This window comes from Phaethon lepturus, unplaced genomic scaffold, assembly GCF_000687285.1.
Source record: "Phaethon lepturus isolate BGI_N335 unplaced genomic scaffold, ASM68728v1 scaffold51380, whole genome shotgun sequence".
Taxonomy (NCBI): Eukaryota; Metazoa; Chordata; class Aves; order Phaethontiformes; family Phaethontidae; genus Phaethon; species Phaethon lepturus.
This window is the reverse complement of record NW_010512222.1, coordinates 1-60,643: the sequence shown is the minus strand read 5'-3', so window position 1 is coordinate 60,643 and position 60,643 is coordinate 1. Positions and strand designations below refer to the sequence as shown.

At 38.1% G+C, this 60,643-nt stretch overlaps 2 protein-coding genes across 2 annotated transcripts; one reads left to right on the top strand and one right to left on the bottom strand.

Moving 5' to 3' along the window:
* Positions 1-7,195: 7,195 nt before the first annotated feature.
* Positions 7,196-39,056, top strand: MTMR7 (myotubularin related protein 7). The gene is made up of 15 exons (XM_010286043.1): positions 7,196-7,251; positions 9,057-9,072; positions 11,334-11,456; positions 12,506-12,668; positions 16,342-16,499; positions 18,048-18,176; positions 21,556-21,690; positions 25,761-25,893; positions 30,018-30,127; positions 32,114-32,239; positions 33,022-33,071; positions 34,748-34,948; positions 36,119-36,259; positions 38,099-38,225; positions 38,697-39,056. The coding sequence occupies exons 1-15, from the start codon at positions 7,196-7,198 to the stop codon at positions 39,054-39,056; spliced, it is 2,028 nt and encodes a 675-aa protein (XP_010284345.1).
* Positions 39,057-46,969: 7,913 nt separating this feature from the next.
* Positions 46,970-57,814, bottom strand: VPS37A (vacuolar protein sorting 37 homolog A (S. cerevisiae); the record flags this gene model as incomplete). Its single annotated transcript, XM_010286033.1, has 12 exons — positions 46,970-47,274; positions 47,473-47,553; positions 48,276-48,419; positions 50,382-50,450; positions 50,540-50,598; positions 50,686-50,813; positions 53,008-53,078; positions 54,138-54,354; positions 55,166-55,266; positions 56,156-56,270; positions 57,134-57,208; positions 57,781-57,814. Coding segments are annotated over 11 exons (1,094 nt in total), but the record flags the coding sequence as incomplete, so codon positions are not given.
* Between the last annotated feature and the right edge of the window lie 2,829 nt (positions 57,815-60,643).

Here is a 60,643-nt window from a genome sequence, read left to right as displayed (position 1 = left end):
CTTTCCCTAATTTTGTTTTCTATGCAAAATTTATTTGTATTACAGGTGTGTTTGGCCCAACAGTATTACTCTGGTGAGGCAGTAGACAAAATCCTACCTCCTGTTGCTGGAATTTCAAAATATCACAAATTTATCACACTTTTCTCCCTTTTCTTTGAGCTTGGAGTGGGTGGCACAGGTAAAACTTCTACATGATCCATAAAAATCCTACTTTGTTTAAGTGGGTTGCAACTCTTCTATTGGCAGCATAACAAAATATTATCTAAATGATTGTATGCCACTGTGTTTTTTCAAGTAACTTGTTTGTAACGGAAGTCTAGAACTAAAGCTTTGGAGTGCCATTTCAGCTGAAAAGTCACTTTTCTATTTATTTGGATGAAATTTGCATTGCTTTTTTCTCCTGTTTGCGTTCTCCTTTGGGCATCACTACTCATGGGATGAGATTTTTACTACTTAGCATTAGGTATATAATTTAAGAACAGAGGCTCCATGCACATAGTCAAAGGAATTTCCAGAATCTCATTAGACTAGATTTACTGTCTCCATTCATAATTTATTCTTCATGTGCTTAAGCTCTTAACTTAGTTACCTAAATAAGATACTGAAATTTAGATGGCATTAATACCTTCTTCATTTTCTGTTATAATAAACAACTTCATCTGTTAGATCTCTTTTCTTACTTTTGTAATGTGAGTCATACTTTTCATACTGATATATTAATATAGATTCTCTTGAATGTATAGTGAAGAAGCAGAAAATTGCTTTTGGTCCTTTTCATTGATCTATCCTTAATCTTTGGTCATCTCATTGGAAGTGTCATGTGAAACAGGTAAAGCTGTTAAAACATGTCATATATTCATCATCTCAAAACTCTGTGCACTGTAGTAGTAATGAGTCTGTAGTAGGATAGTTGACCATTTAAATAATACTGGTTCTATCTAATCTACAGTGAGCCCAGAAGCATACTGACTTTTGTGAGGTGAATGACTTACCAAGTGAACACAGGAGCTGTTTTACCAGATCAGACTAGTGGTGCTTTAATTTTGTGACCAAAAAGTCTAATTCAGCGATGTAAAGGGAAGTGAGTGAAAACATGATCCATCTGGGAAGGCATTTCCAAATTTATGTCCTGAAGCATGAATGCTGATGGAGCCAGTGGTCCTAATCCAAAAGTCATTTAAGGCAATGAAAGAATTTCTCTGGCTTGAAAAGACTCAGGATCTAGCATTTTGGCTTTTATGTTTTTGGTTCTATTTTCACTTGGTTTTCTTTATTTTACATAACTCTTAGCATTAGGGCCCTTCTATTCTGAATGCTTTTTCACTTTTGAAACTTGATTTTCATAGATATGCCTGTTTCCAATATGCACTTTATTTCTGTTTTGGTTGTAGCATTGTTTTGTTTTGTTTTTTAAAAATCAAGTCTTTCTTTAAATACCTTGTTTTTCCCACATCATGTGAGTGGGAAAGCACTTTCTCCCTTGAGTGGGAAGGCACTTTCTCCCTTGTGAGATCAGTATACTGACTCATTGCATTAATTGGAAAGGTAGTTTGTCTTTAGATTTCTAGTTTTTTATCTATTCTTTTTAGATTTAGATTGGTCTGTTAAGTCTGTAATCATATAAATACTTTCCTAATCCTGGAATTGGCAGACTTCCTTTGGATTTTCTATGCCAGACTTTCATATTTTCAATAATGTGACCCTCAATAAAGAGGCAGCTGGATAAAGTCATAAAACAAGCTCTAAAAAACATGGATAGACACATACTTTAATTTGCTGTCTTGGTATCCGTGTCTAAACCAATAACTCTCAAACTTTTTGCACTTAAAAATGGTACTGAAAATCATTAAACCAGCATGTCTGCAGGGTACTCTTTGATTTCTGTTTACGCATAGTAGGAGACTGAGGTTGGAGCAGAGGACTCGGGAAGTTTGGCTTTGGAGTGGTCAGGGCTGGAATCTCTAAGCCTGCTGTTAATGGACTCGAGTGGGTGGCATTTGATCTATCAGTGTCTGTAAGCTAAAGGAATGATGTGTTTGCAACAGAAAATACACGCTGACATTTCCTGGTGTGCAGGTGTTCGCTGCTGAGAAAAGTGGATCCCTACCGTGTGAAAAGGGAGTCCTACAAATCTATCTTGAACACACATCTTTTCTGGCCTGCACAGTAGACTGCTGAACAGGGCATAATTTTGAACATGCGATGGAGCAGCCTCTATCAAATGGATATTTCTTTTCAGTGTCCCTTGGCCCCACACAGAATTCTTTCTCCCTACTCCAGCTTACAATTAATTGTAAGCATGTAAGCATAAATACAATAAAAGTGAGCAATACAATAAATTTCTGTATATTTTTTCAGAACTGAATCTAAACAATTTTGGCAAATGTAGTAAGATTTACTGACTTGAGGAAGCACTTTTTTTCCTAAATGAAAGCTGTTCGATGTGGTTTTAAGTTGAACACACTTAGGAAAACTTAGGAAATTCCTCAGTTGCTTTCTTCTCCTTTTCTAGGTAAATGGGATCTGGTATGAACTGAAAGAGGAAACACCTTATGGAAGAGCTTTGTGTTGCAATGTTGACACCATATTGCAATGCTATATACACTTGTAAGAAGTTACTGTTCACTTCATCCATTATACAACAGCTACTCAGCTCTATCTGATAATATGTGACTGACCTCCCACTTTTTATAGATCTTAGCAGACAACAGGTTTTTTAAAATCCAGATTGTTAGGTAATTTGTTCACTGTCTTGCTAACATTACAAGTCATTCTGTATAATTTTTTTCAGCTCCTTTTCAGTATTCCAGTCTGGCTTTATTCCTTTAGTAAATTAGACTTGCTTAGGTTTTGCTTGAATATTTTCCCCCATCCTGTCAGGCTTGCCCTGAGGAAACTTTTTACGATGCAGAGCTTAAGGTGTCTTTACTTAAATTTAATCATTTTTATATTTTTGGCTTTGGTTGTTTCTTTTGACATATGCAATCATCTGAACCCATGTTACAGATTGATTTTGCATTATTTTACTGCATTTGGGAATTCTTTTCAGGGATGGAAATATAAAAGTTACATGGATCAGCTACAGTTTTCATGATTCCTATGAAATAGAATAGAAACCACATTAATGGTTTCTATTGATGGCAGCATCAATTGGCAATTTGGTTTTCCTTTATTCTTGTTCCAAGATTATGCAAAAAGATCACTTATTGTATATTTTGTTTAATAAGTACAACACTCTACTATCTTTGTGTGAAAAACATTGTAATAGCATTTGGTCTTTTGCATGTTGTATTTTTTCACTCTCAACAATTATGCTAAACACATGGATAGCTGGGGTCAACCAGGGTGAAGAAAGCTCAAATATTCCACTTGGCCTCAAACCATACCAGCTGTGCTTCTTTTTTCTCATTAGACTCAGGCTTTTGGCTTGCACAAGCTCTTCCCTTAGCTTTTGCGTGCCTGCAGTGCTGAAGTCATTCAGAGCCCTGTCACTAATTCCCAGGATTTGGTTTCTTCTTGCTTTTACTCACATGTGTAACATCACGCGGTGAGTAGGGAAGGTGGCTATAATCCCCAGGTGGTCTAGGAGCCCACAGGAAAACTAAGTCCTGGACAGACAAGAAGCCTTTTCTAGGGCTACATGTGTGCCACTAACCCAGCTGGGGCCCAGCCCCACTCCATGGCTTTGGGTCAAGCTTTTCAGCAGCATGGTCCATTGAGAAAGTGGTCTTTCTTTACCCTTGAAGGATCACTGAAAAAGGCTCCACTCCTTTGTACAGTCAGATGTCAAGGTACTTGATCAGCTTTTATCTACAACTTGCTTAGACAGGCTTTTGTTTTTGTGCAATGAATTTTAACTGTCTGAATAACAGAGAAGCTCCTGAGGATGTGGCCTGAGCTAGGAGGATTCCTGCTCACTTTTAATTATCATAGAATCATAGAATAGTTTGGGTTGGAAAGGACATTTAAAGGTCATCCAGCCCAACCCCCCTGCAATGAGCAGGGACATCTTCAACTAGACCAGGTTGCTCACAGCCCCATCCAACCTGTCCTTGAATGTTTCCAGGGATGGGGCATCTATCACCTCTATGGGCAACCTGTGCCAGTGTTTCACCACCCTCATTCGGAAAAAATTTCTTCCTTATCTAGTCGAAATCTGCCCTCTTTTAGTTTAAAACCCTTAGGAGCTTTCTCCTGGATAGGAGGGTTTTCTGGCCTTTCTGCCTTTTTGGTGATAAGGAACTAGAAGAATTTCTAGCAGTTCTTCCTAAAGGAGCAGGGAGTGCTTGTTGATATATGAGAGCAGAGTAATTTTGTTCTTGGCTGGCAGATAGGTTTTTCCACCTGTCTTCTCCTTCCAGATGCACAGTGATAATTGTAATGGGCAGCTCAGCCATTATCATTGGCAGAACCAGCAGTTCAGTTGTCTTCTACTTCAGGTTAAGTAATACAAGGGAAGCACACACAGACTGAAAACCTATGTAATGAGAATAAAACTGTTGAGATGCTTTTTCCTGATCCAAGACTTGGTTTTATTTGAAAATCCTGCGGCAGAGACCGTTTTGTGTCAGGTAGCATCTCCCTCACGTACGGGAGTGTTGTTGCCTCGGGAAGCAAAGCAACGTGAAGAGTCATGGGACTGAGTTTTCTTTCCAAGGCAGAGCTTTTTCCAGTCTGACCAATCTGCTGTATGGCTTTGCTTTCCTCTCCTTTCTGTACTCGAGTTTGAGTTCACAGTCAAAACTGATCCTACATCTGAAGGAGCTTTCCCATGTGCAGTTACAAACAGCATGAAAAAGTAGCAGTAACTTCTGCTTTTTTTTATGATGCTGCCATGTGTTTGGAGATACTGATACATCTTAAAGAAGTGAAAATGAAGGTAGCGTATTCAAGAAGCATTTAAAAATAGGCCCTGCAGTCAGAGCTTATTCAAGAAGTAATCTATACTAAAAATGAAAACAAATTAGGGTACGCAGATATTTTTAGGAATAGCATTTTGGCACGCCAAATTCTCTGAACGCTTTCAGGGTCATATCTTTGCCATTATTCCTTAGGTGGGAGTCCCATTGAAACTGGTGAGTTGTGCCTGAATAAAGCTTTGACCCATGCTTTTCCCTAATATGACATCTTTTTCTTGAATGACCTCCTGGCAACCTTGTTCATAAGTCATTTGTCACATTTATTTTCCGAGTGCTTTCCATCTGTTCTTAATCTGCGTTCCCTTTAACTTCTATTTTTGCCTCCTTTTTTTCTGTCATCTGTGTTGCATTGAAAATAGAGTTTCTGGCCAACTTTATTTATCCCCATGTAAGGGTTGTAATCATTGAAATAAGTCTCTTGGCAGTCCTTTCTTTAAGCCTAGACAACCACAGTCATCAGGCAAAAATAAATCACGGGGGCAGCAGCTTCAAATAAATTATTGAAGTTTTTACTTAGATGCCACTCTTGAGACTGGCTTGCCTAATGCTTTCTTTTTTGCTCCTTGAGCTCTTCCAGCTCTCAGCTTTACAAGCTGGTTTTGCTCTTTTTTATTCTTTACCTGGTATTTTCTGATCTGGCCTCTCCCACCAAATGTTCATTTTAGGCAAGGCATATGTGCGTGGTGTGTATGCTTTTTCCTGATGTGTATCAGTACATATATGATTTTCTTAAATTTTCCAATAAAGTCTGCAGTAGTTTTGGTGAAAAAACTGAGCACTTTTGAAGAAAAAGTAGGAGACAAATTACTACAGTGTCTTTTGCTGATACTGAATTTATTTTTTTTTTAACCATTCTTAATGCTGATTTCTCAGCATGCTGTTACTTTTTAGGTAGAAAAACTCAGCTTCTTCCAAAGCACTAGTGCAACGTGTGTTCCTCTCTTGTGGAAATGAACATATTCCCATTCCCTCTAGACCACTGAAAGACACTGTTTGACTTGGCTTTCTTTTTCTGATTGGGAGGGTGGAGAAGAAGGAAGGAGGCTCCTTCTCTGAATACTTGGTCAGCAGAAAAAAATCTAAGATGGAGGCTAGCTCTATTTTACTTTTTCTTCTTTTTCACCTTGTCCATGGGTGAAATACACTGCTTTTTCAGAAAGTTTCAGTAACAGGAAACTAGGCAGAAGAAACAAAGATGGACCTCAGATGAAACCCATGTAAATCCATGCAGGGCACTAGGCAGAGTTTTTAAAACAAGCTTCTGAGAACTTAGAGGCCCTTACTGCTCCTGAAGGCACTTCATGCCACTTACTATAAATCAGAGCTGTGGGTTTGAATCTAGATAGAGTTTAGACTTAGGCAGTTCACTTTACCTTTGGAAATGATGTTAGATGTGATAAAGTTGCTTATGAGGGTACTTATTAGTAAACCTGCTTTATTTTTCTCATACTACAATCCCAGGTTGACATATATCACATGAGAACTAGCCAAGATTAATCAATGAATCATGCTAATTTTTATTGAGCCAAAATTTGAGGTTCTCACTAATTTTAACTGACTCTTACTGTACTCTTTGAGGTCAGCAGAAATAAGGGCTAGCTAAAAATGCAGTCCACTGCATGGTCTTACAAACAGTACTTTTTTCTTGTTGCGCCTGGTAGGAGAGATCATTGAGTTGTACTTATCCACACTGAAGTACTAAGAACTGAGAAGCTCTTGTTAGAATGCAGAAAATGCATGATATTTTGGATGCAGTGCTGTGTCACAAAAAATTGTTGGTATGAAAAATTCTATGTTCTCAAATAAATAGAAATTGCCAAGAGTTCCACTTAACCAGAGCAAAGGAGCAAAGACAATTGGACCAAATATGTCTGTGTTTCCGTACAAATATTAAAAGTCTGTAAAAAAAATTGTCAAAACTAAATCTACTGGTTATAAATAAGAATGTTGATGTAATAGGCATGTTAGAAACTTAAGTGAAAGAAAAATAATCAATGCAGGAGGCTAATATCAGTTACCAATTACATGGGAGAGACAGGTAAACTCAAGCCTGTCAGAGAGCAGATTTTTTTTCTCTTGAAGAAAACAGAGACCAGTCTCATAGATTAACTACATCACAAAAGCAAAAAGTCCCTACAGATTGAAATTACAAGATTAAATAGCGAAAGTAGAAGTGTAGCGCCACAGGACTGCAGTGAAGTATTAGGACTGTAGTACCAACTGTCCTACCTAAATGGTGGCACTGCCTGTGACAACCTAAACAAGATTAAATGGGCATGAAGGTGGGAAATGCAATAGCAGTAGGGGACATCATTTACCAATTTGAGATTGGGTAAATGGGCTGGGGGGGCTGACTCTGAGTAAAATTTTAGTTTTTTAAAATGATTGCTTATATGGAGGCTATTTGTTTATCTTGGAAACAAAAGAAAGTAATTCTAAGTAATTCTAAATAATTCTAGGATCTGGTCTTAGACAGTGACAGAAGACCTGGTTCAAAATACAGCTAGAACCTCTGTGTGACAGCAACTAACGTACTTAGATGTGGTATTCTTGAAATACAAAAAGAAGGGGGAAAAAATCTCCCATGGCAATGTTTAACTTCAAAGAGGAAACTACACAAAAATGTGAAAACTGTTTAAAGAGAGCCAAAAATTAAAATGTTTATAGGAGTCATGAAGATTGTTTAAATATGGGAGCTCACTGCAAGCTGACTTCCAGAAAAAGGCTTTAAAAGACAAAAAAAAGGTTTACACAGCTAAAGAGCAGGGTGAAGGAGTAAGAGGATGTCTCTTATTAAAAGGACTTCTTTTATTGGAAGTAAAAGGGCTTTCTTCAAATTGAAGTTGTGCCTAAATGAGAAAAAGAAAGCATAAACAAGTTAAATACATAAACAAAATAAGGCAGGCCAGAAGAGATTTGGAAGAATAAGTTGACAAAAACTAGTAGAAAAGCCATTTTCAAGCTGCTTTTAAGTAAGTAAAATCCTGACAGAAAATCAATAGGACCAATAAATGATCAAACTAGGGAAGGTGTTTAGGGACATGCCCATTCTGGCATATTTCTCTGTCAAGAATGTATCATCAATAAAAGCATTATAAGAAGAGATTTCAGAAGAAACTGGCAACAATGAACAGTAAAAAATTACCAGGACCAGATGGTATCTGTGTAAGTTAAAAGAACTACAATACAAAATTCTCAAGCCAGTAACAAACCAATAGTGCTTAAAAGTTTCCCGGTCTGAAAAAAATGGAGGTGATAAATATGACACCTAATTTGAGAAAATTAGTAGAAGCTGCAGTACTTCCTAGGCCCCCTTCTAAATTATTAGATTTGTGGATAAGTGTAATAAATAGGGGAAGAATTAGCGTAGCTTTGGTAAAGGAACCCAGAGTCTCTAAAATTTCTTTGAAAAAGTAACTGAAATGTACAGGTGAAGATGATCCATTTGATAGAAGCTAGCTGGTCTTCCAAAACTCACTTGAGCATGTCCTTCATCTAAGGCTTTTGAAGAAACTTAAGTATGATAGAATAAGAGGTACGGGCCTCTCAGTAATAACTAGTTAAAAGATAAGAAACAAATAGTAAGAATATATTGTCCATTTTTGCAATGGAGGGAATTTATCACTAGAGATCCAGAGAATCTGTAAGAGCCTGTGATGTTCAACTTACACATGTTTTGAAAGATACAGGGAGGGAGGGGATGCCAGAGGTGGCAAAGTTCACTAATAGTACTGACATTATTCAGGGTAGGAGAAATGAAAGACTGCTGCAGGGGCTTGCAGCAACATCTCATGACACTGATGGACAAAATTAATCACTGATAAATGTAAAATAATACACGTGGGGATTAGGTCTCAACTCATGTATGCAGATGTGACTCGGAGTTACAATGGCTATTTCTGAAAAACATAATAAAACGCCCACTGTATTCAGCAGAAGACAAAAAAGCAAACTGTTTGAAAAATGTAAAAAATTGAATAGAGAAGAAAACGGCAAACATCACCGTTCCACTACAGAAACCTGTCGTACGCCCAAATCTTGAATTCTCTTTGCTCTTTTGGCCTCTTCTCAAGAAATAGACCTCCTGTAGGCTAATCAGAAGGGCGGAAGAGCTTGTCTGGAATAACTTCCATAAAGGTTGCAACTGCCTAAAGTTGGGCTCTTCAGCCTGGGAATGAGAGGATGAATGGAAGTATCTGTAACATGTGCATGCATGGCACAGAGAAAGTAAATGAGGAACGACATTCCCTCTTTACAAAATTGTTCACCGAATACCTGGTGCACCTGCCATTGTTGGCAGTTTCAAAGCAGGCAAGTGGATGTCTACTTTGCTCGTGTTTTGTGCTCTAAACTACCTCCGTTTGTAGCGGTATCTGGGGGTGATGACTGCTGTGTGCATGATCAGAGCCCGTACAGCAGGGTCCTCGTTGGCTGGAGGACTTCATTGTCCAGACAAACCTCATTTTTTTGTTGTTACTTGTGAGTTCTTTTCAGAGTTGAGGTCTGCCTATATCTTAATTTTGTATCATCTCTGATCTTTTATATCTCTTTTGCTTACTACTGATTGCTTACTGAGTTAATGTTGTGTTTCTCCCATTCCTCCTCACCCCAATGTGTGACCTCTGAAGTAGAGGGTCCTGGGAAAAGACTTTATCCATGCTTTCTAGCTGTTTTATTTTTGTTTAAAGCAGATTATAACTGGCCTTGAGGGAGAAGACTTGGTTTTACTAATAGTTTGATTTTAAGCATTTTGCTACCAAACTGGCTTATTTTGGTTTTAAGGATTTCTTTATTCCTATTTTTAAAATAGTGCAATATGTTTGGAATACACATTGTAAACATGTAATTCTTAGGTGCTGGCATAATTTTGTTTGTGGTGTGATTTCAGTGGAATTATTTCTGCAAAATTTTGAGAATACATGGCTACATCCCATCTCTGTGAGCATTTTAGGAAGTTTCTGTCATCTAATCTGGAATCTCTGCATTATCAACAATCAAACTGATTTTGCCAGTCCTCTTTTTTTTTTTTTCCTTCTATTTGTTGCACCCAATTCTGTTTTTCAGGAAATTGGTGCAAAATTACAATTATTTCAATGCAAAAGTGCTAAGGTCATCTTCAACTTTGTTCCTTTTTTTTTCTGCTCTTCCATTTTCTCAGAGCAATATTTAAGTCAGGTTCTGTACTTCAAACACAAGATTAGTCCCTTTTGATTTTAATGGGGGCGTATCTCTTCAACAGTTATCAGCCTCAAGTCCTGAAAATAACTAGGTGTATAAAAGAAGTTGTAAGTCTTGAGTGAAGAGTTGAAGAGAGGGTGTAGAGAAGATTAGCCAGTGTGTTGAAGATTTTTTGCAGCAGTGGGCAGGCTGCATAGGTCTGTGCTGCTGCTTGCATGAAAAGCGGGTGTTCTGGTACAATTCCAACATTATAAAACCAAAAGAGACCTTTGATAATTTACTACAAGCTATATGATATTGACCATCAGCATTCCTTGGTTTAACTTTGAACTAGGTATGTTTTTTTAGGAAAAACGACTAATTTTAGTTTTAAAATTGTTGCAGTAGGAAACCCACCAAACTCATAGTAACAAACTGTTAACTGTTTTAGGCAGCTTTTATCCCATTTAATATCTAATCAGATCAAAATGCCTCTGTCACACGCCATATACAAAATACTAACAGTGTGCAAGCCACAAGCTGGTTATCTGAGAGTTAATAACATGTTACGGACTTGCCTATTGTCAGGAGTGTAGCAAAGCGAGAACATCCATTTTGTGTCCAGTGAAGCAGAGCAGTGGGTGTGAAGTCCTTGATGCCCATTGAAAAGTGACTGAAGGCAAAAATTTCTGGTGTGACCATGGCTGTCAGCGCTAATAGGAGTGTAGGGACAAGCGCTGAAACATTTTTTTGAACTATCAACAGAGATTTGCCTGGGAACCTGAGTGAGGCCTGCTGAAGAAACACAGTCTACCACTATCACCGCCTGCTTATTATTATTTTTTTGATTTAGCTTCCTGTGTATCACTGATAATTCTGGAACGGTTTGAATGGACAACATGGAGCTAGAGTTTAGCTGAAGGCCAGGTCTTGCCTTGCTATCACAAGGTTTTGGTAAGGTGAGATAAAAGGAAAGAGCTCAAGTGGGAAACTGTCTTTGGAACTCTTTGCTAACAGATTTTTGGATACAGAGGTACCACAAGAGGGGGAAAAATGAACATTAAGGTAAATCTGGAAATAGCTCACAAAATATAATCATTTTGTCTCATATAGTTATGCTCTTCTGATAGTCATTTCATATGGTACTGAAAAGAACTTACTTTGTAATGGGCAAAGTGTGGATGTTGAGGTCTCACTATGGCAGGCTATGTCATAGCCTAATTATTTCCTTTTTTTCTCTGTCATTTCTTTGTATAGGTGGAAAATGTTCGGTTACTTGATCGTTTATCTTCAAGAAAAGCTGCACTGGGAACCTTGTACTTAACAGCTACCCATGTCATTTTTGTGGAGAATGGTTCTGAAACTCGTAAAGAAACCTGGGTATGAATTTTTATTTTTTCAATTAGTTGTAAATGCGTGGCACTTTATTGATGGTAATTTGGAAATAACTTGAAAAACAGTTTAAACATAGTAAATTAGTTCATATGGATGCTTTTATAACTTCAGAGCATGTGAAATTCCAGCCTGGTAATTTTTGAAAATTTGCAATGGATTCTGGATATTGCAACACAGTAAGAGGAGTAGAAGGACCTTCACTGTGTGAATACCAGACGTGACTGTCCAAGGAACAGCTGCTGTAAACTACAGTGTTACTCCTATTATCCAGGAAGAACTGAGGAGAAATGCTTTCAATGTGAATTACTACCTGGACTCAGCCAGCTCTTGCCTCTCTCCCCAACTGCTTGTGCTGCATCAGTGACTTTTTCCCCCCCCCCCCCCCCCCCCCCATAATATAGTATTTTGAGTTATGTAATTTGATGGACCAATAACATATGTTGCATGTATATATAAAGGCACAGATAGAGCTCCAGTGTCATACCATTTGAGAGTCTTTTATGTAGCTTAATTATGAATCCTTTGTCCAGTTTTGTTCTAATTATTAACTCTGTCCTCTTTTGGTCCCTCTATTCCCCTCCTGATTCTTATTGTAATGTTTAATCTCATCTAATGCATTATTTAAAATTATATCAGGACTACCATTCTGCGATTGAGGAGGCTTAACATTTTAGCCTTATCTAAATGATGCTGGTTCATCTTTTCACTGTACAGATAGATGAAAAGAGCTCCTTTTCTGACAATTGTTAGCTTACACTAAAGCAAACAAACAAAAAGCTTTGGATAGCATGACCAGGCTAATGTTTGAGCAGCTGAAGCACTCTAGAAGCACTTCTTTGTCTGTAGGTGATGTATCAGGCGCTGCTTGTGCCTGAAGCTGGAGATAAGAACAAAATTACAAGCAGAGTAGTGTGGGGATTTTCTGAAACAGTAGTGGAAGCCACTGAGCCTGCCCTGGCATGTCATAATAAATAATTATTTTTCTTCCTAAAGATTTGAATCACTTGGCATAACCGTTCTCAATTCCCTCGCAGGTTCTTCACAGCCAAATTTCCTCTATTGAGAAGCAGGCCACCACTGCCACTGGTTGCCCACTGCTGATCCGCTGCAAGAACTTCCAGGTCATCCAGCTGGTCATTCCTCAGGAACGAGACTGCCACGACGTTTACATATCTCTGATACGTCTGGCACGACCAGGTATGGGAAGGAAACTGGCACAAAAGTCATCCCTCATCCTGAAGAGGGAGAATATAATGAGAGAAATGTAGCTGTTCGTCTTTGCCCTTTGCAGGTGGAGAAAAACGACTTCATTAGAGACGTGCCATGAGAGAAAAGGTCTATGAGCAGATAAGCATATTAAAATAATCACTTATGGAGCAATGAAGAAAGCACATTATAACAAGTAGTTCATTCCATAAAGTAGGACATGAACTTTCATTTAAAATAATACTCTAGGGTATCACAGGCCATAAAATATATTATAGCGCTATTTTATGTGTAACTGTTGTTTACTGGATACCTTGTGTAAATGTGAATTTAGGAAAATATTGACAAGTCTCTAAATACATCCTGCTGTGACAAAAAACTTACGACACATTTAGTGGTCATGTCAAGATTTGAATTTTCCCTTTCTGTGCTGTGCATAAATTTCTTAAAATCAGTGAAAGGTTTTGCAGCAAGTAGCTGATTTATTCCACCCGACTGCCTGTGTTTTGGCCTATTATTATGTAGGTTTTGAATGTGCCCTTTTTGAATTTCAGAATTCAGAAACCTTTTGAAACCTTTCCTCTTTTCAAGGAAGATCCAAATGTTGCATCAAAGCCCAACATTTGATCCTTTGCGTTATAGCTGCTCTCCTAAGAACCAGCTGACAAGGCTTCTGGATTGTTTATTTAAAATTATAACTGTAGGAATACAACACCAACCTCTGTACTTTACTGTTATTTTAACAGTATGCAAAGAAAATGTTTACCACAGTCTGTACAAAACTGACAACATTGGCTTTAATTTTTATCTTGCTAGGAGAGCACCAATGTTATCTACTGTGCAGAGCGGGAAAAAATTGCACAGTCAGCAAGCACGACTACTGAACTTTATAAAATACCTTCTGTAATTAGGATAGTAGTAGTAGTAACACGCAACGGCAGCAGATGTAAGTTGATATGCTAGGCAATGCAAGAATGAAATAATCAGAGAAATTTAAAAACAGTGAGACAAATTCAGCCAGTGGTTCTGCTGATGTAAATCTGGATTAATTCCCTGGACCTCAGCTGCAAGTATGTGTTTGTGTGAAACAAGGATCTAAAACAATTACAAGTTTGTTTCCGCACATCAGTGCATGCTGGAAGGAGTGTGATTCTGTAGTGCTCTTTCCCTGGAGCTGGGAGGAGGCGTGCATACTGCTGTGCACCAGAACGGGGCACTTCGATGCAGGCATACAGGGTGATGAAGGGAAGAATAGAAGTTCAGTGGCAGACTGCAATGGTTAGGAAGGTTTGAATGAAGAAGGTGCGATAAGAGCACCGTAGAATTAGCACAGTTCAGCTGCACGGTAGTTTCCCTTCTCCAGCAAAATAGCTGATCTTCATGTCAGGAGGGATAAAATCTTGCTTACTTAGAATTAGAAGGCTCCAATTGCAAGTTGAGCCAAATGTACCCTGACAGTGCTCTGCTGTGTCTTTTTGTCTGGGCACAAAGCTGTACTTTCTTTATAAGCTACCCTTTACCCCATGAAGAGAAAATTTGACTTGTTCAGGCTCTATTTTCCATTCTCTGCCTGGTCTTTTCATTCATTCCACCATAGCTGAACCTGAGTGAAGCTCATCTTGTGTACTGGCTTAATATATCCTGTGTTATCTGATGTCCTAGGTATACTAAAGGAGCAAATTTGTGTTTTATTTTATTCTTGCCAGCTGTTAGTAGCATTTTAATAAGGTAAAGCTCACAACTGAATTTTTTCTTCAGTCGTTTTGGGAAACAAACTGACCATAACAGGTATATTGGCAGGATTTGCAGATGCTTATGGCAAAACAACTGTGAAAAATTAGGGAAGGTCGTGTAAGTGCGGGTGAAAAGCTGATAACTGATAGGCAGTGACTATTAATACTTGAATGTTTTTCTTACCACCTATAGATACCGTCATGTAATAATACTTGTAATGTTGAGTCAGACTTCAGTCATGAATAGCCTGGGTGTATTTTAATAGGTGGATCTTTAAAGGCTTTCTATGTGCCTGTGAACAGCAGGTCCAGTTGGATAGAAAATCCAGGTGCCTCTGACAATAAAGCAGTAAAAACAGGAGCTCAAATTGCTACCAAAAGCACTTTATTAAAAAGAGCTCAGATTGGATTTATGGATTATGCTAAAACTTTATGTTAGCACGTGAGAAATGAACCAGATGGTCTTCCTAAACTGTGCCATGACAGAAGTTTGAAATCAGAGAATACTGTTAGACAATGTGCAAATCATTCTCTTCCTTCTCCTTACAACTTTGTTGACTTTCAGTACTTTCCTGACATTTAACACAGTTTTCTTTCCTTATGTTCGTACTTCTGTGTGTGTGTATACAATCGATTTAATTAAATTTTAAAAAGCAAAATATAACTTAAATTAAACCTTTAGAAGGCATAGTCAGAATAAAAGTAAAGACTTTCTATAAAAAAGGTGGGAACCTTATTATTATTAATATTGTGGTTGGTTTTGTTGTTGTTATCTGTAGGTTCCTTACTGTAGCATTCTAAGACTCTGCTTGTTAGTTATATACTATTAGAAAAGAAAGTGTAGCATTTAAATTTACTGACCTTGTTAAAGTTATGTTATGGAGCAAGTGTATCAGTGGAGAGCTATGAAATCAGAGAGGACTCAGCTTGTCATTTACTCTACCTCAGTTCTAAAGTTAAAAACCTGTTGGTCAGAAAGTTTTAAGGGACTTAGAGCAACAGGATGAAACGTAGCCTTGTGACATAACAACACCTTAAATATCAGTGAAAACTTTAATTTCAAGCTATATGCTGAGTAGCTATTCATACCAGTGACAGTTGGCATTTAATGGCAACAGTGTCGGGCTTGCATTGGGCACCAGGATTAAGATACTCATTAGCATAAATACAGATATACTCCTAGAAAGAGTTAAAAACTCCAGCACCAGCAGTATGGTCCTTGACCGAGGGCGGCAGGTGGCATAGCTACTTAAACGCGTTCCACGGTCATGATGAAATGATTGATGTAACATATGCTATTTTTATGCTATTACAACATCTGTATCATGAATGCCTTTGCTAATAATTCAAGGACAGAATTTCGCAGTCCACAAAAGTAAAATTTCATTGAATCTGTTGGAAACTTCCCTATTTAGGGACAAAGACTTCTGAGTTCTTTTTTGGAAGATGGTGCTGCATAGTCCGTTGTTCAGAGCTTTTGTCTTTGCCACGGGACAGAACTTACGTTAATAAAGGGACTTCTGAGCTACCTCTGGCCAGCAAATTCTTTTGCAGAACAAGTGCTTATTCTGGCGCTGACTTTAGTTTCCTTTGGATGAAAGCATGTTATCACTGACTTTTTGTCTTTGTGCTGGGGGAGGCTTTTACAATTCAGTAGAGAAGAGGTCTAGCAGAACAGTGTGTTTTAAGTAGCACTACTAATAAGGCATGTATATTGCAACAGATACAAATAACAAAAGGGCACAGTACTTTCAAAGTATACTTGAAAATAGTTATAAACCAGGATATGTGCTTTTGTATAGCAAAGCATACTATTTTGAAAGAAACTACGTAAAGGACAATACCAAGTTCTGGCTTATAAGTGTGATTTCAGGGTGAGAAATCTGAAGTGGTTTACTTTGTTTGTTTGTTTACTTTTTTTTTCCCCCCAGTGAAATATGAAGAGCTATATTGTTTCTCATTCAACCCAAAATTAGATAAAGAAGAACGAGAACAAGGCTGGAAGCTTGTGGACCTCAGTGAAGAACATAGTCGGATGGGCATTCCAAACAACTATTGGCAGATTAGCGATGTAAACAGAGACTACGGAGTGAGTTGTTGTGATTTTTCTGTTACAGAGGCTCTCTGTAAAGTAAACCAGCAGTCTGACTGTGGGCTACCGTAGTGCTTAGATGCAGCATCCCTTTGTGCTCTGTTGCTCTACACATGTGGAGTAAGGTGCAGTTCTTCCACTCTTTCACATGAAAAGGCGCATAGAAAGTGGGAGACAGGATGTGTCTTCATTTATCACATGTAGAAATGAAGCACAAAAAACATGTCCACAGTGTTTTAAACGTTAGTGCTTGGCTGCCTGGGGAGAAGTTTATATCATACCTAATGTTATGTGTCTGAATGAGTGTTTTCCTGACATGTAGAGTTGTATAAAATTACTACACAGACATTTTAAGAAAAAAAACCCCTTGAAATAGCAAATTTGGCTATATTTTTTCCTTACTGGCTACCCTCACAATCCTTTTGAAGCCTCTGTGATTGACTGTCAGTGTTTTTCAGAGCCATCAGACAGGTCAGGTATCTTCCTAGCTGCCTGCTGCCCTGCCTAATTCAGTCTTGTACCACTGAAGTCCCTAGACTGTTAATTAATTGTGAGAAATAATAACCAAAGTATATTTGAAGGAAGTTTGTCCATGCACTCCATTGGCTCTGTTGCTGGAGCATATCCATGTTAAGGAAGGCCTGTGAAGTTCTCAGAGAAGACTGAATGTGCTGTCAGGGTTTGTTTTCTTTTTGTTAAAGCAAGTGGAAAAAATGATTGACCTCTTTTAAGATAAAGTGTAGGAAAAATGGCATCATGAATACAACCCCGTTCACCACAGCAGAATCTGTAACCACAAGCCCTTTCTTTTCTTTCTACTTCATTACATATCTCTGACTCTCCCAGAACCTAATTTCTTCCTAGGCATCCTGATTCCTTGAGTCATCTCAGGAAGTCCCAGGGAGATACTGGATATCCTTTTGACCCCAGCCAGAATGCCACAGGCAGTGTCAGGAAAAGGAAGTTAGACCAGGACCCCATTTGTGGTCCCACATGTCTCCAGAGGAAGAAATTGGGTTCCTTTCAGAAGTGGTAGGCATTGTCAGGTCTGCTTGCCTTTTGGTGTCCTCATTTCGTATGGATTAATTTCTTTTCTCCAAGTCCCTATTTTTTCATTATTTTTTCCTTACCAAATTTCCTGGAAAATTTGGCTCTATAGTCCTCTCCAGTTATAACAGAGGGGTGTTTGAGAACTTCACCCATTCCCATTCTTACTTCCAAATTCTGCTACAGAGGAATCTGCAGTTGTAAATACAACCTTGCTCAACATAATGGTGAATCTTTTCTGGTATGAATGTATGTTATACCTCTTTGCTCTCAATGAAGCATCAATTAACATTTGGAAATACCGCCCTTCAACCCTTCTGCTTCAGTTTTGCCATCTGTAAGTTAGAATTAATTGTTTTGAGAAATGTCAGTGATGTGTATACAATAATTACGAAAAATTCTCTGAGATTAAAGTTCCTTGGTGTTTTGTTTTTGCTGTGGAGATGGCTAATATTAGTTGTATTTTGTAGACCAAATAAGCAGAGTTTCCTTTCACAGGTCTGTGACTCCTATCCTACGGAAGTGTATGTACCAAAGTCTGCGACTGCACACATCATAGTGGGGAGCTCTAAATTTCGGAGCCGGAGGCGTTTCCCAGCTCTTTCCTACTACTGCAAGGATAACAATGTAAGTGTGAGTTTGTAGCTTTGAAGTGTTTGCCTATTTTGGCCTTGCTTTCATTATTCTTCTAGTAAGCTTTCACAAGAAGAAATCAGTGTTTATTTAAAAAAAACTTAAAAGGTGGTTAGTGTAGTTTGGTTAGTGTGGTCTGTACTATCGGCACATACTGGAATTGTGGTTAGTTCATTGATAGGTTTTTAAAGCAGTCATTTAAACCCAGCTTCATTATCCAGCTAACACAAAAAAAAAAAAAGCAATTTCAGTATCACAAGGAAGAGGAGTAATACAAGAGGGTGGCAGAGAGTGAAGGCCAGTAGCAGACAGCTTAACAGATGACTGGGAGAACACAACAATTTGGGATCTGGTAGTCACAGTCAAGGACGAGGAAAAACTATACTTGCAACAATTACAGGATCGGGAGTAGCCTCTGAAGAAAAGATCTGTGAATAGACCCAAAAAGGATGGATGAAAGAGCTACCAAATTTTGGCTGAGCAGCTTGTCCATAGCTTTTGTCCATAAGAGCAAGGAGTGCCAGCTTCTTCTCTCCTTGACAGATGTTCTCAGGGCTGTGTGAGGAACTGCCTCGCTTCTCTGTAACCATTTGGAAAAAAATCTGTACCTAGACTATTTGCATTTCTGTTTCTGGCAGTTGAGGTAAAGGAGACCCTTGGACTGAAGGATCCCATGGACTGAATATTTTTCCATTTCTGTCCCAGCCTCCTAGGGACAGGCTTAGCTTAGCTGTCCTTACCAGTTAGGAGGACGGTGTCCCCTTTGTACTCAAAAAGGATCTGTGTGTCTAATATCTCCTTCTGTTTCAGTCCCAGACTGGCAATGGCATCGAGAGGTCTTCCCTAGTGCTGGGAGATGGCCAGGACTTCTCAAGAGACAGAGCTAGTATGGGATGACAGGGTGTCTGTAGAGTTTGCATAGATATTTCCGTAGGATGTCACAAGCAGGAATCATAAGCTACAGCCTCCATGGAAATCTGATCTTTACAGTGGCCCCTATCATAGATTTAAGCTTCAGAAGGAAGGAATGGACCTTATTTTGACTCCTCCTTTACCCATTATTTCAGCAGAATTCTGTTTACATAAAGATCTATGAATTTGACAACAAAACAGGAGGACATGAAGATCTAAATAATAAATACAATCTCTGCATAAATTCCCTATTATCTTAATAGTTCACTAGGGACAAAATTTTCAAAATTAATCACTTTGCATAATCAACTAAGTCCAAATATAAATATATAGGATTCAAAACACTTGGACATTTCCAGATCTCAGTGAAAGAAAAGGTCTCAAGAATCAGCTAGATTTCAAGATATAATGATTCAGTTTGGATGAGTTTCATGGTTTCAGCCTGAATGTTTTCCCTGTTGTGGTTGGAGTTCAGGTTAAAATTCAGACCACCAGGGTCTGAAGTATTTTATTTATTCCTGGCTCCTTCATGGTTCAGAAGGCTAGGAAAAGGGTTGAGAGTTTTGGAGGAAATACCTCCTTGTGAGTTTGGAGGTTGGCATGAGTTGCCAGCTAACAGAGTAACAGGCAGGAGTGGGGTAAGATTTGTGATGGTTGAGATTGAACAGCTGTAGTGACAGCAGGTTGGGAAGAGGTCTGCTGCATGCAGGGGAGACGGGTGCCACTCATTCTGTCTTTCATACCCAGGACTTTCCCATAGCTCTTTGGTACTGACAAATTCAATGATGATGTGACATCTTACTCTGCATCTTATAGGATCTGTGTGAATATGATAAGATCAAACTTGGGAACTATCTGTTCAGCTTGCACAATAGCAAAAACATGACCTCATCTCTTGCCCTACTCTTAAACATAGCCCAGTAAAGTTTATAGAATAAGTGGTCATCCAGAGAAATTGGCCTGGGTCAGCAGGAGGTGATCTTTTAATGGATATCGTGAGTCATTATTCCCACTTATGATATGTAATGGTCACTAGGTCAGCTTATCTTCCTAGTTTTGTGGAACTGGCGGTGTAGCTGTTTCTTAAGCTGGGCCTAAACATGATCTTAACACCAAGTCTAACTTGACAGACAAGCCATTCTCTCATACTGGTGCCAGCACATAGGTTAGCCCTTCGGCCCTCCAGGATGATGTAATATAATGGGCTCCCGCCCATACTTTCCTGAATCCTAACCTACATCCACAACCCTAACTTTAAGCTTAATCTTGAGGTCTGTATCTGCCTCTTTCATGGTACACTACGGATGAGGGAGAAATGTCTTCCTTCTATTAAAATGGCATTTTTGGTGTCCAGGTTTGGTGTCCAGGTTGTGGACATGTTCACACGTACCGTTTGCTTCATGCAAAGGAGGTATAAGCATATGTTAAATCACTGGAATGTGCGCTGATCAGCAGGCAAGACTCTACATAACTAATAATCTGTTTGCAAAAAGTAAAGTATGAACAGGCTCTTGCACAATTCAGGGTTTCAGTGTTAAAGATCCATGTTTTACTGACTAACGACTGACAGTTCAAAGACTTGGTTGAAAAAGAGCATGTCCTTTCTCACAGTAATAAATAACCTGTAGGGCAGTCTGCATGGGTCATGACCTTCAGCAGGCAGATTATCTTCATGCTTATGTTCAGTTCTTAGAAAGTGCATGTATTAGCCCGTTGCCTTCTACAAATCTAGTTGCTTGCTGCCTAGCAGATATAGCAACATCCCTGCTCACCCATTTCACATTCTGTTCCTTCTTTCCCAGTTTCATCTGGAGGTCTGATCCTGATGAGTCTGTGGAGAAACTTTCTTGCCTTCTTCAATAGCACTGATTAATAAATGTACTCCAGGAGTCAGGCTGCCTGACCCACTTCCCATGCAGTAAGGTCTTTCTCCAGAGGCAGTGCTAAAAATACACCACCATCAGTGATCTAGCTGCATGTTATGCATTTTTGTTTCCTGAACTCAGAGTGCCAGGCGATTTAGTAGAGCATGCATTGGTGTAAGCTGGGTGTAATCAGTATCATAACTGGTAAGTGTGAGTGACAGTGCAAAAGGACCCATTCTTTATGTTATATCAGTGTTCTTATGATTCAGTGTTGTACTCATCACATCCTCTAGAGACCACCTTTCAGGAATTATTCCACATTAGGGAAATAGTATATTTAAAATAGCTCTAAAACTTGGATTCAAGACTCGACTTGGGCCAGTGGGGTTGTATTGTTTTAATAGTTGTTTCTCTTTTTAAAAATAATGTATTTATTAACATGGAATTCATTTTACCATTCTGCTCTTCCCATGTAACTGTACACTTATGCAAACATCTAAAGGGCTCGTGTTGTAAATGCTTCTGGATGCTAAATGATTTCTGCTTAGTAATTATGTTGGGGTTTTTTGTTTGTTTGTTTGTCTGTTTTTCTGCAGGCCTCCATATGTAGAAGCAGCCAGCCTTTATCTGGCTTTAGTGCTCGATGCCTTGAGGACGAACAGATGCTCCAGGCCATTAGAAAAGCAAATCCAGGAAGTGATTTCATATATGTTGTTGACACTCGGCCCAAAGTAAGTACATTAAATTTCTTGCACATAGCAAGACTGAATCTGGGCTGAGTGCATCAGGGAAGATGCGCAGCCCCAGTGACTGACCACATTTCTGATCTTAGTTGCACCTGTATAAGTTCACAGGTGAAGCAGGATTTATCAGGGGAGTCTTAACTAGGAACCTCACCCACATTTTCATCTCTCAGAGAATTTTTTCTTTTTTGAGCTTTTCTCCTTTTTGTTCTTAACAAAGAGTTAAGATACAGAAAAGTAAATAACTTGTAGTAGTAACTGTTTCCAAAAGCAGAGGAGTTATCAGTAACTATATTACTGATGAGACTAGTGAAAAATAATTCCCATTATAAAACTGGGAATTTACAGTTGTTTGTAATGTTGCAAAGCTCTGCCTGCTTATACTAAATTTTTCTATGCAAGATTTCTCCTGCGAGTGGGAAAATTTGAACAACCTCTACATAAGGCTAGGCAAAGACCATTTACTGAGGTTACAAGAATTGAGGAGACCTTCTTTGAATATCTCCAGCACCTTTGTGTTTTTGAAAGAGAATCTGAAATATGGTAAATAGTGATCTCAGATGCCATATCTCTATTATTTAGAAAAAAATTATGCTGTGCAGAAACACAGAAACTCAGTAATGATCTAGAAGAGTTTGGAAGCTAAAAACCCCTTGTGTCCAAATTGGCATGCTAGCAAACAGCTCAAGGTGACGAGGACGAGACAGGTTTCAGTATCTGGAGGTGGGAGCAGGGATATGTTCTTTCTTAGACTATCAGTAAGTTGAAGTTACCAAAGCATCTGAAGAAAAGAAACCAAAGGGGCAAATCTCCACAAATGTCCACAAAATCCCTCATAGATATAGGATGAGCTATATATAGCGTGGGAAAAGGAAAAACGAGAGCAAAGGCTTGAGGAAAAGGCACAAGGTAAGCTGCTTCAGTATCCTCAGATCAGGAGACAGAGCCTGAAAGGGCGAGGTGGGTAAAGCTGAGAAACATGAGGAATCGAGTGAGGAAGGGCAAACCTGGCAGAGCTGGAGCAGAAATGAGGAACCTGTCTGGTTGGTGACTGACTGAAGACCTGGGGGCTGGTGGGAAAGTGCTGAGCACTGACAGCTGTAATGGGAGACAGTTGCCAGAAAATCATACGCATATATAAATCTAGAGCATGTAGGAAGTGATAGGTATCAGTGCAAGCTGTGCCTGGCGTTCCTCAGGGAACCTTTAACAAACGTGAAGGTGAGATATTGAGTCTGGTGCAAGGTTTCCCATTGCTCTAGAAAGCTAAAAAATTACCTGCCTCTTCTCTCATCAGAACTGGTTCCTTGCAAAGATTATGAATATTGATGGCCCTTCAATTCAGCATTCCCGAGTGCTCTTCACATTGTCCCTCATTGTCTTTGATAATCTTCAAAACAAAAGATCTGGCTGTGGAAGAAAGCTTTGTTTCCACTTAATTTTAAATATACCAGGATGATCATATGCAGAGCTTTACTTAGGCTGCTGTCTGTCTTAATTTTCTCCTTCCTGTATGGGTTTACAGAAGCAGCTAATATAAACTTACTGTTTATGAGTCAAACAAATTAGTTCTATAACTCTTTATAACAAGGCAGGACTCAGTTATCCTCCCCATCAAAGAAGATGCCAGGAAATCTGGCAAGTGAGGTCTGTTTCCCTTTGGAGGTTGTATCCTAATATTCACTGAGATTAAGCGAGGACAGGCACAATTGAGAGAGCTTTACAACAACTACTTTTAAGAGCAACAGATGGAATTTTGGTAGGTGATGTGGAAAACTTGTTAGTAAATATTGTGGCAGCTGCAAAGTTTGGCAACTGACAATATTTAAAATAAATGAGCATCAGAAAGCCTTGCAAATTTAACCTTATATTTATTTACTTTTAAAGAGGGCTATTTCAGATTGTCTTTTGAGAAAGGATTTCTGTGATAAAGTTGCTCTGCTGCAGAGACAGTTAATAGCATTTACTGTCCCACAGATTAGGCCAGTTAGGGTCTAGATGTTTTTTATTTAGGGCTTCAGGGGTTTGTGGTGGCTTAGACTCATGTACACAGATCTTTCTTCCTGAAGCTATATGCTGTTGCAGAGAGAGACTGCTTCATTTTGTTTGTACTAGAACACTGATGTCTACTTCAAAAGAGAAAGATTAGGATTCAGCAGATAATTTATATCTTTCTAGCAAGTCACAGTGAGGACTCTGTCCTTAAAGGACATGCTGTTCACAGGCTGTATCTTTTTTTTAATTGTTCATTGATAGTCAAAACATCAGCAGACTGCTGGTTGATAGACAAGAATTCTTTTTTGCCTGGGCTTTTTCCCAAATTGCATACTACAAATTAAAAGAAGTTTTACACAAGACTTGAGCAAATGAAAAATGCTGGTTTTTTGCCTAGGTTCCTATCCTAGAGTATGGTTCATTCTGTGTATCATGAAATTCATGCAATGTTTCAATTCCTAATGGTCATCCACAAATGTAACTATGTATTCCTATTGCCAAATTCTGCTCATGGGAACGGATGCACTAGAAAGTGTGAAGATAGAACAAAATCCCCTATCTTCACATATTAAATTGGACAGAATAAAAAAAAGAATTGAAAAGTGGTCTCACCCATCTGTTTTGTTATGCATCTGAAATGAAATGATAATGGCATAAAAAGCTTTTAGTCTTTAGCTGTTTCCTTTGAAAGTTAAAAGGTCAAATTTGGTCCATGGAAGCCTATTTTGACATATGATGTAAAAAAGCTAGACTTGTTCATGTTAGTTGGAGGTAAGTTGGCAGCAGACAATCAATCCTACTCAGTTGCATGCATTCAACTCCAAATTAAAATTGACTATTGGGAGTACGTGTGTTTGGGGTGGAAGAGATCAGGAAGGGACACATGCTTGTATATCCCATGATACCATTAGCCGAGTACTGAAGGATTTTATTGTGAGTTTCAGAAGCGACCACAGAGGAAGCAAATCAGTAGTACTGCCTGCGATATTGGTAAATAAACTGGAAACGGAGTTATCTGCATAGCCTCTTGTCCCTTAGGCAATGCCTAAGACATGTTTTGTTTTGATTTTTCGTGAGCATTGGCTCTCACTGCAATGAAGATGGGTCACTTTTTGTCCAACTGATGCCTCATAAAGTCTCTCCAAAAGCTTTGTTAGTGCCCTTCAGTCTGGATGTGCAATGTCCATTGTTATTTGATCCCAGAGATCAAAATTTGGCATAAGGGACTTGGCAGATAGTTTTTTTTCCCCCAAGAATCTCAAAAGGGGGGAAAATAAGCATTAAAAAAACCCTTAATTTTACACTTGGGAAAACTGAACTCAAGAAGCATTTATTGACTTCCCCATGCCAGGAAGCAAGTAACAGATTCAAAGACAAAACTCCACATTCCAGTTGTGTATTGTGTATATTTTTTTCTGAAGCACAGCAAAATATTTGATAGCACTGCATTGCAGCTGAAAACATTTGTGGTAATTTTGTCAATTCAAGTCTTTTGTGGTCTTAACAAACTAGAGCCAAGATACTGTAAACTTAGGAACTACTACTCCAACTCTCTCTTCATTATTCCAAGTTTCAAAAAAGTAAGCTGTAACAACTTTTGGATTATTTGAGCAGTAAAATACAGTAACTTGGGCAACATTACAGTGTACATACGCTACGAAACAGTGGCACAGCAGATAAAACACTGCCACCTCCTGGGTATATTCTGCTGGTAAACATAATGCTGATCAAAAATAAAATCAGAATGGCCTTTTAAAAACGAATGAAATGCTTTATGTTCTTGCAGAGGAGCCCTACGTAAGCTGTGTTTTTTTGCGTCTAACCTCATTAATGAGGTTTCACTCAAAGTGTGTGAAATAGAGGTCAGAGCCTCATCAACCCAGTGCCCTGCAACAGGCTGTAAACTGATCCCCAATTCCTAACCCGTCGTGTTGACAGTGATAAATGCTTCCTATTTATCCCTGACTTCAATCACTCTGATTTATTGCAGTAGACCACAAGTTTTGTTTTGAAAAGAATCTGTTTGCTACTGCTTTTCATCCAATTTTCCTTATTTTTTTCAGCTCAATGCAATGGCAAACAGAGCAGCAGGGAAGGGGTATGAAAATGAAGACAACTACTCCAACATCAAGTTTCAATTCATAGGCATTGAGAACATCCACGTCATGAGAAATAGTCTGCAGAAAATGCTTGAAGGTAATACTCTCCTTTATTGAAAACTAGAGGAAAGATTTGATCCTTCTGTCACGCCAATCAGGATAACTGCTCTGAAATCAGCAGCAGTGAAAACAGGTATGAAAAGAGATCTTTACCTGTTGCAGCTGCATGCAGCTGCCTGCTGGCTAAGGGGACTTCTGCAATGGAGCATCATCGCAAATAGGGGTGATTTCCTAATTGTGCAAACACCTTATTTCATAGGTGAAATTCAGGTCTCATTTACTTCAATGACAAAATTCATTTGACTTCAGTATACCTTACTTCCACTACATCTTCTTTTGTGGTTAAAGTTTGATGGTATAATGAAAAAAATCGCATATAGCTGACTCTGATGCTAGTGGAAAATACAGGATTTTTTTTTTTTAAGCTCAGAAAACCTGTGGTTTGATTTTTTTATGTGGCCAATGAGGTAGTCATGCATTCTAGACTGTGAATTTTAATAGGAGCTTACTCATGCCCTGTATAGAGCATGTCACATCAGGTTTATTTATGAAACGCACAGTCAATGGGTGTAACCATTCACCACCTTCACAATCCCATGGAAATGAATAATAATTGCTTTTTAAATACCTACCAGTGTATAAACAAGCACATCTGTACTGCCATTTAATATTCGGATTACATTACTGTTTAGAGGCCTTCTGGGAAAAGGGTAAGAATAAATAAGCCATCTTTGACCCTCAACGGCTTGTTGATTTTTAATATTTTAATAATGCTCACTCCGCTCCACAGAGTCTCAGTATTTACTTCATGTATATCATCAACACCTTCTGTCACCTCCTGGATCAGCTTGATCTAGCTATTCCTGACTTGATGCTCTTTTATTCTTCATCTGTCTCCTATCGACTTCATGCAAATGTGAATTTTACATCTAAGAAGGGCTTACATTTTCCATGACAGGAGAGCTGTGCTCTGTTTTCAAATAAGAGCAGTTTATGAAAACCAGCAGTAAAGTCCCGCTCTCTAGATGACATATTTTTACTTAATTCCTTGGTCTAAGGGTCTGAGGAAGGAAAATAGAAGGATTTGTAGTTCACTACAAAGTCTTGTTTGGCTAGGAGAGAGGCTGGATGAGTAAACCTGTCCCTTTAGTTGTTTAGCTTAAGACCATCAAAGTTAAAATAGTAAACAACCAGCCTGGCTGTATGGGACAGTGCTGTGTATTATTTTTGAGCCAGAAGTTTGTGACACAGGCCCATTGCGCAAACTGACACGTAGCAAGGTAATTTCTGATGCATTTAACACTTCAGGCTGCTTGGGGGATGTAATTTCTTAGCATCTGTTTTTAAATGAGCCATATGCTCAAAATATCTGCTTTTTTCATAGGTTTTGTATTTGCTATGTTGAAATCTCATATTTAGCGACCTGGCTGATAAGATTTGAAATTAGAGAAGTTAAATCTGCGATTTCAAGTACTTGAAACTTTCAAGTACTTTTTTTCTTTCTTTTTTTTTTTTTTTTACAACCTTATGACTTTCAGTGTACGAGCAGGGCTTTTCTCATGTAAGGGGTTGCGTAGTTTTTCTTTTTCCATTGGTATCAATGTCCCTTCATCTGTCTCTCTGGTAGCCTCTATAATTTATTTGAGTAGGTAAAAAAAGTTTGTTTCAGCTTTGTGACTTTACTGACTTTAACTCTAGCAATTTTATTTATCTTCACTTTAACATGTATTTACTCTTGTATAATGTTAATCTTTGGCAAAATATATCAGCATTATAAAATCATTAAATTTGAGGGATAATGAGAATTTTTTCAGAATATGCAAAAAATGTTGAGATTTGACTGTAGTTCAAAAGCAAAATGCATTTCAACATGCTGGAATTTCCTTCCAGGAAAAAAAATTGTTTTACTTTTGCCTCTGCTGCCTTATATTGCTTTAGTATAGTATTGATTTTTTTTTTTCATTTAAAGAGAGGTATATGCCAAGATCCTTGTGATAAATTGGATCCTGTACACAACATCCTTGAAATAATTTTTAATATTAGAAGGAAATGTTGCACAAGGACTTTTCTCAGTAAAGATTGATTCAAGGGCTGACTGAGGCTGCGGGTCGGTATTTGTGATGGGTGAGCTTTGCCGTACATCCAGGGACCGACCAAGGCTTGACCCCCATTTGTTGTGCATTGAGATGATGACCCCGCGTGCTCCCTGTCTGTATTTAAACAGCAAATATGAGCTTCTCCTCCCCTCATAGCAGAGGCACTAGTTGCTGATGTAAGAGCAGCCCTCTGATCCTTGGACTTCAGTGACAGATCAGCCAGAAAGAGATCCTGAGGGTTTGGCCCACAGCATTTCCTCCTTCCGCTACCCATGGCTGTCCTGCCAGAAACGGAGGAACTGGTCCAGCATCCCCCTCTGGTACTTTTGCTGGTGGAAGAGGCGGTTTCCACTGTACGCCCTATTTCTTCCTCCTCTCCTGGGGAAGGGAGCACCACTGGAACTGCTATGAGCTCTGCCCAGCGGCTCTTGATTTTCCTGTGCCCACACAGCAGGTGCAGCAGGTCTTATTTCTCCAAGATTTTCGTGCCTTTTCTGTTGCAATGGAAATGCCTTTTCCTCTTAGGATATGCCTCATCATTGAATTCATAATTGAACTCATTATTAAGGTCCAGACTGGTAGCCAAAATCATGTGAAATACACAGTGTATGCCTTTAGGACAGTCTGAACTTTGCTCAGTGAAGGGGTGGGTAAATATTGACTCTAATTTGGTAGTGGGAATGAGCAAAGCACTATTTCAGCCTCACCTTGGGTTTTTGTAAACAGAGACAGCAGCTTCAGCCAGAATTCAGCTACTAATTGGTCATGCTTCCATCTGCACAGGAGCATTAATCATGTGAAAAGCTGTTTGCTTTCAGTGCAGTTATCTATGCATTTTTATAAATATCCTTCAGAAATGACTTTTAAAATAACCATCTGGAAGAGGCCCTACGTACAAAGATTGCGAGACTTTGTACGGACACATTATGCTATTCTGCCTCTGAATTAAACAGAGTTAAGGTAGTCTGATATGTTCAGATGTGGTGGTATAAAATCCAAATTTGTCTTGTAAAATTAAATTCTGATCACATTGAAGGAAACAAAAGTTTTGGCACTGGTTGTACTGGATCAAAAAAATTAACATTGAGTCTTTTAGATTATTTCCAGAGGACAAGAAACCTAAGACATTATTAATTCATGGGTCATACATGTGTAATTCTACATGGATCAAAATAAATGTGTAATCTATTTATGTGGTGAATTTAGTATCTCATTCTTGAAGCTAGATTGCACCAAATATTATTGAGTATTTGTTTGCTGCTGGATTGAGATATCCAAATTAGATTCTGATTGCCTGTTTTTTTCTTCTGATGTCACAAACTCTGTAATACTAAAAAATAGACACTTGGATACAGCAGGATAGAATCTTAATGTTGTAAAAACTGGGAGATTTATTTTTTTCTTTAAACGTGGCATAGAACTTGGAAAGTTTTCAGGAAAATATTTTCTTTGATGAATTACGGCTTTTCCTCACCATCAGAATACTTTCTGGCAATGAGTGAGGTTTTAATAAGGTTTCATTCAGGGATGGAGAACTGTTGAGTGAGTCGCTTTAACTCAAAACACCATCATCTCTGGTGATGGTGAAGGATGGGTTTGGTGGGCCTGCTCTCAGAGAGCTTCATCACCAAATCTGGCTGGGAATAAGAGGTTGTGGCACCATTTAGGTGGCTGGCTGCCTGTCTGACAGCAGAAATTGTATGTTTTCTGTCTCCAAGCCCTAATTTTTAAATAGAAGGTTCCCTCTCAGAGGTTTGACAACTTCACTCCCAACACAATTTTGGAAAATCTGTGCTGCACAGGAGGATGTATTTGGTAAACTGTTTGCAACAAACTTTGTAAAAGCTTCTCTTTTTAACTTAAATCAACATATTGGGTGAAAATTGCCGCATTTCTGAAACCTATGCTTTTTTCCAACGTTAAAGTTTGACTGTGAAGTAGCCATTCATTTCAAAAAAATGGATATTTTACGCAGGGGATATCTGAAGAGATAACTCTTAGGTTGAACAGTCAGTGAAAGCTTAAGGAACTATAATTACTGTTTAAGATGTGGCTTATTTTGCAGTTTGTGAGCTGAAATCACCTTCAATGAGTGACTTTCTGTGGGGCCTAGAAAATTCTGGCTGGCTGAAGCATATCAAAGCCATTATGGATGCCGGCATTTTTATTGCAAAGGTAAAGTGTGTAAAATGAGAATAAACTTGGACTAACCAGATACAGAAAGTGAGGACCAAATTCTCTACTTGTGAGTAACTTCTGTTATCTTCAGTGATGTTGTACCTGAAAAAAAACCCCATCTTGCAATGCTTCATATATGAGGAGAGATGATTCTTAGGTGCTGTCATGTGGATATTTTGCTCATATAGTAAAAAAAAAAGTTTGTTTGTTTCACTGAAGAATTCAAATGTAGCAAAGCCTCTACTAACCTGTATCTTGTTATGCCAGGTATCTGAATGTCCTAACTCTGCTCCCCAGCAGCGATTGTCACTATTTCTATCCCTATTGCCCCTGCCTGCTCCACTGGTTTCTGGATGTTTTCTTTGTTGAAGGTTTTGGTTTAAGGACCACTTCTTCACATGGTAACTGTAATATAGGAATATCAGCTACCGTGTTATCTCCTCTGACTTATTTAGCAACCAACTAAACTCACCTCCTAAACCAAGTCTTGTGTATTACCCTAGCCAAGTTCTCTAGCAGCTTCTACTCTCATGTACTTGAGAACGGTTTCAGAAAAGTTGCTGGCTTTGATAAGAAATTGTTTCTTCTAAGCCCATCCAAAGTAATGCAGATGTTTGTCATCTACCAACAGTAATTTTAACTTTATTACTCTCTTTCTTGTGTTCTGCTTTTTAGTGCTTAAATTCCTATTTTTGAGGATACAATCACGATTTCTTATAGGCCATTTTATTCACATGACCTGCTACATACAACTATATGGATAAAACTTCATGGGTTCCCCTCCTCAGCAACTCCTTGTTTTTCGTGCTTTTCTTCTTCCTGCTCAGCAGGCAACTGTGGTTTCTTACCCAAACAGCAGCTGCAGGATAAATGTACATGTTATTATTTCTCCCAGCCCTACTGGCTTTCATTAGCCTATAGAAATCAGGTCATTTACATTAGCTCTTACCAACTTTTCCCCAGTGGCTAGTCTTAAAATACTGTCCAAAAAAATTTATGCTTTGTCCATATGCTTACTAGCTTCGTGCCTCCTCAGACATGCATTTTGACCTGTTCTTATTTGTACAGTTCCCAGTTCTCAGTTGTTGGGCTCCTGCCTGCAAGGGTTCTATTTTGGTAGAATTTACTCGTCTCTTGAGATAAACATAGATAATTTATTATTATTCCTCATTCCCTATTAAGCCCAAACTTAACTTAAATGTTTGTTTTTCTAAGCAGTATCTTTCCTAACCTATTTTCTCTGCTTTCTAAATTTAGTTCTCTCTAGAAATTACAAAGGCCAAACCTCTTAGAATTTAAAAAAAACCCAACAAGTTCCAAAAATAATGCAACACCAGATCTTGGAGAACTGAGTATGATCTATTCTTTATGTGCTTATGTATAAAATGGGATTCTCTCTCCCCAGTTATTTACATTAAAGATACTGATACAACCTTGCTTACTAGATATGGAAGTTTACCACTACCACAGGCTTCCCTACAAACCTTTAGAAGTATGTCATCAGTGTGCCATGCAGTGTGCTGTAATAATATCCACGCTAGCGCTGCGCATCGGAAGCAGACATTGCCGTTACTGACATTACCATCAAGATGAGAAATTAAGAGCCATATTGCAAGTCTGGCTGTTCTGTTGCTGATACGTGAGTTAGAGCATTTAACTGCATCTGAATCTGCTTTAGGTAGTCGTCTGCTCTGATGGATTCATGTATTTTAATTGAAACTGATCCTACATCCTCCTGTAGTAGAGCACAAACGGGTGATGCTGCAACCTCTATATTGCATGGGATGGGATGAGATTAAGACTTTTCAAATGAGAAGAATAACACTCGACATAATTCAAGAACTCTGTGGCAGAATAAAAAAAATGAACAAGGTTTCCCAGTTCCCAAATCAATACTCTCTGCATTGTCCTGTCTCACTCTTCCTCTCTTACCATTGCCTTTTTCCCTGCTTGTGAAATTTCTGACTTCTTCTGTATCCTTAGGCTGTGGCTGAGGAAGGTGTGAGTGTGCTTGTTCACTGCTCTGATGGCTGGGATAGGACAGCCCAGGTTTGCTCTCTAGCGAGCCTTCTATTGGATCCATATTACAGGACTGTGAAGGGTTTCATGGTAAGCAGGTTCTCTTTCACAGAGTAAATAAAGTATTATGGTATCATTTAAGATGAGTATCTTTGGTTTTAATGAAAAATAAACTTTCCTTAAATATACCTTACTCTTTTTTTTTTTTTTTTTTAAAGTAGGAAGGAAGGTTTTTATCTGTCCAAGTTACAGTCTCCCAGTTTCTGTATGAAATGTTATCAAAATTGGGGATCAGTTGGGCACCCATTTATTTTTTTTCCTAAACTTGACCAAGAAGCTTTCTTGCAGCCCAAGGAGCAAGCAAGAATTTGTATTCATTTTCAGGGATCAGGGAAGTTTTGAGTATCAGAAGTCTGTGCTCCCTGGACGTTAGGTTGCAATGAGCAGCTATGTTGGAAAATCTGTTCCCTTCCCAAGCAAATCAGCACTGGTAAAGCATCTAGGAACGCTTATCAAGTTACTGGTCACATGTTAAAAAGATGTTTGAGATGTTTTTACGTTCTATTTTAGAAAATAATGAATCAAGCTAATTGAAGTTGTGCTGAAATACTGGAATCCTATCTGCATTCATGAAGAGTGCTACTTTCTCCTGAGCTGGCAGCAGCGCTCATTGCTCGTTATTTTTCTGCTCATTCTAAAAATTATCTAGGATTCTAAAGTACTGCTCGCTTACATCATTCTTGCTTGTCACTTTTCTGCTTATTCTAAGAATTAACCAGCATTCTAATGCTACTTGTTTACACCACTCTTCTGCCTGCTTCATCATGTGTTGGCTCTGCTGCACAACACTGAATGCAATATTCTCATTTTAGGTGTTAATTGAAAAAGACTGGGTTTCCTTTGGTCACAAATTTAACCACAGGTAAGGCGGGGCTAAGGTTTTTCTCTGTATATTTTTATGTAGACAGCACCCACTGCCATTCCAATTTTACTTCCTTGTTGCCTTTCAAAACATATCAACAGAATGCCCTCAGGAAATGGTCACACCCTTTATCTTCTACTATATAATTTAGCTGCCTGGAAAAATCAAAGGGAAATATTTTCATATCAGTCTTTTCTTATATATGCACTCCAAGACTGCTATTGGGAATCCTGAGTGCTGGTCTGGCAGTTGCTACGAGCATTGAGAGATCCATGTGAGAGAAAAGTAGTATGCATGTGGCTTGCAAAATCCCTTTGGACTCCAGCAGAGCTTTCAGTAGTGCCAAGACTTGTCACGTAAGTCCCTGTTCAGCAAAGTCTGCATCTTCCAGGACAGTACTTAATCCTAGGCACATCTGTGAGTTATCTCTTAAGTAAAATACACTCTTCCTATTGTGCTCTGTTCTAACGGAAATAATAGGATTTGTTCAGAAATGTCAGGTAAAGAGAAGCAGAAAGTAGTCTATTTGGACAAGTTATTTTGTACAGCCATTATGCAAATGCTATAATGTAATGAAAATGTTCAAAGACTTTCTATATTTAAACATGGATAAATATCCACATTTTCCTTCTTTTTTGTATTTCCTTTTAGTTTCTATAAAAATACAAAATGCATTTTTTATATTGGAGTCTAATTACATTATATTGCTTGATTTGAATATAAATTTCTGTTATACTTTCAAAAAAACCAACAAAACTTCCTGGAAAACTGTGCAGCTCCACACCACCTGTGAAATTCCAGCAAGAATTACTACATTTAATATGATACTGTCAGATGCCTATTATTATCAATGGTATCAAAGTATTATGAAATGTTATCACCACAAATAGCTTTAGTTTGAAGTACAGTACTGCTGTATTATGTGTGATGCATAATAATAGAATTAGAGGTTTCCTTTTTAGATGCTTATGGAATTCCACTGTTGGTATACACACACACGACAAGCAGAATAAAACAGATTGAAAATGCTTCTTCCCACTTATGTAGACATACAAAATATTTTTTACTTACATGTGTTTTACATTTTCAGGCTCCTGTTCTTCAAGGTACTCCATTGCAAGTGGTTCCAACAGATGTTGTCACAGACAGAAAATTTGATGTTCACTTGACATACACAGTAGCATATTAAACGTTTCCCACTTTCTAAAAATTTCACCAAGAGAGGGCAGCTTTAAACTGCTTTATGCCAAGGTTATTCTGTTCCTCTCCTGCTCAGTTTTCTGTTTTTGGCAATGGTCTGCCATTGAGAGATGGTCTAAGGTTTTTAAAGTCCTTGCAGTCATTCTTATGAGGACTTATGTTACTGAGGCATAACTTTATATTAATAGCAGTAAAACATGGCTATGCAGCAGCCAGCTGTTAGTAGCTGTAAGGCAAGAAGACACCCATAAATGTTTTTTTTGTTGTTTGTACTTGATAAACTCTGCCTTCATTCTGCTCCATGAATCTTGCATCATTTTTGTAAGTAAAAATGTACTAGTAGTTGAGGTCTTAGAAATGTGAATGCCCATGATGTAACCTGTACACTAAAAGTGAGTGGTTTGTTTTCATTAGTGTTAATTCAGTTTTCCTAGAGGATTTCAGGTTATAATCGAATGTATCTTGTCTTGTTTCAGGTATGGCAATTTAGATGGAGATCCGAAAGAGATATCCCCTGTTATTGACCAGTTCATTGAGTGTGTTTGGCAGTTAATGGAACAGTTTCCCTGTGCCTTTGAATTCAATGAGAGATTCCTCATCCACATACAGCATCATGTCTATTCTTGTCAGTTTGGGAATTTCCTGTGTAACAGCCAGAAGGAGAGACGAGAGCTGAAGTATGAAAGCATGTCCTTTAGTAGCTTATTGACCTGTGGGGTCTGTGGGTGTTGTATTGAGGATTCAGACATTTGCCAGTCTGCATGTATGTGCTTTCACAAGGTGCAGTGTAGACTTCTGGGCTGTCATCTTCTGGCAACACAGAATAATACTGAAAAGAGTTGATCCTCTGCAATGTGGCTCTGCAGGGAGTGTAATCCATGGTGTGCGTCACGGGGATTACTGAAAACTGACAAGAGCATTAGTCCTTCAGCCATGCGGCCCCTACCTTTACTGCAGCATTAACAACATACAAGGCAAGCGGTCACTCTAACGCCAATACAAGATGATACTAACTCTAATTCTCAGTTTAAAAGTCACTGCTCTTCTGTTTTTTAACCTGTCTTTGGATCTCATGGCAGGACACTTTAGTCTTGATCTCTCAGATACTTTCTTACAAACAGCCTTTTTGCCTGGTAGGCCTCCCTAGGACTGAGTCAGCAAACTGTCCTGCTGTTTTGCCCCAAAGCAATTATGTATTGATCTACCTGTCCTCAGGCCCAAGCAGAGACAATAATGTCATTCCCGGCAGTGCTGATGTTCATAACTGGTTCCTGGAGCCCTGGCTCCTCAGGTAGGTACATCATGATACCCACGGCTTTTCTCAGGCATCCGGATCGTGTCAGCGGTAGCGATGAGAGGAAGGCGGGAGTTACTGCTTTCTGCTGCCATTCGGTCCCTTTCACTGCCCAAGTGCAGAGCTGCCTCAGTGCCACAGTCAGTTTTAAAGTCAAAACCTTCACAGGCCATCATATCCCAACACATAACTGCATGAGAAAGTGCAGCTCAGTGGTGTAGGAGTGCTTCTAAATGTGGGGATCTCCTTGGTGTAGAGATCAGTCTGAAAACTAGTTTTATGGAAGTGATCCTCTCCACCTCGCAAAGGAACCCATCTCTTCACTTTCTCTCTCCAGCTGCTCTAGCTTTATGGGACATGGATTGGATTTTGCCTTTAGTGACCAACAAATGAATATGGGTCTCTGCTTTTCTGTTTATAACTCAGTCCAATTCTGTTAAGGAAATATAAAGCTGATTGTAAACGAGTACTACAGAGTACTAGAATGTCACATCTAAGCTTTAGCTATACCTGAATTGTAGTAAAGACTTTATGTATTTTTTTTTTTCCCCAGAATCCAAGAACGAACATATTCATTGTGGGCTCACTTATGGAAAAATCGTGCTGATTACCTGAATCCTTTGTACAGATCAGACCACAGTCAAACCCAAAGGACCCTGCACCCACAGATGGCTCCATGCAACTTCTTGTACAAGTAGGTAGTATCACTTGCTATTCACAATTATAGGATATGTTAGTACAGAACAGAGTGCCTTTGTATTTAAAGTTCCGTAAGGTTTCTTATAAGGTAGCTTATAGAGAGTAAATTCAGATGCAGTGTGTTTGTTCCCTGTGCACTCATAGTCAGCCAACACCTCTGCACAATTCCACAATGGAGTATTAGTCTGAAAAGAAGCTTAAGATTAAAGCTATATTGATAGTTGTGTGTCCTAATTTCACGGTTACTCACTTCTTCCACTGACAAATGTCTCTTTCAGTTCTGTTCTCGCCTGTGGTTTCAAAATTTAAAGTTGCTTAAAGTTTTTCCATTCCAAGATTTTATGACATTTATTTGGATCAATTGGTGTCAAAAATAAAAAGGGACATTTCAAGAAATCATATAGTTTCGTTGCTAAAACAAGCTTTTAGTAAAACAAAAAGCAGACTTTCTCCATGTTGTTGTTATACCTCAAAGTATACACAATGTTTTACTTGATTTTTTTTTTCAAAATGTAACAAAATAGCATAATTTTAGAAATTTTACTATTGACTTGAATAATTAATTGTGCCATTAATCTTAACAAACTTAAGGAGAACTTGAATAGAAATTAATGAAAACTGTGATTTAAGTAAAACTGATCAGTTTGTTTTCCAGTTGCAAGTAAAAGCAACTGTTAAAAAGCCAATGAATATCCTAAATGACAGAAATTGAGTCCTATCCTGTCTACTATTACAGGTCACATCCACTTTAAAACAACTTAAAAATAGTCATTAATCGTATTCTTTAGGATAGTGGGGTTTATAAAATAAGTACTGATACTGCAGATCCTTCATCGGATGAGTAATCCTGTTGATTTTAATGGAATTACTTGGGTGCATAGGGATTTCCATGCATGAGCTATCAGATGATAAACTTAAGGGGCAATGTGACTTAAATAGTATACTGTTGGGGTAGGAATAATAACCACCAAGGAGCATGCACGGGCATGGACAGCTGGAGCTGAGGTCAGGTCTGTTGGCTGCTTAACCTGTCTGGTGAACTAGTTACATACTCAAAGTCTGGCTGCAGCCATGTATTGCCAGGAAGACAGAAGACAGGAGGAGTGCTAGAATAAGCTGTGGACGTACAGGTCGAGTCCTTCCCTCCTGAAAATGAAAAATCAACTCCGCTATTTAACTAAGGGTTTTTCAAATAATTCCATAGAACAAGAGAAGAACTTGCCAATGTATATGCTTGACTCCATTTCCAAAGGCCCGTTTAAAATGTCAGTTTAAATTTTACTGGGTTTTATTCCTGATTTTTAACTCCTCTTTGCAGGGGAAAAAACTCTTGTTAACTAGCTGCACCTCACACCGCTCCTGCAGCCCCAGCCAAAACCAGGCATATAGAATTTCAAAGTTGACTTCATGGGAAGTTAAACAACATTTGAGAACTAGAGTTATGAAAAACTGTCTTTAACCTTGGCTGTTTTATAGGTACCATTGCTCTAAAGCTCATAGTGTAGAACAAGAAAATAATACAGAAAAACTTTGTGTTCGGTGAACCACCCTCAGCCATGTACTCTAAGTCAAAGGTACATTCACCTTTTTATTGCATTATCAGAATTGGTTCAAGCTGTGTATGTCCACAGAATTGCATCTTCAGGACACAGCCAATGCAAATGAACCATAAATCCTGCAAAATATTCAATGAACCTATGTGTATGCACTCCGATGATGAATAATCCACAGACGGATCATTTACGACATGTGTCTGAGAAAAAAAGTGTGTATTTAAGTCTTCTGAGGCCACCTCACCAAATGAGAGAACTGCTGACCCTCCCGTCAATTCCAGGTTCTGGAGTGGTATGTACAACCGCTTTGAAAAGGGGCTGCATCCTCGACAGTCAGTTACTGATTATCTGATGGCAGTGAAGGAAGAAACTCAGCAGCTGGAAGAAGAGTTGGAGGTCTTAGGAGAGGTAATAAACACTTGATCTTGATGCCCCAGACTTACTGGATGGTAAATGAAACCAAACTCTGTACGCTGTGGAGTCCCCTACACACTACATCCTTTTCTGGCATGAGGACGTTCAGCTGTCATCTTTGTTCTCACATAAATTACTGTGAATGTTTTGCATTTAAGACAGAACAGTGGACTTCTTTTCTTTAGGGATAAAATTTCACCTATGTTGATGCACAAGTACAACTCCTGAAAGAAATTTTAGATCCTTCTGTAAGTTAGAAGGATGCTGTAATTCAGCATTGGTTTGTGATAAATTGTGCACTTCTCATACTCCCTAAATGCAAATAGGGTTTTAAAGGGTGCCAATGGAGTTGGGCTCTGAATTTAGTTGTTTTTTTTTTTTTTTTTTTTAAATGCAAAGACACATAAGAGGATTACTGGGCCCTAAATGTGTCCCTGTAATATACATGGTTTCCTTTTATTTCAGAGATTGGAAAATCTTCAGAAATCACAATCAAATGATAATAAAGTCAAGAGTAACCAACAAGACCGAAGCAAACAGTTGGGGCTTTCTACTTCCAACAACAGCTTAGCTAACACTCCCCAGGAGTATAGCAATGATCTGAAATCATTCCCATCCCGGAGCCCTTCACAAGGGGATGAAGAAGATTCAGCCCTGATTTTGACGCAGGACAACCTGAAAAGCTCTGATCCTGACCTCTCAGCTAACAGCGATCAGGAGTCTGGTGTGGAGGACTTAAACTGTAGGTCCCCAAGTGGGGGTGGCTGCTTGCCTAGTGAAGACAGTGGCAAGGATTCAGATGAGGCTGTATTTCTGGCAGTCTGAAATACCTTCACAACAGCAATGATCCGGATGAAGTTGAGTCTTCCACAGTCTGGAACGCCATCTTTTCAACAGATGAAGAACGGGAGTGGTCTGTGGCCTAAAGAAATAATCCAAAGAAAGGGAACTGTGCAATTGTGTAAGTAAAGATCTAAGCAGAACAAGCCATTATTCTAAGACATAACGCTACAGAAAAGTAGTATCTGCTGTTATATTTAGCTAAGCCAATGTGGTGTTTGTTTTAACTTTATCAATGCTGTACATAATTATTCCTTACTTTGTACATTTCCATAATTATTTATTGTACAACACAATAGTTCTTCTCCAAAGATGTGAAATTCCAAAGTACTCTCTTACACATAGGGACAAGGTTGAAGATTCATTAGTGTTAGCCTTACTGGTGAGTCAGTCAAAACTTACTTTTGCGGAGCTCTTTTGCCTTCAAACATATTGTGTATATTCTGCACTTTTTTTTTCATGGGAAATGTTAAATTTTGAATTCCAACAATTATTTTGCACATTTTCCTACTAGAATCCTTTAAGGCAAAGTAAAATGAACTGGACATGCTTGCTTAGCGGACAAATGAAGCTTTGATCCTGCAGAAATATCCTTTAGTAAGCAACGCACCCTGTTTGTACTCAACTCCCAACCAGTAGCTTCTGTGAGCAAAACTTAAGGAATACAATACTTACGCAGCCTTTGTGGCAAAGCATCCCCTTGTAACGAAAGGTACGTTACGCAGTCCACTCTAGCCTCTTTATGTTTTGTTCTCAAGTTTGATTATTTATATCTTACCTTTGTTCCAAACCGCCTACCCAAGATATAAAGGTAAAATTTTAAAGGTAATAAACCCCCAAATTCTCCAGCATATTTTGATTCCTACTTGTCAGTGTTTTATTTCAGTGGGAGTGAAATACATATATAGTACATAGGGAATCCAAAATCACTTATAAAAATCACTTATGAAAGCATCACTCCCAAATTCAGAATTAAAGGAAGGTTAAGCCCATATAAAGAATATTTCTGCCATATTTTATTAGAAATAAACTAACCACAACCATGGGGATTTTCATCCCCACACAAAATTCCCCTTTCAGTATTTGCCAACCTGAACAGAGCATGGCAGAAAATTTAAGAAAAAGACTGATTCACCACAACAGAAGGTTTAATCTTGTTTGAATTAAGAGTTTTCTGTAAGAGTAGAAGTATTAGCTTTCATAATCATAGGTACAGAAATAAACCACTGAAAAATGTTTAAAATTTGGGATGTTTTGAAACTCACTAAAAAAAGCTTCCATATCAGGATGTAATTCTTCCAAGTTTTTTGTTTGTTTGTTCGATTTTTTCAATTAAAGCAAGCAGTTAAAAAATATTTCATAATTCATATGGGTGCTCTTACCTGCTTGGAGACAATGCGGTACTGAACTCTAGTAAAGCAAAGCAGTAGTAATCTAAGTTTACTTTGGTTGCATTTCATACTACTCCTTCAAGTACAGACTTGCAGGCAGAATTAAATTATATAAATATACCTCAATGTAGAAGCTTTAGATTTTATTACTCAGTCTGCTTTTATGCAATGGCTTTTCATTCTGTTCTATGAATTTATGTTGTTAAAAATGAGTAGGTAAACTTCAGTGTTATTCTCTTAAGGGAGCTGCTGTCTTTGAACAAATAATTCAATTCCTAACAGCAAGGTTTACCTTAATGTTATATTGGAAAGGCCAGATCCTCAATTTGATAAATCACTCTAGCTCGACTGAAATAAATACAGCTATAGCTATGATAATTTATACTCTGTTGAGAATCTAGCCTTCTGTTTTTTAATCTTTTTGAATTTTAGTAAGTGAAAGCCCTGATTTTCATTGCACTTTTAAAAATGTTTCATATTTTGAACATAGCCTGTAAAATTTATGGTATTAAAGGAGATTTTGAATGGGTTTTCTCAAAGTAAATAAGCATGCCTCAAAGTCAGCAGTGAAAACAAACCACAGAAATATTCTGCCTAAAAATGACTTTGAGAATAGGCAGTATTATTGCACATCTTTAAAATGTAAAATTGTGTATGATGGTGTTGTGTCCTATTAGACATGCCTAGAAATAAATGCAGAACGGGAATATATGCAAGTTCAAAGCACTGTCTTCATGTCGCTTACGCAACTCCTTGTAAGTAGCTTTACAACTAAAATATTAACAAATTAACTTTTTATATTAAGCCTTTACTTAGCAGCCCTCTTTCAGTCTTTGGAATTTTGCATTAGCTACTACTGTTTTCATTGTAACACATGTATTTGTGGCATTATTAGCATGCTGAGAAACACTTTCAAATAAACACTTAGGTCATTTAGTGCTATGTTATTTCACACCAGCGAATGAAACCAAGGTTTGCTTTCCCAGTTTTTGTAATGTAGATCCTCATTCACTCAAGAGGCACTTTGTCACCAAGATGAAGGTGTTTTTGTATCTTCCCTACTTTTAATACTTGAATCCAATACTTAATGAATCACATTAAGCTGTGGAGGAATCTACAACTGACAACTAAGAAAACTGAGGCTCCTGTCAATTGAGTTAGTGGGAGTCTGTTACACCCCTTCATATATATTTTTTTTTAGGAGACATGAAACAAAAATGATGAGAAAACCACATTATGAACTACATTAATTTCTTGTAGCCTTGTCGGGATCTTCCTTCTGCTGCAAATCCTTGCAAATTTGGCATGATCCCACTGTAATTTGAAATAGGATACACAAGAACATAACAAACTGCTGGAAAGAGAGGATTACAAGAGCATTATAGATGTCTGTGGTGTCACTTTAGCCTCACTGGGTTCAGGTTGTTCTTTAGTGTGAAAATGTGCATCTAAAGGACACTGAAGGCAATGGGATCAAACAGCTGAAGTTTTCTTTGCAAAAGATCACGTCTAAAGAACAGAAAGAAAACGTATTCACTAGCTGCTTTTACTGGCAGCTCTATATAAGACGTACACAAAGGTGGTAAACCTTTGGAAGTAGGAATTCTGAAAAGCTGATAAATAAAATTTAAAAGTTTAAAATTTAAAAGGCACAACTCAGACTGAAGAGTATCATTAAAAGGAGAAAAAGAAAAGAATAACTAAAAGGAGGAAGGCAGCAAAGGAAAGCTCTTTGTAAGAGTAAAGCAGTGAGGCAGGGAACCACATTGCCTGAAGACAGGGGCAAGCCAGAGCCTCAGTTCACATAGCATGAAAGATGTTTGATAGAAACTAGTAACAATTAAAACCCAGCAAGAACAAGGAGGTAGCCTTTGCCATGAAGATCAGCATTTCGTCACTGTTGGCCAGCTAACCTGATGCTTTTATGTGGATGCTGCCCTGACCTGCACACAGAGTCCTCAAGTTTATCACAAACATCATAGTCGAAGCAATGGGCTGCTTCTGCGTGTAGGCTGAAGGTTGAGTGTAGCTTTTAGGTTGGCTGGTCCCCCTTACACTGCAGGGCAGAGACAGGTAAACACCACAGTGGCTGAAAAATCCTCCAAGGGCAGGTAAGTCACTGACAATTCATTTGGGAAGGGAGGAACATGTGGTGGGATAAGTTAAAAGTAGGTCAACTTATCACAGTATTAAGACCAGTGAAAAAATCTGCCAAAGACACAGGGCCAAGAGTACAGCAAAGCCCAAATTCAGAGAGGCCAGAAACGTTGCCAGAACGGGGCAATGAGAAGGAAAGGTAAAATAAGCACTCAACTTGATTCTATTATTTAGATTGCCAGTAAAGCATCTGGAGCCAGCAAATCAAATCATGTTAAATCTTAAAATAAAATTTAGTGAACTTCTAATAAATTGCTCTGGAAGGAAGCTAATAAAACCTTAGAGGACCACCAGAATCGTGACTAAATACAGGCAAGGACTCATTTTGAAGTCTGCTGGTTGCCAAGGTTATTCAGATTAAATTATCCTGTTTCCAAAGACTAAAAGAACATAGTCCTTTATGTTAAGGTATTCCCTTATTATTGATATACAAGCTTTCTTTGTAGCTTATTACTACATATAAATTTGATCTCTACAGGTAAATGCCTCATTCTGGTCAAATACAAAAGCAGTAGCCAGAGATGCAATATGGGTTTTCAAAGCCCATTTCATTGAAGGTGTGTCCAGGAATTACTGCTGTTGAAAGGGTTAAACAGAAAAAGCTTAGATCACTACACACAAAATTAAAAGTTTGTCCTTGCGTAGCTTACTGCACGTTTCCAACACAATTCTCTATCCACCCAACAAGTCCTGCAATGCCCATCTCTTTCTGTAAGTTAGACAATTACAAGATACAGTAAGAATCCCAAAGCCTTTATTTGTAAGTTTAACACATTACAGTATTTACTGTTCAGAATTATGTACACAATAAGGCTGTGATAACTGACTTAACTTTGTTGCCAGAGTTTTAATTCAGTTTTACCTGAAGGTCTCTTAAATCTCTCCTTTAGAAAGATTTATCCTTGTCTTTGAAGGGAATATTCTAGTCTTTGAAGGGAGTAGTAAGAACTTGGACAGAAACAAGACTAAAGATTCCTAACTTCTGGTCAAGGTCCAAAGTGGCAAAGCTGCAGGAGTATGTACAGAGCAAACAAAAGAACTAAAGTCAATCATTAGACATTGCTTAGAACTAACTTAATTATAGTCTCTTGCTTGTAATGGTGGCTAGCACAGGCACTGTCAGGTACATACAGCTATCTTTCAGAAAGGTTAGCGTGACAGATAGATACACTATGAAATCTAGGAAAACTTTCTTCTATAAGCCCCAGCAGAATGTACCACTAACACCAGTTGTATATAACATCACCCGTAAATGAAACCTTCTTGATTTCAGACTTACATTTTAAAATTTCTCTGGTCTGCAATAGCATCAGTTACAATTGCTATATGGACAATTCAGTTCTGGATTTAAGTAGTCACTTGACCGAGAGGAACAAAAGGCCCAAACTCAGCTAGAAAAAACATTTAGCAGTAAGATCAGATGTTAAAATTAGGCAAAACCCACACTCAATTAGTGGTTACAATACAGAATGCACCTTCAACCCCACTCCAAGCTACTGCAACACCAGAGACAAGCCACCTCCTTAGTCTTGCATTTCTTGCTCACTTATTTCACTTTTCCACTTGGCAGAACACCTCAGCATGAAGTGCAAGGTTCCTGGAAACAAGTCACTGTATGCAGCCTATTACTCCCAATTACTAAAGAGTTCACTTGACACATCTCAAAAGAATATCCATGTAACAGCAGTTGCCATTCTCTTACACTTCAAAGGGAATTGTTTAAAGCTGGATTTACACCTACACACCACCTTTCAACAAAATAAAATAAGGTAAGGAATGTGCTTAACAGTGAACTACCAGCATGCAAGAAGCCAAAAACCCCTAAGTCTGACAGTGTTATTAGTGTTCCACTAAGCCTCCTGGTGAAAGTAAGAAGATTACCTACAAGGAAAAACGTTCGCATTGGCACAACCAGTGTAGGACTAAAAGAAAATTAAAAAAAACCCAAACAATCCAGCACCACGTTGGCTTAAGGGCCTGAAACAGGCTGGCCATTCCTCCCTAGCTAACCCAGTACACCATTGTTGAATACGGAGACTTCTGTGCTTCTTTTCTAGAGGATGGGTTTGTGACTGCGGAAGGGGCAAAAAAATAGCGAGTGAAAAAATCCTAACAGGAACAACAATATGAGAGAATAGAAAGGAAGTCCTTAAACTTTAATATCCCTGAACAAGAAATTCTGTACTAAGAACTTGCACTGAACAGTGACATTTTCTTCCAGACTCTCCTCCACTACCGTCAGAAGGACTCCACGAAGAAATCCTGAATTTGTAAATTTGCTCACTAAAGTAGCATGAAGGAAAAGATGACATGTAGTTTGATGTACTAGTTTGGGAAGCAAAGCCCCTGAAGGTGACCTGGCTAGTGAGTTCAGTCACAGTGGAGCACCATAATATACCACATAACATTCAACAGGAGGAGGCAGACGAAGACAGAAGTCTGTCATTCCATGCCATTATAAAATAGATAGATAATAAATAAGATACTAGCCCAACTCAGGGTGTTTGAACATCTGTTCTTCTCTCTGCTTACAAGGAAGAAACAGCAACAAAAAAAGCAGCCCTGTACATGATTGTGTGTCTAGTCTATAAGCTCATTAGCTAGACACTCAACAACCTGTACACTCAGCACAAAAACAGACAAGAGTTTGCCAAGAAGGTAACACTGATAACTTAGATAAATCTAACTCTTCTCCAGAGCTGCAGAAATTGCACTACTCACACCCAAGTCCAGAATAACTTGGAAACTTGTGCAATCTCATTTTTAATTAGGGCTTTAGTTAGCACATTAACAGAAGTGCTATGTCAATACACAAGCAGTATTATGTACAGTCAGTAAAAATGATTTTTCACGAGAAGATACTGTAAAATTATTTCTTAAATATGGCACTTACAACCTGTTTATTTTTTCAGGCATCTAAGTATCTTCTTTGATTTGGACCATAGTTCTATTTGCTTGGGACATCTAATCTCAGAATTTGGACCAGCTTTACAAAGAAACATCCCACCAAATACCAGTGAATAGTTTACTCGCCCCTGAAAGGCAGGAGCTTAAGACAGACAATCACAGTACTGTGAAGTATGACAAGGCTGAGACTAAAGCCCCATTTGAAGATTCACTAGTCTGTGGACTTCTTGCACTTATGTGATTTTCGTAACTCCAAGTTTACTCACTTTTCTCCAATTCAGAAGAAATACATTATTGCATTTTTCTACAAGACCACTGAGTTTAGGACTGACTGAAGATTAGTGATACAGAAAAGAACTCGCCTGGACTGACATGCTTTAGTTTGAAACTTGAACCTGTGATGTTCTGTGAGTCCATCTAGCCAAGACACTGCATCTGTGTTACTGAAGAGGTTTATCTCCACACTGCTTCCTGACAAGAAGGAAGGATTCCTGATAGATTATTTAATCAGTGCTTTATGTTATTTATCTTTCAGAACCTTCTGTTCTTCTGGAACTTGACTGTCTGCATGAAAACCTAATGCACTGACAAGATTAAGAAAAAGAATGTGTCTTTTTGCAAGAGCAAGAGAAAACATACATGCATGTATTTAGGGGTTGTATTCTAGAATACTGCACTTGGTCCTATCCATTCTCACTAGATACACCCCCATCCTAAAAAAAGTCAGCTTACAGAGGCAAGATTCAGTGATTAAAGAGCAGAATTAAGTCTCGCTTCCAAATTCATCGCTAGGCTTAACATAACACACTATGCAACCCAAGCCAACTTAGGTTTTTTGTTCCTTAAAATTCAGAAAAAAACCTTGCTACCTCACAAAGAACTTCAGAACTAGTTTTTGTAAAGTGCTTTTGAGTTCCTCACATGGTGAACATATTCATATTGCATGAAACAGAAACTGGGAGGTGAGCTGATTATTTTTCCTTTAAGTGAAAACAAGTATGAAAATTAAATTGTTAGATGAAAATTGCATTTAATTACAGTGGTAGGTACCAAGCAACTCCTGAAATCAAGTGCATCGGTGCTACTGAGCAACACACCAAATCTATGCAGAGATCATTTATTCTATTTTGATTTCAATATAATTTGTTCCAACATATCCTTGGCTTAATCCAAATCTACTTACCCAAAACACAATACAGGCTATACTTAAGAGTTTTGTATAATTACTTAAAAGTAAAAAACTTGTTCTTAAACATTTTGGCTTCCAGAAATGACCGCTTGTGAATCCACTGACAATCTCAAACTATGAACTTCTTCAGTTTCCAAAGCCCTATCACCATTTATCTCAAATTCTTCCACAGATCAAGCCAAATCTATGTTTAAAGTTCAAAATACAAAAGATATGAATTACGTTTTTATAAAAATGTAAAAAGCTAGTCAAAATTACATGTTTAGATATTTAATCTCTGAAGAATGGAGTATAGCAGCAGGAACTTAAATATAATAAGAACTATCAACAATAAATACAAGAAATTAGTGCAAAGATTGCAATAGAAGGATTCTCGAGTACAATGAGGATATAAAGAGACATTCTAATTTGTACAAAAACCATCCCAACTCTGTATACAATCTCTTCTATAAATACAACCACATAAGATGAAATGCTTATTTGCAAAGAATAGTTATTAAAAAGTGTGCTTTATTGGGTTTTTCACTCGTTCTCTTGGCAGATGTAGTTTGCAGGAAGTCTGTAAAGACAAATTTCCATAATTAGACATTTTTAACTCCTCTAGAAGTTATATTTTAAATACAACCAACAACAGATGCAGTACATACTTGATTTCCACAGAAAGCAGTTAGAACACTAAGCATTGTAACAAATCCACTAAGTGTATAACAATGACGTAAACTATAAAAAGTTCAAAAATACTAAAACAGCAGTTTACCTATAGTGGAGCATGAAATTGGCTGTGCATTGCTATTGCCTGTTGAAGTTTTTCCTCTTTGGCTCGTCTACAGTGGCAGAGCTGCAAAACAAGACATAGGAAGAGTGAATTCTAAAAGGAATTTTTTATAATGCATACTACAGGTTCTCTTTAGCTACTTTGCAGGCTCTTTAAAAAAGGAAAACCCTGTGAATCACCTCCTTTCAAGCTTCAGGCTGAACAACTGTCTATATTGATAACATCATTCCATCCACAATGGCTTACAAGAGAAGAGAATTGTTTCCTATCTTATGAAATCCCTTTATGAGGCATCTTTAAAGACAGGTATGCTGCCCAGTAAGTTGCTTTTGCCACAGCACGAGCAAGAACAGTGGTTTTTGAACCTCAGTTACTTATTTGGTGATAGCCATCAACAGAATAATTAGTTTAAGAAGTTGAATAAATTAAATATTAAGGCTTAATACAACATGTCATTCTATGTCAACTTACCAAATTTAAAACTGTCCCTGTGGCTATCTTCCCTATACGTATATAGGATATAGAAGAAAGTGGCATGAAAGTATCTGCAACAACACAGGACTAGGGTCTACTGCAGATCTTTGCACTCCCGCTTCAAAAATACGTGCCTTCAGAACGCAGATTATATTCTAATAGGCTGAAGCCACTTAGGCTTATATTTTTCTTTTGTTTGAGCTTACAAAAGCCCTGCTCTGTATCACAGGACTGCTCAAACTCTTAAGGCTTAAATTTATTCACTATGTGTTGTATATCCTTCAGATGATAATGACTTGTATATTACATACCGTTCTCTTTTCCATGAAACTACTAAGAAAGTCATCTATTTCTGTTTTGCCTTCCAAGAAATCTTCTGCAATAGTGTCAGATTCCTCTTCAGCTTCATGAGCAGCTACTTTAAGTCTGGCTTGCAGAGTACTTGGACTGCAACTCTAAGAAAATAAAAACTCCTATGTAATATTAAACTGTCAATAAAACCCTACATTTCCAAAAAGAAAGATAAATGACTATATAATTATGGGATATGGGAATAGAGTATTATTATTCTATAAAAGCCTAAGTCACCAGATGAAGTTTCATCTCCAAGAAACAGCATAACTTGTTAAACTAGAAAGGAATCAATGTGAGAAAAGCGTTGCTAGTTTAGGTCTTGATTCACAGTCATTCTCACAAACGTATAAAGCTTTTCAATTTTTACCCTACACTGTAGAAAGCATCCAGCTTGGAAATCTGACAGGTTTCAAGTGTCTTCAATAACTAGGGTCTGCTTTTGAAACTCAGTAGTGAACCTGAGAAGTGTCAAAAGGTAAAAAAGCCCTTACTGTTCAGCTTTGAAATGCCCTTGAAATGACTGTGGAAATTACATAGGAAAGGAAAAAGCACCTACTCAAGAAGTAGATGGGTTGCTAATTTAAATCAGTATACCCATTCTTCTGTTCTTATAAGCCTCAAGCTTTATTTCTGTTTATTGCACATAGTTTCATTAGTTTTCCTCTAATACATTTGGGCAGTTAATCAGAATGTGATTCACATCAGTAGGAGTCTGGACAGAGCCAGAACTGCAAAATTAAGATACTTAGAGATTTTAGATGCTTGGACTACCCCTCATCTACCCCATGAAAAATATTTTACTTACATACTGTAAAACTGTAATGTAATAGAAATTTCCTGTTAAATTTATCTTGTGCAAAATAAGGAGAGCTTGCTCTAATAAAAGATGACTATAATTCACCCACAGTACAAGTAAAAAGACTCGTCTGGAACTTTGACAGAGAGATGACAGGAGATACCAGGTAGTGCACAGTGAACATCAATATATGAAGATACAGCATATGTGAAAAAACAGCACAAAGAAACAAGCTGCAACTCCCCAACTCTCGGCCTCCTAACCATCACTAATTTAATCAGCAAATCTAACTTAGAAAAAAGAAAAGGTAATATAAGAGTGGGGTATTACAACCTGTTCTTACATAGTTTCTTACAGAAACAGGAAGCTTCTTGATGCCAACTACCTCTGCTCACTTTAAAAAAAGCCAACTTACATCACACAGAAAGGAGGTATTAGGAGTCAGACTATTCTAGTTTTCAAGTGAGAAAACACTTAATTCATTTACATCACCAATGAAACCATTCAGTTTGCTGTCATGTAACATTTTGCTTGCTATTTCATATTTTGTTACTTTTTGAGCATTTTGAAATTCAGGTACTATGCATGCTATTTTGATAGACTGTTGTATTCTCAGATGATAAGTCTTGCAAATACTGAAGATTTCAGTGCAGAAATTGTTTTATGAGGTTACATCTTTTAATGCATACCCTGGTAAACATACTCAAATTATCGTACTTCCCCAAACTGCTTACTGAAGTAATAACTTCTATGCTATTTGTGCTTTAGAATGCGCGAAGTTTGACAGCATATATAACATGTTGCCCAAAGTAAGCATACCCAATGAATCACAGAATTTAAGTTTCTAAAGCAATGATTTTAATAATTTTCATCTGGTACAGTTTTACAAGCTCATTATGTTAAATGGGTGCCATTAATTAAACAAGCTTCTTTAAAAAGAATTCTATTCTTAAAACTGGTTTGACCCAGGATTGCATTTAAGAACAGCTCTAAATGCTCACCACACTCCCTTCTTTCAACTTTGCTTCTGTTGTAGTGTTAAAAAAAAAACAAATCCAACCCAAAAACATAGTAGTGCAATAGTTAACACTGTTTTGCTTTCAAACTGTTTGGTACTTCATCCCATCTTATTTTAGATTTGATATAAATCTATTTCATATAAAATTAGAGTTTAACCAAAAGAATATTCTTTATGCATAAAGTTACAAATCAAAACTTCAGTTTTATTAAAGTATTTTTAAAGCGTAATATGATACAGAGATTATACCTCACTAAGTTCATGCTGTCTTTGCATCTTTTTTTCAAAGGCTGCTTTCATCTGTGTGAGTTGCTCATACTGAAAGGAAGGAGAGAGAGTATTTTACCCCTGAAAAAAACAGAATATTAAAACTAATATTTCTGAAAAAGATTTTATTGTTCACTCACTTTATCTAACACAGTCTGTCTTTTTGCCTCGAGACTAGGCTCCAGCAACAAGTTTTTTTCTGTAAAAAAAGTCACTATTACTACTTTTTTTTAAAGGATTCAGTTTGCAGAAGACAGCCACAGATGCGAGTATTTTGACATCTTACTTGCCAGCTCTTCAATGCTTTTCACTAACTCATCTCTATCAGTAATGACTTGCTTCAGTTGTGGTAGAGTCACAAACTGTTCCAGTAACATTTCCTCTTGCTCGTTCATATTGGTCAGCTGCGATATACTATATTCAAACAGAAAGAAAACTGATTTAAAGCTAACAGCAAACATTACATGTAGTTACTAATTTCTGCCAAAAGTCAAAAGTTTGAGGCATTTATTGGGACTTTTCAGATACATGACACTTGACCACAACTTATTTTTCCCCTTTCTCCTGTATTGTGGACTCTATCTGCAGCAGTAAGCTTAAAAAGCAGTGTGTCAAAAATACCTCTCATTTCAAGCCTTACTTTCTATAAAGTGTTTTTTAATGCTACTACAGTGGGTTGATCTTGGCAACCTACCAGACACCCACCCAGCTGCTCTCTCTCTCAACAGGATACAGAGGAAAAGACTGTGGGTCAAGATAACCACAGGGAGATCACTTATCAATTACGATCACAGGCAAAACACACTCAACTTAGGAAAAATTAATTTAATTTATTGCAAATTATAGTAGGAGTTGGATGAAAAGAAAAAGAAAGGAGAAAGACGAAAACGAAACACCTCACCCCCTTTTTCCCCAGGCTCAACTCCTCCATTCCCAACTCCTCTACCTCCCCCTGCCCCAAGCAGCGTGCGGGAGGGTGGAATTGCATGGGTTGCAGTCAGTACCTAACAGTCTCTGCTGCTCCTTCCTCCTTACACTTTTTCCCTGCTCCAGCATGGGTCCCTCTCCACAGGCAGGAGAGCCTGCTCTAGTGTGGGCTCTCCATGGCTGCTCCACCTGCTCCAATGCAGGGTCCTCTACAGACTGCAGTGTGGATATCTGCTCCAGCATAGTCCTCTCCATGGGCTACAGGGAAATACCTGTTCTGCTGCGGTCTTTTCGAAAACATCGGTGGGCTGCAGATGAGCATCTGTTCTGGTACTTGGAGCATCTCCTTCCCCTTCTTCTCTGACCCTGGTGTTCACAGGATTCTCATGCTTTTCCACCCCTCCCCTCAATCCTCACTGTCTCTGCAGCATTTGCCCTTTTTAAAATGTGTTTTCATAGAAGCACCACCCGCTTCACTGATTGACTCGGCTGTCCTGCAGGGGTCTGCGGCTAAGCTGGCTGTGTCTGCAACGGGGGCAGCCTCCGGCCCCTTCTCCCAAAGGCCACCTGTGCAGTCCCCAAGCTACCAAGACCCTGCCATCTACACCCAACAGAGCTGCTCAGAACAGCTGCAATACCATTTGTGATTTAACACAACTACCAGCAGAAGACTCATGGAATTTTAAACCAGCATTCTTGGAAGGACCAAACTTGATTAGAATGTTTTGTTTGAACAAATTACGCTTCCTCCCCAAGCCCCCTAACTTTCACGCTACATAGTAAGGATGCTGCTAGAACTTAGTTGATTTAGCTAAATTAAACAGGCTCTTAAGAAGGTGTCAAGGTAAACAAAAAAACCCCAGAAGTCCTTCTTGCCAAAGGCCTTTTCCTTTTTGAAAGGACAGTGTTTTCAATCACTAAACTTTGACACCACCATAAAGATGTGAGATCAGAAAGAAAGAAACTAATCTCCTAAGGCCCTTTCAGAATTAATAGCTAATTTGTAATCTATTAAATCCCAGATAACTGATCTAGGAGGCTGTCTCATTAGATGAGCACATTGCTGAGAACAATAACTAATACAATATTTTTGAATTGTGACAAGATATGCTTGTGATGAGAGTATTTGTGTAATATCTGTATGAAGTATTTGGATGTGAAAGTGACTTGCACTGGGACAGCTGGCACATTTACCACCTGGATTTACCTAACCAAACCCCTCTGCACATGCTGAGCTGCTCACAAAGCAGTCCATTGTTTACCCTATACTACAGTCTTTTAAGAGAATGTCATTTGCGAAGCAGTCTGAAGTCCATTTCCCTGTCCCCTTTCCTCCTGAAAAAGTTACTATTGTATTAGTGGAAATTAAGTCCCTGGCAAGGCCTCAGAAGACAGCAGAACACCGATAGTTAGGAAGAGTAAAAATAAATGCTCTTTTTCTTGATGCTGAATCCTAAAGTATTGTTCCTGCTGAGAAAACTGAAAACAAGCAGCACATTTGAATACAAGGCTGGCTTACTTTCTGACTCTACAATTTGGTAAGTGGTAGTTCTCCTATTTATGTCTACAAAAACCTTTCAGTGATGTATAGTATACAGATTTCTGACAAAAATCAGTTACAGACCAGCAGTAATTGCCTTTTAATGACTATGGAAAGTTTTGCCACCTTCTGAAAACTTACCTTAGTTCTGAGAGTTCTGGAAATGTATCAGGAACATCAGGCATCTTGTACGTAAATCCATTCTGGCCAACCTAAACGGAAGTTTAGAAATGCTTAGTAGATTTTTAAAGAGCTATTTCTTGATATTTAACCTGATTAATCCAAAACTGGATGAATATTTGCTAGCAACAACAAAAGTAGGAAAAGCTATAGCACTAGTCTCCTAACAGAAAATGTCTCAACTCAACCATGGCAACAAAATACTTGGGGATGTTTGGGGTGGCACGTCATAAAACATGAGTCAATTTTTGAGGAAAATTATTCTGTCTTGCTATGTCCTCCATTTGACAACAGCTAGATGACCCAGAAAACACAGAGGACGAGTATAACTCAGGGAAGTGAGAACAGAGAAAGAGATTGACATTTTGATCGCTTTTATGTGTTTTTTGAAGCTATAATCTCTCAGGAGAAAGTTTTTGGACAAGGAAAAAAAAAGTCTGTCTTCATAGAATGTAAAAATTTTAAATTCTACAAAGCCAGAAAAGTGTCTTCCAAGATTAAGAAAGCTTTTGTTTCTAAAGACAAGATTTGATGAAAGACTAAATATGTAGATATAAAGTTTTCAGAGGACATTAAAAAAAAAAAATCCTTCCAGAGTGCATCAGTGAGAGAGACTTTGTGAGTACACACCTAGAAGATCTGTGAAAAGAAGCTATTTTAAGCATGAAAATGAGAAATAAATACTCTACAGATAAAGGCTTGAGTCTGCATATTGTTCTCACCTGATAGGTTCTGGGCAAGAAATCCCATATAGAGAAAAGGATCACATTTTCTATGGCTGGAGAAACAGTCACAGCTGCACTATGGGGGAGTGCAGCTCCCAAAAAGAACAGTATATTCAAAGACATTTAGCACAACACTAGTTTCACTGAAATTCAGAAAGACAAACTTGTTGCTCTGACTTCAAGTTAGTTCTAAAAAACTTTTCATCAATGCCAGAATGACAGTTTCTTTTCCCTAGCACCAGCAAAACAATGAAGCACAGTCACTCAAGACTGTTCCCTTGAGTTTTGTGGCAATACCATGTGTGCCCTTGAGGGAACTTATACCCAGTGTCTGATAGCTTCAGCAGCAAAACTCAGCACACAAACCTGAAGCACTGCTTCTGCTGTTGGAACAGGTAGTGGCAGATCAGCAATCAAGCCGTAAGAGGGAGCAGCAGGCTTGTCTGTAGCATAGCTTGAAGAAACTGATTCAGCAACTGGCACAGCTGCCATTGTTCTATTTGTTTCTTGAGGTGGGTATGGAGGAAGAAATGGAAACCCCTGAGGAGCATAAGGAGGCATTCCAGCTGGTTTGTTGAAAAGGCTAAAAACAAATAAATAAACAAAATCCCACAACCATGAGCAACAAACTGCTTACAGTATACATCTTGTAATCTGAATTATAATTACTAGACCACATACAAGACATAAGATTGAATTCTTAAATGATCATAAACTTTGCATCTTCTGTTCTCAGTTACTTCCAATGTAGTCAGTCTACTTTATGTCTTATACTGCAACATAATATACAACTCCATTAAACTATATTCTCACTGAGCAGCCAAATACACACTCACACTCTTAACTGTAAGAAAACTACTTCTCAAAAACTTATGAGAGCGTAAATTGAAATTGTTTCCATCTAAAAGTCCTGAGAATGTATCTGTGTCGTATATTAGTTCTTATTTACAGTATAGCATTTAACAGCTTGGGCAACACACACATAATTACTTCTAAATAACATGATTTTTTTTTTTTTTTTAATTCACAACTGCAGCTGTATCTACACCCATTATCATCGTCAGCCACGAGAACCATAGTTGAAATGTAACCATAAAGCTGTAATGTCTTGACTTGTCAAGACTTAATTGACAGACTTGTCAATGTCTTGACTCATTTTCTGTCTGAAAACAAGCACATGAAGTTATGTCAGCATGTTGATACTTTAACTCTAATGAAATCTAGTGTTTCTTCTCAGCACAATCACGCCATCAAGCATGCAGGTGAAACTGTGCAAAGGCAAGGAATTTACTACGTTATTCCTGTTCCTGCCCTCCCAATACTTGGTTTCATCTCTTTTTTTAAAATGTAAGTTAATACACATAACTCCATTCATCATGTTTATAGATACTCACTACGGAAATGATGTTGAGCTAGGAGCCAGAACTGGAGGATTCTTCCAAAACTCATCTAGTAAACTTTGAATAATTTTTCCAAGATCTGAGTGCATTGTAAACTGGTAAAAACAAAACACAAAATCCAATACAGAAGAAAAATTATGCCTGGAATCCAACAGTTTCAAAATGTGCTGAACTTGACCATTTATTATAACCACACGACAGCGCTGGAAGCTATTTCAGAGACGTATCAGCTAATGTAAACTGTGTATACAGAAGCTCCAAATAAAGTGATAAAGCCACCCAGAACTGAAAAGAAGCTAAGTCTTTTGTATATTCCATCATCAATGGAGAATCAATCAAGTACAACATTGCTGATGAACAACCAAAAAAACCCCACCTTAGTTACTAAGTTACATTTGGGAAAACAAAGAATGGGGAAAAAAAGTAAAAATCAAGATTTGATACAAAAAGCATCAACTGCATTCTGAAAAAGTCAGAATATCCTCCCCCCCGAAATACACCACATCCTTGTTGGCAGAGAAAAGGTGGGGGGAAAAAAAAAGAAGAAAAAAAAGAACAGCATATTAAAATCATGAATATTAGAGTTAAAACCTTGACATCTTTCTAATAGGATTAGAATAGAAAGAACTATGTCACAAAACAGTCTTAAAGCATCCTTCTCCCTTATTTGGCATATGCTGTAGACAAACAAGAACTGTGCTATTGGTACTAACAAGAAAAGTGATAGGAACTTTCTAAGCCATCATAACTTAAAATAGTTTTAGATATATGAAATACTCAACTCAGTAACGGTAGCAGTAAAAGAATAAATGGTAGTATACTGAACACTACTGAATGTTTGTCTTCAGACCCCTCAAAGCACAGCTTGAGAGGGATCAGGATCTGTACTAGTCTTTTTTACCAGAAGTATTAGCAATAATCTAGTGTGAGGTATTAAAATTGCTATTAACAGTAGATATATGTGAAGTTACAAAATATACATACATTATTTATTAATGGACCGGTCACATATACGCCCTGCTTGTCCATTAAATGATGCCTCACAGGTGGGAAAACACTGATGACTGGTTTTTCCTGAGGAAACTGAGGTGGAAGCAAGCTGCAAATACAAGAGTAATCATTACTACAGCTACATCCCATGATAAATCTTGCATAAGAAGATTTCTTATGCAAAGAAAAAGTACAATTAATTATGTAAACTTACTTCTCTACGAGAAGAGTTATGGAGAAATACAGAATGAATGAAACACACAGAAGATTTATTCAGTTACAAAATTAGAAGTATGACAGATTAGAATACCAGACTTCCACAGAACTGAAGAGAGCATTTACTGGGCAAAATTGTAGTATAACAATGAAGCAATTTATGCCCAAGGACAAAAAAAAAAGCTGTAGTATGATGAGAATATTTTCTAGTACAAATGTTATTACTACAAAGACAATGCAGTGTAACCTGCAAGAATATCACGTGAGTTATCAAGCTAAAATAATAAAAAATTTGTGAATAGAATACCATCAGTACTTGCCAGAGCAAAAGCACCCCCTCAAAGTAAATTCACAGGAAATGTTACAATAAATCACTTAAGTTATGATCCTGAAGCTTCACTGGGGTAAAAGTTAGGACTTACAGTGATTAGTAAATTACAAATTAAGTTTATTTTCAGTTGTAGGGGATTCAAAGTCATTAGAAACCCTCAAATGTTTTCTCCTACTTACCGTCAACTAAAAACATGCAGTTATCTTAGGAGCTGAGCACAGCAAAACATAGTTTTGCTTTCAGCTGAGCATCTGCATTTTGTACAAAACTAGTTTCACTCGTATCGCTACAACTACTAATGCAAATCCAGGTTATAGTTCTTGAAATTACTTATGAGATGGGAGTCATTTATGTTCTATTACTACTTTTTTTTGAGAACAATTTTAATTTTCAAGATGTGCATAGAGATATCTCACTCTACTTACATGTTAATATTAATTGTCAAGTTGTTTACAGTGAATGGCAGTCGATATTCCACATCTTTCTGAATTTCTGCAATGCTGTCAAAGAAGAAATTGTTAGCATCCAATTTATGGCCAATGTAACAGCCTAAAGTGTAAAAAACTGCATGACCTCAGACCTTTGTGTTTAGTTTAGTTTTGAAAAGCCTTCTAAGAATAAAATTGGAAATGATGGAGTAAGTTAATATGCTTCAGAGGGATACATTAAGTATTAAGATTAAAGCAAAAAATAGTAGATTCAACTTTTAAACCTCATACATGATCACAAGCAATAGAAATACAGTAGGACAAATTGTGCTGCTCACTGATATGACAACAACCTCAACTTATATTTTTCCACTTACTGGCTTAGTTTAGGACATCACATCAGTGATTTTTTTAATACACTGAATTTCATCTGATAAAACATTTACTTTGCCAAGGTATTACACTTGGTCCATAACTAGGTACTACTTTGCAACACTGCCTGCAGACTAGTATTTGGAACATACCCTGCACTAGGCCTTCTTCATTCATAGATTAGCTTACTATTTAATAGCAATTTTTTCTACATGTACAAAGTTCTATGCACTTGCACAGATATTTTCAAGAATTGTCTGGAGAAGAGATACTTGCAAGAACGTAAAGCTCTGTCATCCAGTGACACTCAAGAGGAGACTCTCCTGAAAGCACCGAGTGAAGAAAGATGTATCTTACAAAATCTGGTAAGACCAAATCCAAATTTGCTTCTCCTGTAACAGGTAAGTGACTGAGAAAATCTTTAAATAGCCGCATTAATAGGAAGTTGATTTCAAGACTCAAAGCACTCTACAATTTGTATGCATAGCAAGACTGTTTTGAAAGATGGCATCCCAAAGAATGTGGAGGAGGAGGAAGAGTAGAAGACTTTAGCTCAGAAGCAGAATTTCCAGACAATACGAACATACTTAAGCTAGGACTGGGAGAGAAAGGAGGGCAGAAAATTAGCTTCATCATATAATGCCTCAATCAAAAGAAACTTAAAATGCAGACTGATTCCTCTTCCATGTATTTTTCCTGCCTGCACCTGTTTAATAATATTCTTCTACCTCACCTCTCTAAGGGTCCCTTATAAAGGGAAGGAACACAGCTCTGGTTGGGAATAATGGCAGCTGGGGGTTCCCAGAAAGCCTCTTGGCACTCAACTTCAGAAATAGCCTTCCATCCACCACGAGGTACACTCCATACAATTACTTCCTTAAAAAACCCATAACACATTTAACTGCAAATGTGTGGTAAGTGTACTACTAGAAGCATTTTGCATTTCTCCACAGTATTAGCTGCACATAGGATTTAAAACTCTAGTTCTCAGAGCTTCAGGAATAAATGGAGTAAGACACAAACCTAGCTATGCACCTTGCTTTCCGCAGCCCGACCTTATTCCTCTCACAGACAACTCAGTATCTGCTCTTTCCCTGGGAAATCTCATGCTGTTTGAAGAAACTATCAGATGTCTTCAGCACAGGAGAATTCAAATCACAGCTTAGGGCTCTACTGTGATACACCACACACTGAAATCACCACCTCCTTATTCTTAACTGAAGGATTCTGCCTGGAATCTCTCACGCATGTTCCTGCCCTGTAATCATCCGTCACACATTTTAATAGCCTGCTACAAAATCCTTTTGGGAAGGGTATATAATTACACTCCATTCACACGCACAGCCTATAGGAATTGGGGAGGAAGAGGAGAACAGGGAGAGAGAAGTAAGAAATCCAGAATCTCACTAAGCTGTTATAACCTCCTTTAAGCAAAACCTTGAACCGGTAAACTTAGTCGTCCCTTCCCCAAGTGAGAATGGATACACCGGAAAAATGACACATTGTTAACTTTGGCTAGAACAATGGCAAATGTAAGAAAAATGTTTTTTAAACACAAAAACTTGATTTCAAGCTCCTAACCTGTGAGGGATCCAGAAAAGGAAGACTACCTTCTTTAAAGAAATTAAGATCACATATACCTGGGCTTTCACAATCTAAGACAACACAAACCAAACTTACCTAATTTAGGCAACTACACCATGCCAAGAATTTTATTTTGAGCATTTCAGTGAGGAGCAGCTGGGATACACATAAATGAATGACAAAATACACTTATTAGACAAAACAAACACTAGAATAACATTTATTTAATCATTGCTTAGGAAACAACACTGTTGCAATGCTTAATACATATTGCTATCCTATAGATCTGTGCTGCTATGGAGTCCATAAGCAAGCACATCAGTCCCACCAAAAAAACCCTTTGCACTTTGAAAACATGCACAAGAACACACAGCTTTTTAAAAGCACAGTAGTTGAGGCACTGTTACTCAGCTTTATTAAGTACCTCTTATGAAAACTGTACACTTTGCCAGAAATTACTCTTTCACTTGCCTAGTTTTTGTTTTTTTACAGCTGCCATCAAGAGAGATGAGGTAGGCTAGTTCACGTGACTGTAAAGTTGCATTTGAGCAGCTACCATCTCCCTACCCCTCATCTCCATTCCTGGCTGCAGGGTCCATTCCCTCTCTGCCTATGCTTGAACTGGTGCCTGCACAAACAGGTAGCAGACCAGTTCTGACAAACTGATCACCTTTTTTGAGGACTTAATTTGGGATGAGTTCATCTCCCTGGTAGAGAAAAAAGGGTAGAAATAAAAGGCTAAGTAAACCCAATTCAACAAAAACTTCTAGTTAGGTAAGCTGCTGCGTACCCACAGAGACAGCTCCTTAGAAAAGTGAACCATCTTTCAAAAATATTTGTGAAATCAGCTCTGAACAGATGTAAGTTTAAGCAAGCAACAATACTTAACAATACTGTCATACTTAGGTTTCCTTGTGTGCTAACTCAAAATATCAGGATAGTGAGCGATCTGCAATTATTAAGCTTGGAAATACAGTAAGTAACTCTTCTACTCCTAGTCTCAGTCTGACATCACAGAAAACATTCTCCTTCCTTTTTCTGGGTCGTTCTGGAGGCATCTATCATTCCACTTCAACAGATATCCTAGGAAGCATGATGAATACTTACACATTCACCGAAAATATAATTTGAAATACATGAAGTGTGGATCTCCTTTTAAAAGATGAACAGTCTTAAAAGACTAAAATTTAAGGAAAGCTGATCAGCATACTGATAAGCTGGAATATCTCAGGATAAAGGAAGGCTTTTCCCCTGAACAGGGAAAAAACCCCCCGCCTCTGGTGAGCATCTAAATAAAATAAGTTACTATAGTTATTACTTGGTTATTAGCAACTTAGCACTGTACATCAGAAAAATAGCTTGTAGAGCCAGCAGGGCTGCTATGTCCCTGCTGATGAGACCGCTGCGACGCACAGCTCCTTTACGCTGTATGTTTTCACGCTTAACTTTTTAAAGAACTACGCTCCTACAACCGGTTTCCAGAACGAGGGCCTTTTTCCAACATACACAATCTGCACCTCTGTGTAGACTTTAAAACCCACTGAAATCACT

Coding starts and splice junctions, on each gene's coding strand:
- MTMR7 (XM_010286043.1), top strand. CDS start 7,196: ATGAAGGTGGGAAATGCAATAGCAGTAGGGGACATCATTTACCAATTT. Junction 11,457..12,505: donor AAACTCGTAAAGAAACCTGG/GTATGAATTTTT, acceptor ATTCCCTCGCAG/GTTCTTCACAGCCAAATTTC. Junction 18,177..21,555: donor ACTACTGCAAGGATAACAAT/GTAAGTGTGAGT, acceptor GTTTTTCTGCAG/GCCTCCATATGTAGAAGCAG.